This window comes from Jaculus jaculus, chromosome X, assembly GCF_020740685.1.
Source record: "Jaculus jaculus isolate mJacJac1 chromosome X, mJacJac1.mat.Y.cur, whole genome shotgun sequence".
Classification (NCBI taxonomy): domain Eukaryota; kingdom Metazoa; phylum Chordata; class Mammalia; order Rodentia; family Dipodidae; genus Jaculus; species Jaculus jaculus.
In genome coordinates, this window is record NC_059125.1 from 87,899,241 (window position 1) to 87,971,329 (window position 72,089).

The 72,089-nt window shown below is 38.0% G+C and overlaps 2 pseudogenes; both read right to left on the bottom strand.

The window, feature by feature from the left end:
- Positions 1–32,369: 32,369 nt before the first annotated feature.
- On the bottom strand, positions 32,370–35,771 carry LOC101612501 (annotated as a pseudogene).
- A 19,363-nt stretch (positions 35,772–55,134) lies between these two features.
- Positions 55,135–57,934, bottom strand: LOC101612211 (annotated as a pseudogene).
- Positions 57,935–72,089: the final 14,155 nt, after the last annotated feature.

Here is a 72,089-nt window from a genome sequence, read left to right on the forward strand (position 1 = left end):
TATGACTACTCTGTGGTTCATGCAATTTTTCTTTATGCAAATGACCTCTTATCTCTTGAAATCAGCTATCTTCTTTATGACAGTTATTTCTACATTTCAACTGTCAAAAGGTCAGAAGTTCAAAATATTTCACTAAAGCAATGAACTGTGTTTAAAACAAATAATATGCAACCACTCATATGCATTTAAAATCAGTTCTGTGTTCATGAATTCTGTTGCATATTTATTTTGGCTTAAGATTTTCAAACTGTTGAGTCCTTTGTCTCATGATCACGAAAATTTACACACATGGGTGAGGAGGAGTAAAGCAAAGGTGATGTTGATACAAAGCACTTGCCTGTGAAGCCTAAAGACCCTGGTTGGAGGCTTGATTCCCCAAGACCCACGTTAGCCAGATGCACAAGGGGGCACAGGCATCTGGAATTCGTTTGCAGTGGCTGGAGGCCTAGAGAGCCCATTCTCTCTCTCTCCCTATCTGCCACTTTCTCTCTGTCTGTCGCTCTCAAATAACTAAATTAAATAATTTTTTTAAAAAAGATACAGCTTTCACCTCAAAGGAGATAAGAGAGAGTTTATTCTGAAGCCAAATATGAGTGACCATGGCCCTTGTATCCATACCATATGAGGCTCAGCCCTCTGTTCCAAATAAGCCAATTAGAAGAACCAAATAGTGAAAAGCAGAACAAAATGATGGATCCTATGTAGCCATATTAGGAATAGGGACACAAAGATCTAGTAACCTCCCACCAAGTCCATTTTGAAGGGATCCTAACATGTGGCTTAGGTTTAACTAGAAGGCCAGAAGTATGCATAACTAAGCAATCCTGTTCCAGGTGTAGTACAACTCATCATTGTTTGGACTCCAGTCTCTCCTGTTAGGTGGTCTGACAAGTAGCCAGCACTATATAATATCCCTTTCTTCGGAGGCATATTTCCTCTTTGCTCAGAATTAGCTTTCAGTCTTTTTTTTTTTTACAGTGTCAGATTCCTAGGAAAATTTGAATTTCTGAAGATTTGTTGATTCAATAGTCTGATAGCCAGAGGAAGTGTCACTTTAGAATATATATCTTCATAAAAAAGAATATCCATCTTCCTGCCAGGCTGGTTCTTCTATATGCCCGACACTGATCCTTGGACTGAGAAGTCCAAATTTTAACATACATATGAATGAGCTGCTCAATGATCACACTGATTCAGAGGAACTGAAGGAGGGTCCAAGATTTTATATAGCTAACAATCTTCCTGGTGAAGTTGATTATATTGTAAGCATCAAATGTCTAATCCACAGTCATAATCTAAGTTCTGACATGGGAGACTGAGGTCACAAAAGGATTTTGGAGTTTCAAAACTACAACAAAATATATGGAACCTAACAAGACTCAGTATACAGAAATAAATTATCAGAATTCAACCAAGAGTGCCAAAGTCGGAAAGAAAAATATGATACCAGCAATATTCTGTTTTGTAAGGATGAACAGCTTCTTGCTATGTGAGATAATTTATTGCTGTAGTAAGGAGTTTCAGAAGCTTAGGAGGTAAGGAAGGTGCTTGACTGATCTTACAGGCAATCAATAAATACTTGTTGAGTAGACATAGATCTCATGACATTATATGTGAAAGCTAAATCTCTCTAGTCATTTTCAGTAACCACTGAGCTGTATTTACATGCAGATTGGAAAAAAAAATATATCTGCCATACAACCAACTAAGAAAATTTCTCTAAGTCAATAGAAAGTACAAGTCTAGACAAGCAAAGCAGTCTTCTTATAGCTTATTTAGAAAAATGGGATCACTACTTCCCATTCATTTTTCCCAAAGCAGTCACTGTGGATTTCTCAGGGTGTTCTAAAATGAATTAGATATACAAAGAGGGATTTGGTTTAAGAAAAGAAAAATTCGCACATACATACATGTGCACATACATGTTCATTTTCTGGGGGTTTATACTTAGTTTTATTCAAATTGTTGAGAGATTTGGGGTCGAAGGAGGAATTAAATTCAATAAAAATTCAGATCCCAGGCCCATGAACCCTTCTTCCTGGGTCCTTGAGAAATTAGCAAAGAATTGAAAATGTGAACTCCGAGTAGGTTAAATTATGAATATTAGAAGTTTTACTTTAGGGAGAGTTAGGTATACAGAGGAAAGAATCTTCTGGAGAATGGGCTTACACACATGAAAAGCAAAGCAAGGGTGCCCCAGCCACATGATCTCCATCACACAGCAGGTCAAAGAAAGCTAAGAGAGAATAAGGGGATCAAAATTTATAGAGGGATCACCCATATATCAAATGAGAAAAGCACACCAAAACAAGACAGTAAAACCCTCAGACAAAAAGAAATTCCCCCTTCCCAGAAGGGTGAGAGGAGGTTGAGAGAACCTGCCTTCCCCAGTGAAAATCATCCAAGAGCTTACTGAAAGGGCTAGGAGAGGCAGGGGCCAAGAGAGTGAGAAAGAGGGCTGGATACACATGGTTTATGAGATTCATATGGGTCAAATATGCAATTAGGATGAGCATCATCATCAGACTCAGGAGGTAACTGAAGAGCCTGACTCAGGAAGGATCAGTCCACAGGTGTGCTAAGCCCAGGAAAACATGAAGCAGCAGCAATAAGTTGTCACTGTAGTTGATGCTTGCTGCCATAAATCAGACATGGGTTCTAGTCCTGTTAGGGCTTGCAAAGTGACATCCATGGTCTCCTTGGGACTCTGTCCTGACTGACTATTTATAAAAGGAAAAGCTGCCTTGCAACTATTCTATATCAAAATGTATACCTAATTGAATATTCACTTGAATCATTTTATTATAAATACCATTTAAGGAACTGATGTTAACTTTCTAATTATGCTCTTGGATTAGTTTGTTCCTATCTAAATGACCAGGCTTTCAATCCGTAATCACAGCAGTAAAAACCACGGTGCAAATTATCTCTTATACAATGAAAAAAGTCAACATGTCTCCTCCATTAGTCCAGAGAAGTACTTCTTCCAGGCTAATTGCAGACTCATTACTTGGTTCCTTTTCCAAGCTTCTGTTCAGACCATGAGTCTAGCATTTAACTTGCATCTCTATTTTCATTTCTGAATATTATAGGGCACATGGCATTTGTCTTTGGAAAAATCAGAAGCATCTATATGAAGCCAAGAATTTTAGTATCATCATTTACTATAATATATGCAGCTAAACTGAAATAGGTCTGCTGTATTTCCTGATTGCCTCAATTTAAGGTAATTTGTGTTGAACTGTGATTCACGAGTTGTTGAAAACTAATCAATATACTGCTTAGTTTCAAAAAATTGAAACAAAACCATTTATGATAAATAACTGAAATGAAAAGACTAAGATTTCCACTGCATCATATTACTTTAATTTGAATGATCTTTTGTGATTGATTTGCAGGTGGTAATAACTTGTGAATTAAGTTGCTAGAAACTGTTGTTATGACCTGGTGACCAATGTTTCATAGAGCTACAATGAACACTATGCAGTTTGAAGCCTCAGACTTTATTGCCTATGTTCATAGTGTGAATGCTATTTTTTAACAGCCTGTCTAAAGAACAGTGGTAATGAATACTGTCAGTCTTCCACTTCGTAGCTAAAAGAACAAGAGGTTAACTTCTCTGCCTCAACACTAATTGACTGGTTTAAGTGTTTGACCATGCAATGATTTCTTTGCCTTTGCAGAATTTCCACAGTAAAACAAATTTATTCCAACTCCACAGAACACCACTGCAATTCACAGATAGAATGTAGCCCAGTCGAAAATATTAATTTACATCAAAATGGTGCACTTTGGGGCTTGTGGGTCAATGAATTGTCTTCCAACTTCACACAAAGGGTCATTCAGTCAAACATGTGTAAGATGATGCAAATAAGTCAAAATGTCTCCAAAGTAATAAGAGAAAAGACAATCCACTCTAGAAAAATGAGCCATGTAATCACTCTGAAGCTGCTGGAAGTTTTTATACCAGGTCCCATATTCCCTTTTAAAATATCTTCTACGTAAGCATTGCTACGACTTTCCCTGACAGACTTTTTCTAATTGCATAGGTTACTCAAGAACAAACTCATTATCAATTTCATCTGGGAGGACTAAGCAACCATTATTCTTGCACCTAAATATAAATGCTCACATATTGATACTGATTAGGAGCAAGATAGTTTTTTGTTGTTGTTGTGTTTTTTTTTTGTTTGTTTGTTTTTTCTGGTAATTAGCTAGGAACCACAAAAACATGGATGTGTTCTATGGAAAGATTAGTGCCTGTGTATGATTCAGTCTCATCCAAGATATTTGCAACAACTTTATGCTTCTTACCCATTTTTCCAGGGCTTAACACCCATGGGAAGGCCTTTCTTCGAATCAGCCTCTTAAACCCACCAGTCAATCACGTCTCTTCCCTAAACGTTTTGGGTCTTGTGATAAAGCTTGTTCTAATTGGAAATTTGATTCATATAAATGGTCCTGAGCCACGTTTATCAGCCTCTTTTGGCCCCTCTTGGCTCCTCTGTTATTTATTGGCTCTCTGAGCCCTCTTATACTGCTCCCTTAGCTCATATGTGAGGGGATCTACTAGGCCTCTCCTACCCCTCCCAACGTGGCTAGAGAATTTATTTTGGCTTGGGCTTTCCTGCTTTGCTTTTTTTTTTTTTTCTTTTAACTCTCCCTAAAATAAATGTCATAATTCATTATTTACCTGTCTGTGAGTCCATGTATTCCATTCTTTAACAACTTAGACAAGAACCTGAAGTTGGGGTTCATGGGCCTGGTTGGCCCTACATGTTTATGGAGACCTAGTCCCTCCCAGGACTCCCAACTCACATCAGTATGAAAGTAATCATGAGGACACTGGAAGATCAGGTAAGTCATTGCTGAGTACAGTTTTACCTACTTTATTTATTTAGGGTGCTTGTTCTATAGTCACATGTTTGCTATTTGCATGGCTGTTTTAACAAATCAGCCATAGTCTATCTTCCTGCTTTTCAGATTGTTTTTAATTTGTCTGTATGTACATGTTTCCCACACACTATATTTGTATTCTGCAAAAGACAAGGCTATATCTATATTTTGTATGCTAGTGAGTATAATGCAATATGCAACATACAGAGGTTATTAGTAAATATTCGTTGATGGCCAAAATGTTCAGAGCTTATGATATTTTAAGTACTCTTCTTTGATCTTGGTCTTCTGTCTTTGACCAATAACAATCTGCCCGCTTTCTGACATTGTCAGTTTCTATACTCTGTAGGTACCTATTGCTTCTTGTGTTGCATACAGTTTGTTTTACATTTCCTATCTACTCTTTGTTATAGCAAACACCATCTGAAACCACATATGCCTTACACAAAATCACAATATCTCATATGTGTGTTTCTTGAATACCTTCTCTTTCCTGAGTATTTCATTAGGTTCTAAGAAGGGGATGGATATAACCAGAAAACATTATATGCAAGTATTAAAATGTCACAATAAAGCCTGTTAATTTTCATAGTTAATATAGATTTATATAAATGAATGAGACAAGGAAGAAATGAAAGAAAAATGAAAAAATTTGATTTGCAAATTGTTCTTCCTCTGAAGAGGATTACCATCTGGTCACAATCATTTAGTTATAAAAGAGTGTGATAAATACTATGATTTGATGTATAAACAAAGTGTGATGATACAAACAAAGATGAGTGCATCTGTTTTTACAAAATGAATGATGTTTAAATAAAGCTTATATATAACACCACAGTAGATATCACAACTTAAACATCATCCCATGACTTAAACATCATCCCATGTCAATGAGCTGTTAAAATAGTTTTAAAAGAAATAGCATTTTATAATGTCATAGACCTCTCTTTTCCCCAGCAATAAAGTTGCCCTAGTGATTTCCCACAACTATTAATCAAAACTCTAGGGGATATAACATGTGGAAACTGATAAGTGTGCAGCATTAAGTTCAGATGTTATTCCTAAACCTAACTGTGCTTGACCTTGAAAAATTAACTGAAACTCTCTTAGTGGTGGTGCTCTAATCAGTGTGAAATGAAGATAATAGCAGCAATCCACTAAGTTATGAGTGTGTGTATGTGTGTACCCTTATGCTTAGTGCTTTATAGGTACTCAGTCAACAGATAATATTTTTTTTAAAATATTTTTAAAATCAGGGTATATTATCAAGATAGTAACATATATTTAATAATGACAACAGCTTTTCCAAGTATTTATTCATTGCCAGTTTTCACCTATATTAAAGATGCTAGTGCTTCTTTTATATATGAGATATATAGACCAAGAAATATCCTTTGTGTTCTAATGGACCATTGTATATGCTTATTATTTCAATCAGTATGCAAATTATTTTATTACACATTTACGCACCAGCCAATAATATCTACATAATGAAATGGTAAATGCTTTGGATGATACACAGAGGCAAATACCAGTGCCTCTATTTATAATTAAGGTACAAAAATAAGACATGGCAAACCAGCAACTAATTATAATTCAAGAAAGTCTATAAGTGCTCTATGACAAGGTCAATGTGAGGTATAATAGTTCCAAAGGGGGGGGGGGAATACTGCAAATCACTAGTTGAAATAATCTGAGGATTTACAGTTAATTTGGATCATAAAATATGGGGAAGTTTGAATAAATGGGGTAAGTAGGATTGATTTTCAATCTTCCATGTAGAATGAATGATTAAAATGAGCTGTATACTAGTTTGAATAAGAGCAGAATCATGGTGGTCCAATGGAACTGGTTATTGGTTTGAATCCTGGCTCTACCACCTTGGTTGTGTGGTGTGGTGTTAAACAAGATTTTAACAACTATGAACATCAATACTCACATATATTAAATTGAGAGGTTAAGGGAACCTCTTTCATAGAGCTGTAGGATTCTTTGTGCTAATACATAAGAACACTTCACATAAGCTTGGTGTATGCTTCAAAAATGGTAGCTATTATTATTATTATTACTAAATATTCACATTGAAAAATTTTAAAGGCATTCTTGGAGTTCAGAAAGTGAAGAAATTATATAAATTTGAATATTTAAATAGAAGTATGTCGAGATGAAAAATCTGGAAAGGTTTATAAAGCTAGAGTGTGTCTTGAATGGTCAAACTAAGGGATATAGATTCTATAGAAAATTTACTTCAATATCCATCTCCAGTGAAAATCTATGATTTTTTCCTTAATCTTTTGTAATAAAAGGCATATAATTTGAGGGTGGAGAAGGCAACCGACATAAAATATAAAATAATATTACAGGATTCTTAATAGGCTTCCGGTCAAGATGGCGACCGCCTAGCTGCACTACAAACAACGAGGGAAAAAAAGGCAAGTATTCAAGGGAAATTAGGAACTTTCTAAAGAGGGAGGGCACAGATTGGGATAAAAGAAGGAAGCACACACCCTCGCGACCCACGCCCCGCCACCCCGCCGCCCGCCGCGAATAACTGCATCGGGCGCGGCCCCACGCCCAGCGGCCCGGCGCCCCATGCACACCAAGCCCCACGCGCCCCGGCGGCCCAGCGCACCCCACAACCCCCGTGCCCCACACCCGCCGCACCCCCCGCACCCCCCCAGCACGCCCCTCCACCCTGGTGCACCCCATGCTCCCTATCCACACACGGCAGACGCGGCCCAAGCGAACCAAGGCTTCCCGCGCCCCGGGCACCCAGGCCTGCCCCGCGCCCACACGCGCCCAAGACCCCTGCGCCCCACCCCCGCGTGCCTCGAGACCACCCCACGCCCGCCCCACCCTCCCGCGCGCCCCACCCCCCGCGTGTTCTGTGCTCTCTATCCACACACAGCAGGCACGCCCCAAGCGCCACGCGCCCCGGGCGCCCAGGCGTGCCCCGCAACCCCGCGCCCCCCACGACGCCCACGCCCCACCCCCACGCGCCTCGAGCCCCCCCCGCGCGCCCCACCCCCGCCTCCCCCCGCAGCGCGCCCAACGCTCCCTACCCACACGCAGCGTCCAGCGCCCGGGCGCCCAGGTGTGCCCCGATCCCCAGGCGTGCCCCGAGACTCCCCGCGCCCCACCCCCGCACTCCTCGAGCCCCCCCCGTGCACCCCACCCCCGCCGCGCGTACAGACTGCCCCGCAGCGTCCCACAGCATCCAGCACTCCATCTTACCTCAGCATGATCCACGCCCCCTGCGCTACCCGCGACCCCCTGGACCCCCTCAGCCCCCTCCCCCGTGCGATCCGCCCCCTCCCCCCCTGCGAGTCCAGAGCACCCCACGGTATCCCACAGCGCCCCACGCTCCTAACTGCCCCCCCTCCCCTCACGCCCTGCTGTTCTCACATCACTTGCCGCCAGTCAGTTTCTGCTGTGTCCTGATTCCGTACCCACATCATCTGCCTCTGCACTACAATTGCACGTGCAGTGGGCCCAGTCCCACAGCAAGAGCCACATAAGTCCACACTGAGTCACTAGCGCCAGCGCAGGTGCCATCCCCTACCTGTACATCGCCACCCATCCCCCACTCCCCTGAGGCGGAAGAGCACAGACTGTTTAAAGACCCCAGTGTACCCAGCCAGAATCTAGGTACCTTCAAGGCTTGCTACCTCAGTACCTTTTCAAGCTCAAAGGCAGGCAGCTTAGGTGCATTACTGGGTGAGAATTCAGGCAACTTTGGTGCCCCTGTCAGGCTATAGGTAGGCAGCTTTGGCAAGAGTGAGCAAAAACCCAGGCTGCTTACAACTGCCCCAGGCTGCCTTGGATTTGCATTAAGCTAGATCCCAGGCTGCTCCACCCACCTAACTGCCCATACACTGACATGGGTAGACCACAGCGCAAAAGAAATAACACAAAAAATAAAATGGAAGAAAATCCAGACAGATCACCCAGTCCAACAAGGATCACAACAAACCAAAACATAGAAGAGTGTTTAGGATCAGAACATCAAGTGGAAGCAATGAACAATGCAACCCTGACCAAACTACTGCTAGATCTGACAGGAAAGCTACAAAGGATAGATAATTGTATGGATGCAACCATCACTAAGTTAGAGCAATATGATAAGACACTGGAAGGAATTCAAAGAGAGCTAAGAGAGTTGAGGGAGAATGAAAAAAAAGAGGACCTTAAAAATCAGCTGGCCACACTAAATGAAAACATAAAGAAATGCAAGGATGATTTCCAAGAATCAGCAAGAAAATCAGAAAATGAGACAGAAAGGGAGCTGGACAAAGCGATGCAAGTGATACATAGGAAAGTAGTAGAAAATGCAAACTTAATTGAACAAGTCCAAAACTCACTAGAGGCTCTCAAGAATAGAGTCAGCGAAGTGGAAGATAGAAATTCTGATCTGGAAGACAGGATGGAAGAAACAGTTCGAGAGTCCAAAAATTTCAGTAAGTTCAAAAGTTCCTGTGAACAGAACATGAGAGAATTGTGGGATACACTTAAACGTCCTAATATCAGAATCATTGGAATACCAATGAATTTCAGACCAAAGGCATGGAGAACTTATTTAACCCAATAATTGAAGAAAACTTCCCCCGTCTCTTAAAAGAAAGGCCCATCAAGATTCAAGAAGCAAACAGAACTCCTAACTGACTAGACCAAAGGAGAAACTCCCCAAGGAATATTATCATTAAGACTCTAAACATTGACACCAAGGAAAAAATCCTAAAAGCAGCTAGGGAAAAACAGCACACCACTTTCAAAGGAAACCCCATCAGAATTACTTCAGACTTCTCAATGGAAACCCTGAAAGCTAGAAGGGCCTGGAATGATACTCTCCGAAATCTAAGAAACTATGGCTTTCAACCTAAACTACTCTACCCAGCATGGTGAAAGGAAAACTTTCCATGATAAAACTCAGCTTTACAATTATATGAACACAAAACCAAACCTACAGAAAATACTCCAGGAAATTCTCCACAGAGAGGAAACAAATAACCAAACACAAATGCCTACAAGAAGAAGATCACAGCAATCAAACCCAGAGTAGATACAAAAAAAAAAAAAAAATTCCATGGAAATGCCAACACACGTCTACCACCACAAAATGACAGGGATCAAATCAAATCTCACAGTCATCACCCTAAACATTAATGGCCTTAATTCACCCATCAAGAGACACAGGCTAACAGGGTGGATCAAAAAATTAGACCCCTCAATCTGATGCCTTCAAGAAACCCACCTTACCACTAAAGACAGAAACCTCCTCAGGGTGAAAGGGTGGAAAACAATATTCCAAGCACATGGGAATAAGAAACAAGCAGGTGTAGCTATATTAATATCAGATAAAGTTGACTTCAAACCAAAAACAATCAAAGAAGACAAAGAAGGCTACTTCCTACTTGTAAAGGGAATAATCCATCAAGAGGATATTACAATCATAAATCTGTATGCACCAAACACAGGGGCACCGCAGTTCATAAAACAAAACCTACTTGACAATAAAACAGAAATAATATCAATTTTTTGCTTGCTTTTTTATTTCCCTCTGCTTCTGGGTTCTCATTTAAAACACCCGTGTTCATTCTAATGTGCATATCAATGCAATGTATTTTATTCTACTAGTTTTAAAATTTGGGGTCTTGAGTATAACTCTTTCAAATATTTTGTGTTGATTTTGTGACTAGTGAAAGATATAAACATTTAGTTTCATTCTTCTTCACTATTTATGGAAAAGACTATCTTTTCTTCACAGTGTGACATTAGCCACAGAAATGAGTTGATTATAAATTTATGGATTTACTCTGAGATTCTTTTCTGTTGATCTATGTTTGTGTTATGCTCTTTGTTTTGACCACTGTATCTCTGTATTATATTTTGGAAGTCAGGTTGTGCAAATGCCTCTTGACTTCTCCTTTCTGATGGGTTTTCTTACTTAGGATATTTTATGGTTTAGCATAACTTTTATTAATGCTTTTTCAATTTCTTTGAAGAATGTTCCTATTATTTTGTTGAATGTTTGGGTTTATTTGGGCAGTGTGGACATTTTAACAATACTGTTTCCTCCAGTCCATGAATACAGGATACTTACCCCTTTTTTGTGAGTGAATTTACCAATTTGTTAACCAGTGTTTCATAACTATAATTACAGAAATCATTCATATTGATTTAATCTATTTTATGGCATAGTTATTCTAAATGAGATTACTTTTTTGATTTTGATTTGAGATAATTTATTATTTCATGAAGCATGATCTTAAATTTTATATGTTAATTTTCTATCCTGTAGCCTTGTTGAATTCCTTCATTATATTTAATAGCATTTTGGTTGTCTGAGATTTTATTTTAAATATGAGTTCATATTCTCTGTAAACATTGATAATTGGGCTACTTTGCTAACTTGGACATTCTTTCCTTCTTTCTTTCTTTCTTTGGTTCTTCCATTTTTCTTTTTCTTTTTATTAATTAATTTACAAGAGAGAAAGGGGGGGGGAGAGAGAGAGAGAGAGAGCATGCCAGATCCTCCATCCACTGCAAACAAATTCCAGATGTATACACCACCATGTGCATCTGGCCCACATGGGTTCTGGGGAATCAAGCCTCGCTCCTTAACCTTCACAGGAAAGCACCTTAACCACTAAGCAATCGCTCCAGCCCCTTTCTTTCTTCCTTGCAGAAAGAATTTTTTCAAGGGCTTCAGAGATGACTTAGCAGTTAAGGCACTTGCTTGCAAAGCCAAAAGACCTAGGTTTGATTCCCCAGGACCCACATAAACCAGATGTATAAGGTGACACATGCATCTGGAGTTCATTTTCAGTAGCAAGAAGCCCTGGTGCACCTGTTCCCTCTCTCTCTTTCCCTCTTCCTCTCTCTCTCTCAAATAAATAAATAAAATATTTTGAAAAGAGTTTGTTCAAGTACAGCAAAAAAAAAAAAAAAAAAAAAAAAAAACAGAAATAACCACCAACACCATCATAGCTGGGGACTTTAACACACCATTATCAGTAATAGACAGATCATCCAAACAGAAGCTCAACAGGGAAGTAAGAGAGCTCAACAAAACCATAGAGCACTTAGACCTAACAGACATCTACAGAACTTTCCACCCCAAATCCACAGACTACACATTCTTCTCAGCAGCCCATGGAACATTCTCTAAAATAGACCATATACTGGGTCACAAAGATAGCCTCCACATATTTAGGAAAATCGACATAATTCCCTGCATGATATCAGATCATAATGCTATATTCCTAGAAATCAACAACAAAAAAACCAACAAGAGCCCCAACGGCAACTGGAAACTGAATAGCACACTCTTAAACAATAAATGGATAGTGGATGAAATAAAAAATGAAATTGCAAAATTCCTGGAATTGAATGACAATGAGAACACATCATACCAAAACTTGTGGGACACAATGAAGGCAGTCCTCAGGGGAAAATTCATAGCACTCAATGCCTTCATAAAAAAGACAGAAAAATCCCAAATCAATAGCTTAACCATCCACCTAAAGGCATTGGAAAAACAAGAAAAATCCAACCCAAAGAGCTCCAGAAGGAAGGAAATAATTAAAATCAGAGCAGAAATTAATGAATTGGAAACCAAGGAAACAATTAAGGCAATTGACAAAACAAAGAGCTGGTTCTTTGAAAAAATAAAGAAGATTGACAAACCTCTGGCCAATTTGATCAAGCAAAAAAAGCAGAGACTCCTAATTAAAAAAATTCAAAATGAAAAAGGAGAGATTACAACAGACATCAGTGAAATCAGCAGAATCATCAGGACTTATTTCAAAAACCTCTACTCCACAAAACTGGAAAATGTGGAGGAGATGGATAAATTCCTGGATGCATATCATCTACCAAAGCTAAACTCAGAGCAGATCAACCACCTCAATGAACCCATCACGCTCATGGAGATTGAAAAAGTAATAAAAAACCTCCCAAAAAGGAAGAGTCCAGGACCAGATGGATTCCCAGCCGAATTTTATCAAACCTTCATGGAAGAACTCAAACCAATCTTCCTAAAACTGTGCCACACAATTGAAGAACAGGGAAAACTACCCAACTCCTTCTATGAAGCTAGTATCACCCTAATCCCAAAACCAGGCAGAGACGCCACAAGAAAAGACAACTATCGGCCTATTTCCCTAATGAACATAGACGCAAAGATCCTCAACAAAATTCTCGCAAACCGAATCCAACAACACATCAAAAGCATTATCCACCTTGACCAAGTGGGATTTATCCCAGGAACACAAGGGTGGTTCAACATACGAAAATCTGTCAATGTAATACACCACATAAACAAGCTTAAACATAAAAATCACATGATCATTTCGATAGATGCAGAGAAGGCCTTTGACAAGACACAACATCACTTCATGATCAAAACATTGGAGAGAATCGGCATGGCCGGTTCACATCTTAATATAATAAAGGCAATATACAAAGCTCCAAAGGCCCAAATAATTCTTAATGGAGAGAGACTGGAGGAATTCCCATTGAGATCAGGAACAAGACAGGGATGTCCTCTCTCACCTCTGCTTTTCAATATAGTTCTGGAAGTCCTAGCCCAAGCAATAAGGCAGGAGAAGGAAATAAAAGGGATACAATTTGGAAAGGAAGAAGTTAAGTTAGCTCTATTCGCTGATGACATGATTGTATATGTAAGAGACCCGAGAGACTCCATCCCAAAACTCCCGAAGGTGATTAACTCCTGGAGCAAAGTAGCAGGATACAAAATCAACGCACAAAAATAGGAAGCATTTCTGTATGCAAATGACAAAGACACAGAAAAAGAAATAAAGGACATAGTCCCATTTTCAATAGCAAAAAATAAAATAAAATACCTTGGAATAACGTTAACCAAGGAAGTAAAAGATCTATACAACGAAAATATAAAAACTCTCAAAAAAGAAATTGAGGAGGACTTGAAACGATGGAAAGACCTCCCATGCTCCTGGATAGGCACAATTAACATTGTGAAGATGACAATCCTACCAAAGGCAATATATAGATTTAACGCAATTCCAATTAAAATCCCTACAATGTTCTTCACAGACATGGAAAAAATGATCTCAAATTTCATATGGAAAGGCAGAAGGCCTCGCATATCCAAACATATCCTCAGCAAAAGAAATACCTCTGGTGGCATCACCATACCCGATATAAAGGTATACTACAAAGCCATAGTAATAAAAACAGCATGGTACTGGCATAAAAACAGGAGTATAGACCAATGGAATAGACTTGAGGACCCGGATTTTGGGCCAAGCAACTATAGCTACTTGATATTCGACAAAGGCCCAAACAATATAGACTGGAAAAAAGATAGCATCTTCAACAAATGGTGCTGGACAAACTGGATAACCACATGCAGGAAACTAAAACTTGATCCACACATTTCACCATGCACAACACTCAAATCCAAATGGATCAAAGACCTCAACATAAGACCAGAAACTCGAAAACTACTGGAAGAAAATTTAGGAAGTACTTTCCATGATATAGGAATGGAAAAAGACTTCCTGAATAAAACCCCAGTGGCTCAAGTTCTTAAACAGTCACTCAACCATTGGGATCATATGAAGCTGAAGAGTTTCTTTACAGATAAGCATATAATAAACAAAGCCAATAGAATACCCACAGAGTGGGAGAAAATATTTGCAGGTTATCCAACTGATAGAGGCCTTATCTCTAGAATTTACAAAGAACTCAAAAGTCTAAACAATAAGAAGACAAATACCCCACTCACAAAATGGGGCACAGAGTTAAACAGGCAATTCACAGAGGAAGAGATACAAATGGCAAACACACACCTAAGAAAATGTTCATCATCCCTAATCATCAGAGAAATGCAAATTAAAACAACTATGAGATTCCACCTTACCCCAATAAGGATAGCCAACATCAAAAGGTCAAATGAAAATAAATGTTGGCGAGGATGTGGAGAATCAGGGACACTCATTCACTGTTGGTGGGAATGCAGGATGGTACAACCACTTTGGAAAGCAATATGGAGACTCCTGAAAAAGCTGACTATAGAAATACCAACAGACCCAGTTATGCCATTACTGGGCATGTACCCTAAAACCTTCAAACCAAAAGCCAGAGAGATTTGCTCAACCATGTTTGTAGCAGCTCAATTCGTAATAGTTAAAAGCTGGAATCAACCCAGATGTCCATCATTAGAAGAATGGATAACAAAGATGTGGTATATCTAGACAATGGAATTCTATACAGCAGTAAGAAAAAACGACATAAAGAAATTTGAGGAAAAATGGTTGAACCTGGAACAGATCATTCTCAGCGAACTTACCCAATCACAGAAAAAAAATCGACACATAGTCTCACTCATCTGCAACACCTAACCTGAATTTGCCCAAGATGCCTTACATACCCAGCAAGTACCTCATGGTCTAGACAATAAGATGGATGGGAGGGCGGGGAGGGAATCAAAGGGTGGAAAACAGTAATCCGGACCCAAACGGCAATGGTACCATAAAATTCTACTTCCTAAAAGACAGACCAAATGACTGAACCTTCACTAGTCCCTTACAGGAAACACCTGAACCACAAGACACTGGAGAGGGTAGGATCAAGACTGACCTAAATCTCCTACATCTTCCCTCCCTCCCTCTCCCCCTCTCCCCTCTATCTCTCTCCTCTCTAACTCTTGTATATTAGTTATCTTTTTCCTCAATTTCTTAGTGGACACTGACCTGTAACCCCCACTTCCAGCTTGGGCCTACAATCCAGAATGAGCTTTTGATCAGAGAAACCTACAAGGTTTCCCAAAACAATGACAGACTTCTGTCATTGTAATTGATGACCCACCAAAGGCCAGTGGTAAGACCCTATTGCTGAATACTCCATACGCAGCTGACACGTAAAATGGAATGACATGGCTGGAAGCCAGGAGAGAGTCAGTCCCCAGACAGTCAGCGTGTCTAGTGCCAGAAGGCGCTACATAGGCGACTTGGGGAAGTGACCAAGATCTGTCCAAGCAACACATTGTTTAACCTAAGTAGCAACAATTAACCGGATGTGATACCCACACAAGTGCAATAGTGGTACACAGCCATGGTGAGGAATCAATTGCTCTTGATTTGGCTAACTGATCCACTCAGTGGTACTAGACACTTAGCTGGAGCTGGGAAAGAAGTCAGAACCATACCCAAACACAAGCCCACTCTACAATATCAAGCTACCATCAATCACGGGGTATAAGAGGGCCTACACCTATCAAACTGTCTATCAAAAAAGTAAGTGTTATCTCAATTTTCCGGGTGCTAACTTACTCTCCGTTGGAGAATCTGCTTCTCTTTTCCAGATAGATGCAGATCCTCAGAAGAGAGCTGCCCCAACATACCTCAGAAGGGGCCCAACTGAAACTAAGGACAACTGGCGAAATAAGCAAGGGTGTTGTTTTCCTGTGAACTGGATACCAGCACAAAGGGGAAGGAGATCAATGCAGAGAAAAATCAACTCCTACCAAATCAGAGAGCCAAAGCCTCAGAGGCCCCCAACACCTCAGCACTGAAGCAGACCAAAAATGAACCCAACATGGCTCAGGGAAATCTTGCGGAAGAGGGGGCGGAAAGAATGTCAGAGTTACATGTTGGGTCATGATTTTCAGAGACATTTATCATACTAATAACTGGGGGCTAACTCCACAATGCACGACCCATTTTCAATAATAAGGAGGGTCTAATGGGAGGGGGTAGATCACAGATGAGCCTAAATAATGGTACCAAACTGCCTGTATTTACTGAAAAGAAAACTAATAAATTAAATTTTAAAAAAAATAATAATATTAAAGTACAGTATTACAGATTATTCTGATATCCTTCCAAACTTTATAAAAGTAAGGAATAAACACATTTTCAACATTTGCTCTTTGTCCTACTCTCCAAAACTTTTGTAAACTCTGTTTTTTTGTTTGCTTTATTCTTGACTAAGGGATTTCTTGATCTGTTTAATATGGTACTGTAAACTGGTGATAATTCCTTTCCAATCTCTTAAAGCATCAACACAACACTCATTTGATTCTTCAAGCCCCATTAAATTAAGCCTCTAACAGCACTATAAAGTGTTAGTAGCACATGTAATTATAAGTCTTTGGTGTTTATCAGTAGTGTACTCTTAAATTTGCCAGCTATCAGGTGATAGCTCTACTATCCCATATAATTAAGACAGGGAATTTCTAATGTGATGTACAGCTAAGTATGTCACCATCTACACTGCAGACACAGTGATCCTTACAAGCATTTATTGTTCTTTATACCAGTTATACATGTGGCAGTATGGAATTGAAGAACACAAGGCATATATTTTTAGATCTGTGCTGTCACTTTCTGATCAATAAAATATGAAGCTTATATTTTTAATAAGTGTTAATATTTTGTGATAAAAATTAACAAGGTGAAGATTTTAAGTTTCTTTGCTGAATGATTATTTAAAGCCTAGCTTATATCTACTGGTATAAGATTAGCATGTGTTACTTATAATAAAATCACAAATAGCCCTAAAGTAATAGCATAATACAGTAATATATTAGGTTTGATGACTAATGTATTTTATTTGCCAGCACTACTGACATTCAGCATTCAATTTAACACCAGAGCCTTCAGCCACTGCAAATGAACTCCAGATGCATGTACCACCTTATGAAGCTAGCTTACATGGGTCCTTGGGAATATAACCTGGGCCCTTTAACCTTGAATCTAGTTCCTTAAACACTAAGCCATCCCTCCAGCCCTACCTGAACTTTTTGTAATGCAGATGTGGTTATGAGTATAAAACAAGCTTTATATAAAGGGTTACTTAAGAACACCTTAATATGAGGTATAAGAAAATAGTACATATTTTATATGTGATCAGTAAAAAACAAAAAATGTAAATGTGAGACTCATCCTTACAAAGTAACTTATAGATGAAATGAAAAGTTAAAATTAAAAATATTGAAAAACAAATATAAAACAGAATGTTTATGACCTCAGTGAAGAAGTAGTTTATGTATTTAAAACAATACAACCTAAGTAAAAGTAAAATAAAAATACATAGTTTAAAACAAAATGTCTATTTCAATAGAATTCAGATCTAAAATCAAATGGGCAATTGAGTATAGAAATATTTACATCAAATGTAATACAGGTTTCATACAACATTGAATGCAGTAAATCAAAACTTCAAAATAAACTTCCAATTCTTAAGAGTTAAAAGGTGATCAATGTATTTGGTTAATTATTATGAAGCGGAGGCAGAGAATAACCAACAAATTAAAAATATTAAGTGCTTCCAATAATAATAATGACCAAATCTTTTTGATTTTTTTTTATTTTTGTACTCAGTGAATATAGTCAAGTTGGTGCATTGTTAGCCTCCTCCCTGTCCTCCCCCCTCCACAGGGACCCTCCTTTTGGGGGTATATGGGTGGTGCATTATGGGGTTAGCCTTCAGTTTTGGGTAGGAAAAAAATGTCTCTGCATATCATGACCCAACATGTGGATCTGACATTCTTTCTACTCCTTTTTCTACAAATTTCCCTGAGCCATGTTGGGTTCATTTTAGGTCTGCTTCAGGGTTGAGAAGCCTCTGTGTCTCTGGATATCTGGTTTGGTAGGGGATGATTGTTCTCTGTGTCTATCTCCTTCACCATTGTGCTGGTTCCTGATTTGCCAATAAAACATCATTCTTGCATGTTTCCCCAATTATTCTTAGTTTCAGCTGGGGCCCTTTTGAGGTATGATGGGGTGGTTCAATCCTTGGGATCTGTGTTTATCTGAAAAAGAGAAACAGATTCTCCAATGGAGAGTAAATATAGCACCCAAAAATGTGATGACCATTAGTTTTTAGAGAGAGTTTAATAGATGTAGGCCCACTTTGTAGCCCACAACTTGTGGTCGATTGATAATGGAGAGCGGGCTCATTTTTGGATATGGTTCTTCCTTGTTTTCCAGCTCCAGCTATGATTTCTGTTCCACTGAGATCAGTTAGCCAAATCGAGAGCAGCTGGTTTTCCACCATGGCTGTGTACCACTATTGCACTTGTGTGAGCATTCCATCAGGTTGTTTGCTGCTAAGTAGGTTAGACTATGTGTTGATCGGACAGATATTCTGGCACTAGACACGCTAACTGTCGGGTCTGACTCTCTTCCAGCCTCCAGCCATGTCACTCCATGTTACATGTCAACAGTATATGATGTCTTCAGCAGTAGGGTATTACCAGTTACCTATGGGGGGTGATTTCAATTAAACATTTTACTTTCCTTATATTTTACCCTCTACCTTGGCTCTTTCCCAGTCAACTAGAAATCTTGGTCAGGCCTTTGAATGTCTCCCTCTGCTTTTCAGTAGCTCCCTACTTAAGTTTCCTTAGTTTACCTTTAACCCATGAGTTTCTACAAGTCTGACACTCACCAAAGTAATCTTTCTGAGATATAAATCTGATCACATTATGATCCTGCCCTTATCCTAAGCCTCAGCCTAAAAGCTGTAATTTATTCCATTAGAGTTTCAGAATCAATTCCCACTCAATATTTTATGCAATATGCTCTATGATCTAAGACTTGATTGTGTCTCTAAACTGGTATCTAATGGTTGATACATTTTATTTCTTTTAGAAGGAAATCATGTATTATGTTAATCAAGATATAGCCACTCATACTTCTAAAGTCAAATAGTCAGCCCTCCCCTTTACAAATCTTATAATTTCTCTCCTATTTCCATTCCACATGAACTAACTGGCCCTCAAGATAGTATAACATAGGGGAAAAAGCATAATCTGGAGTAGAGGAAGAAGGGGGAAGGGTATTAACATTTTTCTATAACTTCTGTTTTTCAAAGATGCAGAATCAGGTTTGGGGGGGTTAAAAAGTGGGTAGTGAAGATATGGCACATTTATACAATGGCGTTCTACTCAGCAGTAAAGAAAAATGAAGTTATGAAATTTGCAGAAAAATGGATGGATCTGGAAAGGATTATACTAAGTGAGGTAACCCAGGCCCAGAAAGCCAAGAGCCACATGTTCTCCCTCATATGTGGATCCTAGCTGCAGATGATTGGGCTTCTGCGTGAGAAGGAAAAAACTCAGTAGCAGAGGCCAGTAAGTTAAAAAGGAGATATAAAGGGAAGAGAAAGGAAGGGAGGAGGGTACTTAATAGGTTGGTATTGTATATATGTAAGTACAATGATTGAGATGGGGCGGTAATATGATGGAGAATGGAATTTCAAAGGGGAAAGTGAGGGGAGGGAGGGAGGTTATTACCATGGGATATTTTTCATTATCATGGAAAGCTTTAATAAAAATTTGAGAAAAAAATGGAAAAAGAAAAAAATAGTAGACAAAAAATTAAATAAAAAAATTTGAAAAGTTAAAAAAAAATGGTCCTTGATTTGAACTCTGAGTTCAAATTGACTGTGAGACTTCCAAGTGAAGACATGAGTGTATCTCTCTTAAGAAAGGTTTTGGCTACAGATATATAGTAATTATCATAACTGAAGATAGAGAGTGAGTCAAGTGACCTCATGAGGGGAATAGATTGAAAGAATTAAGGATTAAAATCCTTATTTTATTTATTCACAATTTTATACATGTATATCATGTATTAAAATATATTTTGATAATAATCATCTCCTATTATGTTTTCTTGTTCCTTTTTCCCCTTCCTACCACCAGCTCTTTCTTTCTAACTAGTCTCTCTTCTACTTTTGTGTGTGTGTGTGTGTGTGTGTGTTGTCACTGAATTTTATTCAAGGAGAGAATCTTGAGGAAACACACTAGGTACATAGTTTCTTAGAGAAAGTACAGAATTGAAACTGAGGGAATAGCACCTAATAATATTAGGTATATTCTGCACTTCTTACCCAGAATTGGAATTCTGTGTATATGCAATTCTATTTGTACTGTATGTATGTTCAAAAATCTTGTTAATATTTCACTTTTTATTTAAGTAAAATCTGGAGGCTGGAGAGGTGGCTTTGCAGTTAAGGTGTTTGCCTGCAAAGCCTGTTGACCCAGGTTTGATTCCCCAGTACCCACATAAGCCCAATGCACAAGGTGACACATGCATCCAGAGTTTGTTTGCAATGGCTAGAGGCCCTGGTACATCCATTTTTTTCTATCTTCCTCTTTCTTTCTTTCTGTCTGTCACTGTCTCAAATGAAAAAATAAAATATTTAAGTTTTTATTTTAAAATTCATCTGCTTGGGCTGAAGAGATGGCTTAGCTGTTAAGGCATTTGACTGCAAAGCCAAAGGACCCAGGTTTGATTCTCCAGAGACCCACATTAGCCAGATGCACAGGGGCACACACATCTAGAGTTCGTTTACAGTGGCTGGAGGCCCTGGCGTGCCGTCTCTCTCTCTCCCCCTCTTTCTCTGACAAATAAATAAATAAACAAAAATAAAATATTTTTAAATCATCTTTTTTACATAGTCAAATGGTCCTAGAAAGCCCTAGAGCAAAAATAATCAATGTCTTGCTTTACCTCTATCCATCCCATTTTCTGCCTTTTGAAGATAAACAATAAAACCTTGTGAGTATGCCTTACAACATTTATTCATATTTCTAAATAATATGCCAATATTGGAACTCCTTGATTTATCATTTTTATGTCTGGTGGTTTTCTGCAATGGATAATAAAAATTTAGCCATAATACACATATTTTCACAGGCACTCCCTCACATGCATTCAAACTCCATTTACGTTTCTCCAAATGTAAATATATCACAATTATTGGTTAAACAATACCCACTGTTTATTGTGTTACAAGTATGTAATTTTTTTGCAGCTCAGTCATGTACTATGCTACAATTGGATTGCTTTCATTTAAGGCATTTTATTTCTCTTATATAATAGTGGCCTCAGTTATTAATTTGTGTCATGCACCCTAAGTTGATGCAAATGTAAATACTATCTCAATCCATGAAGCACATAAAGATATTGTTCAATATTTTGCTCCTTTTGTAGTCAAGATTTCTGAGACCTTCTGTCTTGATTTTACCTGGAGGAGCTGCCTCTGTCTACCTATTGGGCCCTAAAAGACCCAGGTGTGAGGCCTAGTGGAACTTCCTGAGTCTAGCTAAAGTTTGGTGACCTGTCTCTGGCCAGCTATGACTCAGCAGGATGCCTAATGGCTTCTGGCCTGCCACTTCCGTGTGTTAATTGTAATTACCATTTCAATAGTTAAAGTTTACTATTGGCCCTTACCTCTTCCCCCACCCTAAAATCCCCTCCTTCGTCCCAACATGATATAGGCAACTGCTCAGAGTAATAAAGCGAGTTGTTCCTGCATGGAAAAGACTCCCAACTCAGTGTGGTTTTTCTCCAGTGGCCAGGAGAGGTTTCTGAGTCGTCCGACCCTCATCATACTCCTCAACCCCTAGGAAGGAACCAGCAGGCCTGGTCCTTCCCTCCGCACTACCTGAGCAGGAAGGAGCCCCGCATCTACCAACATTACAAATGCCCTTTAGAGTTTGCCTTCATTACCACACCAGACACTGCTCTGGACTCTGCTGTGCTCAGCCTCCTATCCTGTGCCTACTTGGGTGCTTTGGAGACTATAGTTTTTCCTTTCATGGTTTAACTTCACATTTAAGTGGAGTACATTTCCAAATAGCTGCCTGAGAAAAGGAAGGTGCAAGATGCTATGGCAACATTTTTCTTTTCAAAATGTACCTGTTCCTGTTTTAGATTTGACTGGAAATCTTTTACTATATGAATTTAAAGCCATTAATTATTTCACTTCTATTGAGGTTGCAGAGTTGGTTTTGAGAAATCTAATGTCATCCTGAATCCTGGGCATCTCCTCTCTCTTCCCCTCCACTCTCCTTTCTGTACTCTGTTCCTCTCTCACACCTAAAATTCCTATCCATTATGTGAAATTTTCTCATATTTTTAAAAAGAAATTTCTTTATTACATTTTCAACTTCTCTTGACTCAGAGATACACTGTCTATCTTGATATCATGTTTACTTATCCTCTGATTTTCTTTGCCATTTCAAATTTCTTTTTTTAAATATATTTTCCCATTCTGGGAGACATATTGAAATTTATCTTCTGGCACTTCCATTAATTAGCTTTTAAATAAAAGCTGCATGTTTATTTCTATGAACTATTTTATCATTTGAATCTTTTAGTTTACTGTTTTTAATTCATGAGTATATCATATTTTATCTATTTTTCATTTTTGGAATACAAAAATACAAAATAATTTATATTTTTATCCAGATTCCTGCACGGATATTTTTCCTTTTCCTTTTCCTATGTGTATTTGTTAAGCATTTCCTTCAAATGTTGGGCAGTATTTGATTGTCTACTCATATTACACAGAGGAATTAAATTAAATGTGGTTTGGAAGCTCTCTGTGTGTGGACAGGACTTTTTCAATAGTATTCTTTTCTCTTGTGATGGATGCTTATTTTCACTGATACCTAAAATATTTTCTAGAACCATACTTCTTTACTTGTAGATCATCTGTGGTAATATTTGAAATAAAAAGGTCACTACCTTTCTCATTTTCTCAATAATATTAAGACATTCTGTGCCCTTTGAAATCCTTTATGCACTTTAGAATTAATTTGTCAATGTATATAAAGAAGTTAGCTAGGATTCTGAGGGAGTTTGCATTAAGTCTCTAGATTAACTTGGTTAACATTATCATTTACAAATATTAAGTCTTCATATCCATGAATATGGAAATTTTCCTAATTTTTTCATTCATTAATTTATGTTAAATCTTTCTTATAAGTTTGGAGGTTTAAAATTTTTATTTGGCTTGTTAAATTTCTTAAGCCTTTTAATCCTTTTAATGTAAGTGTATTTGATTCACTTTTAAATTGTTCATCAAAAGTATGTAAAATAAAATTAATTTTTTATATTAATATTGTACTCAAAATTTGTCTAAACTTACTAGTTCTATGAATATGTTAGTGCATTTCTTAGGACTTCTATATATAAGTTCATGATATCTATGAATGGAGTTACTTTATTTCTTTTCTATCAGTTGAATACATGTTTCTGTTTTGTTTTTTTTTCTTGTACTTTCACCTAATTGTCCTGAATAGATAGATACTCCAGTACAATGTTGAATAGACTTGGCAATACTGGGTAACCTCTACTTTTTCCATACATTGGAACAAAGCATCCACTTTTGTGTCACAAATTCATTTGGCATAAATGGCTTTACATGCTAACCCAGATAAATTTGGGATACAGTAATGACTATTTGTGTCAGAAGTGCTTCTTTCCATTTCCTATTTCTGTGGTTCTCTCTTGTAAAGTAAACCACCTATGACTTAGCTTAGAATTTCCTGATTCTATGAGTCTTCTCCAAATCATATTTTACCACATCGTCCTCTTTTTTGTTGGAGCATCCTCTAACCACATGTCACATACTCCATTTCAGATGATCAGCTTTTTGGGGTTAGTGGTTAGGAATAACGTTTCTGAGCCAGGGTTGTGAAGCTTGCTTTGAAGGCATCACTATGTTTTTGTCTGAGTGACTCTCCTGGTATAAGAGATACATTCTGGGCACAGTAGGGGTAGTTAGATAATAGCTTGAAATCTTCTTAGCCTGCCTATCACTGGCTTTTGAGCCAGATTGGAATGATCAGGGACTCAGTATTCTCAGTGCTATAAGGCCAGGTAGAACTTCTGACAAGTAGGGATGAGTGGAAGTAAGGAGCCTCTGCCTTTCCACTATACTCATCTGGAAACTAGTGTCAGCTGTAAGTAAATGGAAGCAGGAGGAGAATCTTACTTGTCCTGGAAATAAAGCCTTCCAAGTAGAAATTGGACACAGGGGGATGTTATGATCTTGGCTACGTCAGTCTGATTGGAATCTGTACAGTTTCTGTCATTTAGATCAGGAGAGTTAACTATGTTGGAAAGTGAATTTTAAGGCCTAAAATTACAGTCAAATTTGATTTCTTGCCATGACATCTGGGAGATGCTAGGATTTCCTCAAGTGGCCTAAACCACAAGTTCCATCTTCCTCCAAGCACTGACATAGGAGGGCCACTAACCAAATCATGCTCCTTATAAACTGAATCAGATACAGTTTTTGTTTATCCCTGAGTAGCACATTCTTCCAGGCCATAGAATTATTCAAATAGACCAGTCATATCTTCCCATGTGAGCAATAGATCATCTTATCCTCTGGTTATTAAAAAGCCTGCTTCCCACAATCCCTAGTTATTCAATTTGTTCCCAATTACAACTCTCATGTAACCTTGCATGGTGTTCACTGTCTTCCTTACCCAAGCTATAAATAACCAACCACTATTAATCAATCACTATTAAGCTTATCTTCCTAGCATTTATATGTATCAGGCATCCTCACAACTATATGCTGTGAATATGTCATGAATATGATTGCCCAGTTATAACTGAAGATATCTGACTAGATTAAACTAAGTTCTCCTGTCTAAGACACTACTTCCATGATATAGTGAAGGTTGCTTGGGATATAACCATAGATTGCTGGTGGACATGCATGACATTGTATTGTCCTTGTCAGAAAGCACCATCTCCTTATCCTAAAATACTTTTGATTCCCATTAAGAGCTGTTGTGAGTTTGTCACAACCCAGTATCCTAAGATATTGTGCTTTGCCTATTTAGTATATTGCTCTTAAGTCTTATACCTGCAAAGAAAATGTTAATACATACTACTAATGGGAAAGGATATGAATCCTGCTTGCCATAGTTAGAGCTAAAACTTTCTACTCACTGTGCCTAGCCAAGTGACAGTCGCTTGCTTCTTAGCAGAATGATATAAAACATTATTTGTGGGCTGAGGAGAAGGCTCAGCAGTTAAAGTGACTTGCTTGCAAAGCCAGTTTACCTGGCTTAAATTCCCCAAGTACCTACATAAAAGCAGATACACAAAATGTGACATGTATCTGGAATTTATTTGCAGCAGCAAGATGCCCTTGTTGTAGTCAGCTCCACATTGCTGGAATGAACATCCAACCAAACAAGGTTAGTAAGAATGGATTTATTTTAGGCTTAGAGTCCAGGGGAAAACCATCAATGGCAGGAGAAACTGGCTCCATTTTATGGATACAAGCAGATACATCAACAAACAGCCAGAACCACAAAACACAACAGCCAGAGCTCAAATTGCTCTCTCTACACCTTTGGGCTAGAATCAAGTTGTAGCCCCAAACAGACCTTAGTACTAGACCTCAAAATCTACATGCAGTGACACCTCCTTCAGATAGATGGCTGGAGACACAAGTTACAAGCTTAATTTTAATAAAACACTGCCACATTCAAACTACCACAGCCCTGAAATGCCCATTTTCTCCCCACTTTCTTCTCCCAAATAATAAATAAAAAATATTTTAAGACATTATTTTTGATTGTATACCTTGTAGACGGGGCTAGAAAATGCTTTTAGAAAGAAAATAGACTACCATACCAGGAAGAATATAACATGGCACCCTTGTTGCCTAACAGTCTTATTGCCTATATGGCATTGTGGAACTTCTTGCTAGTGTCACATACACAATCCTGATCCTGATCTCTAATCTCCAAATATAATGATATATATGTTCCTAGTGGCCCATGCCCAAGGCCTGGTGATAAAAACAAGAGCAAGAATCATATGATATTGAACTTCTTTCCCAATACAAAATCTATAAACATCACAATTATTGTTTTCTTAACACTGTTTCTTGCAAGATGATCAAAGGCTAATCTTGTAATCATGGGGGTTCAGTGTACTATCTAGGCAATATATAAAACTGGATTTCTGAGTGTGAGTCTAGAAGATCAAGCAACTGAGTTTCCATATTTTTTCCACACAATCCTACAGAATATCTATAATTAGGGTAATAAGGTAGAGGCAGAAACTGAAAGCCACAACGTTGTGCATACAGCAATCCAACATATTATGAGAGAATTATACAAAAAAAGAAAGGTGACTGGGAAGGATAAGTATACTTTTTAGCAGAGGATATCTTCAGTCTGAAGATCTCTGAATTGTGGGCTTAGTATCTTCCACTGCGTTTCTTTGCTCCCTAGTTATCTATTGATACAAAAATTCTGATCCTCAGAGTTATAGGGGGTAAAAAATCTCCACAACACTTGTTGTAGTCAGCTCCAAACTACTGGGATGAACCTCCAAACTAGACAGTTTGTGGTATTTATTTCAGGCTTACATATCCAGGGGAAGTTCCCTTGATGGCAGAAGAAGCTGGTTGCCTTTCACAGATCCAAACAGGGAGAAAAAGCCACTGCCAGCCAGCCAGCCCCACAAGCAAGAGTCAGCCAAATAGCAAGAAATGTAGCAGAAGAAACTCTGCATATCTTTAGGTGGGAAACATATCTGTCCCCAGTAATACCTTTGGGCCGGACCTCACGATCACCTCTTCCAGCCAGGTGGCTGGAAATCCAAGTTTTAACAGAAACACCTGAGTCTATTAGGGGACATAACATTCAAACTACCACAACACCTCTGTGGCACAAGAGAAAATTCAAACTGTATTTAAGCCCAGTCCTTCATCCCTTCAATACAACTGTGTCTTTAGATTGAAATTCTTCTTTTATACCCAGAATTTTTAGATTTTGACATCTCCATGTCTTGAAAGTCTCACTTATACCTTCTGTTTAATTTACCATTCTCCAACTTGTCTTACTGCATTGAGATTTCCTATCTTGGAATATTTCACTGCTTATTGTTTTTGTTTGTTTTATTAGCTGTATTCTTAAGTGATTTACTTCAGTGCAGTTGGCATGAAACAAAAAAAAAATAAGATTACATTGAAATATTCCTTAGAGAACCAAGAAACCTAAAGAGGCTACAGCCTTTGAGGGGATGTTTATTAGGAGTAGAGAAATAATAGATATAAGGAGAATAAGGAATGTGAGATAACTCAAAGGAAAGGAGGGTTTAAATTAGTGCAGATCATTAAGGCAGGATAGGATGTGTTTGATCAGGATTCTGCTGATAGAACATGATCTATATTTCCATACAAAGCTCTATCATTCATCCAGATGACAGCAGATTGCCAAGTGTTTTTTTTTGTTTTGTTTTTTTTTTTGTTTTTTTTTTTCCAATGTTGGCATTCTGCCTTACAGACTTTTCCCATATAGGTGGTGTGCATGAATTTCCAGGAGTCTCCTGTACTTGGCATGTGTTTCAAAAGTTTTATCCTCAGTTTAGGAGCTCACAGTTACTGGTATGGCCTCTATATTCCTCCCTGAGTAGAATACAAGCAACATGAGTGGTCCAATCTTGTAGGTATTTCTTTTATGAGTATCATAGTAACAAATTAACAGAAATCATCCCTTTTATTTGGTGTATACATAAGCAATCATGGACTATGCTATGATATTTGTTACTTAGAAGTAAGAGGGACATAGGCTAGGTCAGTAAGGACACTAGTTAAAACTGTGAAAATAATGGAAGTGGCAAAAGTAGCTGGGATAAGTTAGTTTCTATAGATTTTAGAAGGTGTTGATGTTGTGGAAGATTATAATTATAGAGAATAAAAAGTAAAGGACAAAGAGGAGAGAATTTGAAAAGAATAGAAAAGAGATCACAATAGTAGACTGGATACCAAAAAATAAAAAAAAAAACAATCAGAAAATCCAACTGAGCAATAAACACAAACTGTAACATCATGGCAATGCAGGACTTTGGGGTTCATGAGGGGTCATCCAGAATTTATGAACCCCAAGTTTTGGGTTCTGCCCTACCTTTAATAAAGAATTAATAGATAAGGGCTCAAGAAGGATAAATTATGATTAAGTTCACTTAGGAATATGTCACAAATTGTAGAGTGTATTTAATGGATGTCATACGTTGTGGGGTTTATTTAAGGAATAATGGGATCTAGAAAGGAAATCTAGAGCAGTCATAAACATGCAGGAAGTAGGAAACATGATCTCATGTGGAAACACTGCATAGTTTATAAGGTTCATTTAAGAGAAATTAAGGTTTCTGGAGGAAAAAAAATACAGCTGCAAACACATGTAGGGGACTTTAACTGAGGCTTTCAAGAAAAGACTGAAGTAGAGCCATAAGCATGTGGAAGATAGAACTTAGGGGCATATATATGGAGAATTAGAAACACTCTGGAGGCAGAGGAAGGAGGATCACTGTGAAATCGAGACCACCCTGAGACTACATAGTGAATTCCAGGTGAGCCTGGGATAGAGTGAAACCCTATCTCTAAAAAATAAATAAATACAAATAAAAAGAAAGAACACATACAGCATCTGACATGTGCTTTCTTATGGAGGGAAGTTAAGAGGGCAAATGGTTAGATTCAGGAGAAAATAAGAGGAAAAATATCAAAGCAGAGACACAGAAATCCAGAAGAGAAATGAGGAATGAAAAATTTACACTCATGGCTACCCTGAGTTTAAAGAAATTACACAGGGAGCAGACCTAGAGTTAGTGAAAGCACTAGTGGTGAGTCAGTGAAAGCACCCATGTGGTAGATCTGGGGTATAAGGGAAATAGCATGTGGTAGATTAGGAGACCTGAGTAAAGTCATAAATGTAACTAAAGTGAAACCCCAAACTATGAAACAGAGACAAGCGGAACAATTTCCCAGACAAAGAAGTAGTTGAAGACTATCCCCACTACCCAGCCAGGCTGGATGACAGGGACTCCAGACCCTTGTGTGTCCCTGTGACCCAAGCAAAGAGAAGGCAGGCAGAGTCAGAAAAGCAGTGTGGGGCTAGGCTTACCTAGCACAGAAAGAAGACCACGATCAAGCAAACATCAAACTTCTGCAGTTGAGGTCCAATATAACCAGAGACTGACAGTCTCCAGTTTATCTGATTCTGCGCCTCCAACTGGGCAGGGCAGCTAGGGAATACTTCCTTCCCAGACCAACAGCCTCTGTGGTAATGCTTGCAAAATCCTGTTTTATTCAAAACATCTTTGGGTTTTTGTGAAAACCACAGTCTGTCTTCAAATGGCTTTCAGCATGTCAGGGCCATCACTCCCTGCCTCATGCCACATCTCTGCAGCAGTTCCTGGAACTGTGTGCATTTTCCTTGCTTCTGAAACCAATACCAGATGTGTAGGACACAGCCACATTCTTAGTCCACGGAAAAAAATATATCATGACCTTGAAAAGTAGGTTCCTTCTCCAGTCAACTCTTTCCAAAAGAATTTGCATTTTCTATCAGTGTTTTCTCAGGCATTCACTCCATTGTTTTAATGGGCCATCTTCCTTAATATTGTTAATATGTTTGTTAACATTGACTTCAGCAACCTAAAACCAGTCTCAGTGCCTGTAATTTTAACTTGCTTGAGGTTCTCCTGCTTAAAATCTTAAATCTCTCAGTCCAATATCTTCAGCCAAGCACATCAGTCCATTACAAATTTAACCTTGATCAAACTCTCTGGGCCTGGGTAGCAGGACACAGCCAGCCCTTATGCCAGTAGCCCAGTTGCAACAAGTCCTCTGCAGTCTTTCCTTCCCCTTAGAAAGTTCATAAGCAAAGCCTCTAAGTTCATAAACTGAGCCTGCAAATACAATTCTTGCTGCATTTTCAAACTCATCAGAATAGTCCTTAATACCTTGCTTACAAGAAGGCAATTCCAGTTGTAACTACCAAGTCCATGCCCATTCCCCCAAAACAAAAGTTCCAAAAGACCACATGGACAGATTCATCTCACCCCATTTACCATAGCAATTTTTATAGCAAACAACCTCAGGTTTGCTAAGATGAACTTCCAGACCAGGCACAGTTATGGAGGAAGGCATATTTATTGAAGCTTACATATCCAGGGCAAGCTCCATAATGGCTGAACAAGTCAGCTCCCTCTTAAAGGACCAAGCAGAGAGAGAAAAAACCAAAAGCCACAAAAACACAGCACACTTAAGGAATTCCAGGTGGAAGTAGGCACTTTGCATATCTTTAGATTGGGATTTCAAACCCACCACCACACCTTAAGCTCTGCTCAGTGACATCTCCTCCAATGAGGTGGCTACAGAATCCAAACTACAAACTAACAAAACACTGAATATATTGGGGGGCCATGTATTCAAACCACCACATTCATTATTACTGCAATTAGTTAAGATAAAGCCATACTGGAAAAGGGTTGCTTCTTGATCCAATATGAATGCTTCTTTGATAAGAAGAGGGAATCAAAGTGACACAAATCCTATTACCTAGAATACCGTAGCTTAAAGAGACAAGGAAGTATCATACCCTGAAATCTTCAGAGAGAATGAAACTCAGTCCACACCTTGAATTTCATTTCCAACTTGTAGCCTCTAGAACAGTGAAGGAATATATTTCTGTTTTTCTAAGCCACCTACTTTGTAGTACTTTTTTACAACAGCCCTAGAAAATAACTATATACTCTTGATTAGCGTACTTTGGAATTTTTTGCCTTACAGATTTCCAAAAATATAAATCAAGTTAACAGATGCCTTACAAATACAAGAGCCATAATATGGGAGCTCAACAGGTTACCATTATTCCTGTCTGAGCTCAAGGCATTTACTGACAGTGATTGAGGCACAGCATTTCTTGGAGCACAAAATGCTGCATTCTTGAAGAAAGAGTCAGTGGAACTTCAAACTCCCATAGAGGCCATAGTATTGCCAATTTAATTGACAGACATAGTGTACTCCAAATCATCCTACTTAAGTTAATCGGTAATTGGACTGCTAGCTTGGTCTCAGTTTTGCTAGGGACATTTATTAATATAAATTTATAGCCTTGGAAGTCATATACTTTATTTTTTTAACCTATTTGTTAATGTAATAATTTCCCTGGCTCATCCAACATGCAATGCACATGACTCCAAAGACTACAATTCGGTACAAATTTACACAAACTGAAAAACCACAATTCCAAGTTTCAAAACTTGCTCTTAAGATTATAGGACACTCAGATCGTTTTTTTCTTAGGAAGATGTCGCACTGACACTGATCATTAGTCTACCTCAGTACGACAAAAGAATTGCCATTAACCAATTTCAAGGGACTAAAGATAAACTTTGAAAGTACTATTAATTTCTTAGTGGCTAAAAAGGTCATTATAATTAAGTTTGTGTCTACATTTTGCTGAAGACCTCTGTATAGCCTCAGCACTAACAAAAAAATCTAACAGGCTCCAATCCCAGGACCTTACCAGGTTAGATGATACATCTGTTAAAGGAGCAACTTACTTTAGGGTAAGGCATTCAGAGCCCAAAATCAAATCTTTATTTTTAGAATTGTATAAATATGATCCAAATGTGTCCATCACTAGTTTTTCCAAAAGAAACATGCTAGAAATAAGCAAACTACATCTGTTCACTGATACATGGATGGACTCCCTAGATGTCTCACTGGGCTTAATTACAGACCACTCATAGTAATAGCTTTTTAGTAACAAGTGTAGCATGATGTTAAGCTATTTTAGCTTTTGCACATACATGTTGCATTTCTGATTGAAAATGGAGAAAAATTTGCAGCTTTACACGGTTAAGCTAGGTTGCATCCATCCTTTTAAATGGCATCAATATCAATGTCATCATCCTTGTTAGACGTCACAGTTTCAACCTTTGGTACACTGGCAGTCTTTGAATACACCACCTCAATATTGTCATCTTCATCTTCTTCCTCACCACCAGAAGATTCTTCCTCTGCTTCCTTCAGCCATTTTATAAATGGCTCTGCTTTGACATGAATCTCTTTGTCGAGTTCTTTTAAGACATATTTTTTAGAGGCCTTTTTCTGACCAGCTGATGATGTCCTCTTCCTCTAAAAGGTCCACTTCATAGATCTCCTTCAAGATGTGTGGAATCTTGGAGATGAGCTGAGCTTGATGCATTGCTACCACACACTCCAAATCATGAAGAAGGTACCGCTGAGCCTTTTTGTTGTTGTGACAAAATCTTAAGAAATGGTGCTTGTATTTCTTAATTTGCTCTCTAATCTTCTCATTAAAGAGAACTTCCGTCAGCACAAGAGGGCCCATGGCTTTTACATCTAGTCTTTCTGCTTCAGCAACAATTTCTTTGTCATATGAGTCAATGATGCCCTCTTCTTTCTTCTTCTTAACAAAATCAAACAGGATATTGACACGCACTTCCACAGTTCTTTCCAAATCATCACTGAGGGTCAGAACTTTTGCATGGTCACTAATCTCATCCAGTTTGTGTCTCTGGGCTTCCTCAGTTGTATCTTCTCCCCAATCATCATCTTCCTCTTCTTCCACAGCATGTGGAAGAGGACTGATTTCATTTGGTTGTGGTGGTGGTGGTGGTGTCTCACTGCTGGATACAGAGCCATTTTCCTTGTCTTTACCCTTTCTATTTTTCTTTTCTTTCTCTTTCTTTCCTATAGTGGAGGGGCAGGAGTGCTGGGCATTGGCACAGGCCGTCAGGCCTCCGCAGACTACTCCTCATATATTTTCTTATTCCAATTCCACTCTTGTCCTTCTATTTACTTTACTGACCATAACATTCATTAAAAAATAAATAAATAAACTCCTTGTTCTTCTGGTCAGATTCTTATTTTCCTTCCTAGGGAAGCACTCTTCCAACTCCCTCAAAGTCACAGTCATCACCAAAACTTAAATTGGTATGATGTTTACCAAGAATTTATGGTAGCATAAGGCCTAAATCTAAGGGAAGGTTATTTGTGCTGCATTGACATTGGAAAAATTGGGGGGAGGGTGGTGCATTGCAATGGTCTAATTGCAAGTTACTCTCCTTACTAGCTTCCAGACAACTCAAACTACAACCTCCATCAGATATGACAGGAACAGTGCTTATTTTTCCTTTAGTAGTACATTTCAGTTCCATGACAGATTGTAAAGTTACTTTTTTCAAATATATTGTCATCAATGTTCTGTATAATAAGTATTTATTTATATTCACATACCTTCTAAACATTTTTGCTTTTTTAACTATTTGAAAATATGGAGTAAAATAAGGTAGTGTGTGTGTGTGTGCATGCGTGCATGTGTGTGTGTGTGTGTGTGTGTGTGTGTGTGTGTGTGTGCTGTTGTTGTTGTTGGTGGTGGTGGTGGTAGTGCTAGAAACGGAACCCAGAGCCATACTCTTCTAATAACAAACATATACATTATGCCCAACTGCTAAAATCAAAATAAAACAAAACAAATCCATATCTTTACCTGTTTATTTTATTAAAACATTCTATACTTACAGACAATAAACCATGACATTTTACTCCCCCTCCCCATTTTCCGCTTCACAACTCCACTCTCCATCTTATCCCCTTCCTCTCTCCAATTGTCTCTCTTTTATTTTGATGTCATTTTCTCCTTTATGAGGGTGTTGTGAAGATATTGCTAGGCACTGCAAAGTCATGGATATTGAAGCCAATTTCTGTCTGTGCAGTTGTATTATAAGTAGTGGTACCCTTCCTTTGGCTCTTACATTCTTTCCACTACCTCTTGCACTATGGATACTGAGCCTTGGAGGGTGTGATAAAAATGTTTCAGTGTTGAGCACTCTTCTATCACTTCTTCTCAGCAATATGTTGCATTTTGGGTCATCCCAGTGGTTACTGCCATCTGAAAAGAGAAGCTCCTCTAACCAAAGGTGAGAGTAGCATTAATACATGAATATGCAAATTAACTGTAGTGTTTACAAGGCATTTTGGTGAGAATAACACATGCATTTAGCCAGACACGAACAGACTTTCTACCCCTAAGGCACATGACCATCTCAGCCATAGGCTTTTGATTAGGTTTTCAGTACCAGGCATGAGTTCCCTCCTACAGAGCAGGCCTCCAGGCCAATTAGAGAGCAGTTGGCTTCCCCCAGAGCAGACATGCCACTATTGTACCTATTTGGTCATTTGGCCTGTCTGACCCAACATGAGGCTTCCAGTGTCCACTGTTTTACCACCGATGACTTCTGTCTCCCATAGGGCTGCATGTTTTCAGATTACAGTTGGCTGGCCTACAGGGAGAAGGTTTTCAGCTCAGAACCACCTTGATTTTTCAGTGATCTTGCTTCCCATACACGTGAAGTCTTCTGCAATAGGGTCTTAACATCTGTTACTCCTGGGAAACCAAGGGCCTTGGTAAAAGCCTGTACTGTTTTGGAGGTGGCAGGGGGCTCCCTGGTTAACTTATCACTACCTTAGAGATACTTGCACAACCATGTTTATTGCTACTGTATTCACAATAGCTAGTAAATGGAACCAGCCTAGATGTCCCTCAACAGGTGAATGGATAATAAAGATGTGGTACATCTACAAAATGGAGTTCTATTCAGCAGTAAAGAAAAATTAAATTATGAAATTTGCTTGGAAATGGTTGGATCTGGAAAAGATTTCACCAAGTGAGGTAACTCAGTCCCAGAAAGCCAGACATCACATGTTTTCTCTCATATGCGGATCCTAGCTACAAATGTTTAGACTTTTGTGTGAGCTGGAACCAAAAAAATTCAGTAGGAGAGGCCAGTAAGCTGGGTAAAGGCTATAAGGGAGGGAGGAGAAGAAAGGACTTTAGGGGATAGTATTATATATGTGGAAGTAGAAGAAAAGATTACAGGGAGTGGAATGGCCTAATTGAGGCCAGGGGAAGAGATTGAGTAAGAGAAGGGTAGGGGGAGAGTCATTCAAAATTCAAGAGATTCTGAATAAGACACATGAAAGCCTACTTCTTTTGATAGCAGCATATCCAGAAGCCGTAGATTTCTACTAGAAAATTTTCAGTGGTAGGGATGTGATACCTACCAGTGGTATATATATATTTTTTCTTAAATCGTGTGTGTGTATGCGTGTGTAATGTGTGTGTGAGTGAGTGCACATGTAATGTGCCCTTATGGCACCCCATGTATTCCCTCATTGTGTCCCATGTACTTGCCTGAAGTGATGGTAGTGGATTGGAGGATGTGCTGCTCACCTGCCATGGGCAGTGGTGCCTAGAGCAGATTGTATCCAGCTCCATTGTTCTTCAGTTGTTCTTCAGACCATTCTTATTGGAGCTTGAGTCTCTTATTGATACCAGACCTTGCTATTTTTCACAAATCTGGCTGATTTCCCTCTTCTTTGATCCCCTCATAGGAATGGGGATACAGGCATACGTGGTGATACCCAGATATTTACATGGGATCTGAATATTCAAATCTGGTGACCCTCAATCCCTCATGCTTGCATATGAAGTATACTTAACTACTCAGCCATCTCTCTGGCCCTTACCTTGTACAATTTTAAGTTACCTGAGGAACTTTCTTTGCTGTGTGTTCTTCTTAGAGTCACTTGATAATGATTTGATACTTGACTCTATATTTAACTCTTAAATTATGTCATTTTAACATAATCTTGCCCCTATTATTCAAATCACTTGTTAGTGTTGTGGTTTTTCATGTGGAAGTTTTTCTTTTCTAGATGTTTTCCTTTACTTTTATTTTCAGCATCTGAACTGCTAATAGAAATGTTAAATTTTGGTTTTCTTCCTAATACATTAGTCTGATTTCTACACAATTTAAGTTTGTTTTTCCTATAGCAGTGAAGGTTGAACCTTGAGGATGCCAGACAAATATTCTACTATTGAGCTTTATACCTAGCCCTCTTTTCTTCTTTTACTTTGAGACATTAAATTGCAAAGGCAGGTCTTGAATTTATAATCCACATTCCTCTGCCTCCCAAGTAGCTGGAATTTCAGGCCCATGCCATCAGTGTCTTCTTTTAAAAACTTTTATTTGCATGTGTGTATGTACATGCATGCACATGCATTCATGCCAAGGTCTCTTGACATTACAAATGAATTCCTGTGAGTGGCTAGGGTGTTGAATCCCAGATCTGCAAGCTTGGCCAACAAGTTCCTTTAATCAGTGAGCCAAATATCCAGTCCTATATACCTTCTTCAGTGTTTTGGTCCAAAATTCTCTACCATAATTTATTTTTTTTATGATTTCTTCACATGTCACTACAGATCTACTGTATCATTTGTATCCAGGAATTCATTTGCAATTATATTATACATTTACCTTTCTCCCTCTCCTTTCTTCCCTTCATCTCACTATGTAGCTCTGGCTGATTTTACATTAATGCCCTTTCTGCCTCTCCCTCCTGAATATTTATGCAGCTCTTATGTTCATTTTACTCTTTCATCCTTTATCCTCTCTATATTTGTGTTTATATATTTTGCATGATTCTGTTACAATAACAGTACCTTTTGAGAGTACAGTATGCTATTAAACCTTGTTAGTTATTTTTTTTAATTGTTGCATTTTCAGGTTTATAATAACTTAAATCTTTTCATGAGTTCTTCCTTTCTGATGAAAAATCTCCATGTTGACATCTATATTCTTAAATATATTAAGCAAAATAATTTTCATGTTCAATTCTGATAGCTCCAACAACAGTGACAATCATGAATGTGTTTCTACTGCCTTCAGGCTATTTCTTGGTATATGTAGTAATTTTGTGTTGAAGGCAAGTACTGTGAAATAAAAATTAGAAAAGCTCTGTATCATGTTTTTTTTCCACAGAAAAGTTGCATTCTTTCTTCATAGGGAGATAACGTGGAGGCAGAACAACTTAATCAAATTAGGAAATGAACAGAGTTGAAATGCGACTGCTGTTTTTGTAAGGCTCAGGCTAATGCTATTTCATGTCTACTTCTGGAGAAGCAGCCTATAGGAGTTGCTAGTGAATCTGGAAGTGTTGACTATGGTCTTTTGCCATTGACAAATCTGGAACTATAATTCTACTCACTTCCATTCTCTAGAAATGCTGAAAACTCCATTCTGCCTTTAAGAGGTCTGCAGTTGTATACCTTAGCCTCTGATCTTGCATAGCTTAAGGATTCAAGCAATATAGAAAGTGAAAATTCTGGAGTGTCCAACTCACATTTCTATTCTGATACTTTTCTCTGGATTCTGAACCACTGATGTTCTTACTTACTTGCCATGTATTATTTTTCTCTCTTTGGCCTTGTGAATGTGTTGAAAATCTGTCTAGCTTCGTTGTACCTTAGCTATAGTCTTCTGTCCAAATTTTAGCTTCTTTGCTCATAACAAGATTTGAAAATTTACCTGAGGAAAAAGTGTCTCATAGAATGTATGAGGGCCCTTCTAATGTTTCTTTCTCTTCCCCAATCACCTTGGTAGCTTTGATACTTATTAAATAGATTACTTTGTATTGTGTACTGTTTTATAATTTTCCATAGCAAGAATATCAGTCTCTAATAACTACCCATTAAACTTGGAATAAATTCTCCACCTACTCTATTACTGATTGCAATTAATTGCACTCCTACTCACCCAGCTTTCCAAGTTGGAAACTGGAGTAATAACTCTGTCTGCTCTTGAATCCAATTAATTATAAAATATTTTTATATATTTTAAGACTATTGTAATGGGTGAGAGAAAGGGAAAAGGATAGATGAAGAAGAGATAGAGAGGGAAAAAGAAGAGAAAGAGAGAGAAGGGCGATTCTCACACCAGTGAGAGAGCAAGAGAAATCAAGACAGTGAGAGGGAGAAAGAGAGGAAAGAAAGAGAGAGAGAGGAAGAGAAGGAGGTAAGTATATACACCATAGAGCATAAAAGCCAAAAAGACAAAACTTTATGATCTTTGATTTTCTATATGCAATCTCTCCTAAGTATTTTATCTCAATTCCCCCTATTGCCTTATATTTGAGGATACTCATCAAGTTCACCACCTTCCTCAAACCAGTTAGCTCTACCTTCATACTGAGGAATTTGATTTTGCTCATAATAATGTGGTAATTCATACTCCCACGAAATGTTTGTGGTTCCTCCATTTCCTACAGAATTAGCTAAATCTCTGTACTATTTCATAGACTTTCACAATCTTCAAACAACCTACAGTTTCAGTAACCTGCTCCACCTATCTGTTATGCTAGAATCTGGGAAATTTATTTACTTTAAGTGCATGCCTTTGATGGGGAATACACCTGAGGATGACATGTTTCGTAGTGCACATCCTTCTACTAAAGATGCAAAACAGTGGTATTCTTTGGTATGAAATATTTGCTATATCCATCACATACGAAGTTAATATTGCATGTAAGGGTCACATGGGATTTTATATTCCCATATCATTGTTTATAAATCTATTTTATAACTATATTTTGCCATCATAATTTATTCCAGGACAGGCAGACATATTTTCTTGTCCATCCTCCCAAAAAGTAGCTTTGTACCTGATGCATAAAAGGAGCTCAATAGAATTATATTGAGTGAATTATACAAAAAATCAGCAAAATCTTTAAAAGTAGCAAAACTAAACATTATTAAGAATAAAATGAAACTGATATAAAAATTTTACTTTTGAATTTAATTTATAAAGCCTTTGTAGGAAATGCCATAATTTTGTTAAAACTGACTTAGATCATGTTCATATGTGTGAGGGTCAACATCTGTGGCAGGTAGTTGTTTGTTCACATCTCTGCATGTGTGGAGGCCAAAGGATAGCAAACAGTGTTTTCCTCAGTCACTCTTTACCTTACTTATTGAGATAAGTTCTTATTCACTGATCCCAGAACTCACCAGTTCAGTTAGTCTAGGTAGCCAGCTTGCTTTGGGGATCTACCTGTCATAGCATCCTGACCACTGTGGTTATAGACATTCACTGCCATGCTCAGCACTTATGAGGATATAAACTCAGGTTCTCATGTGGGTATAGCAAGTGCTTTATCTATGAAGCCATATCCCCAAACCTCTAGTTATTTCTCTTTTTGAAATAATTTTCCCACCTAATAATCACCCTCCTCAGGCCATAGGTACATCTTTACTCACTGCCTGTAATTCCATGGATGTTCCTTGCATCCATTCACTAGCTCAAGTGATATGTGATAGCAAGAAGATTTCATGATAGATAGCTGTGTGAATTCTCCTCACAGGTTGTTCCACATAAGCAGGGAGGCTGGAAGGCTAGGCATAGCCTCTTTCTGAGTCATGTGAGAATCTCCAACAGCTGTTCTGTAGCCTATAGCAGCAAGGAAGTATTCAAGAGTTTTTCTTCAGGAAACAATAATATGGTACAAAGATTCTTCCTTGGTATTTCACACTACTTATAAACCATCCTAATCCCCAATGAGAAAGGTTGCGTAAAAGATGGAGGAAGGATACCACATGTCTTCTTCATAAATCATTGAAATTTTTTTCTATGTACCTCTGAGGTGGGCCAGGAGGTATACGACCTGAACATGAAACTTCTCAAAACTTCTCAGCACTCGGTGTATATGGAAGACATAAACAGAAGGAGTACACAAGCTAGGTGTGGTGGCACATACTTTTAATCCCAGCATTCCTGAGGCAGAGGTAGAAGAGTTGCCATGAGTTTGAGGCCACCCAAGACTACATAGTGAATTACAGGTCAGCCTGGACTAGAACAAAATCCTACCTCAGTAAAACAAAAAGAAAAAAAAAGGAGTACACAAAAGTCATACTACACAAATGAGTTCAATGTATGAAGGGACTTTTGAAATCTCAGCAGAGTTTAAGGAACAGATGATAAAATAATCATTGTTCAAGGAAAGGGGAAAATTTAGGCCCAGCAGTGATCAATTTTTGATTGCTGATTTAGGAATCCCCAGTTAACAAACCTACACAAAATGAGTTCAGGGTGCTTACAGGAATGATCAGGGACTTTAAAAAAGTCTTCTGTGGTCGAATACCATGATATCTGCCTTGCTTTCAAGTCTGTATATAATCAGTCAGGAGGCCCTCTGCAAGCATAGAGAAGAATACAAATAGGCAGAACATTTGAGCCCAGTATCATCTAAACAGGATTCACAAATGTTGGATGAGTTAGCAAAGCAAATGTAAATTGTTGGGAGCTATGAACCAAACCTCGGCCATGTTATCAGAAACCGCCATATAGCAAGTTAAGTTTCTACTTCCTCCCTAATATTCAACTACCAAAAACAATGGGATTGTACACCTGGCTAAACACCCCCTCAGCCTTCCGGTAGCTGATGAAGAAACAAAGGCGTTGTGGTTTAACCAACAACTTTGTGATCTTTGCCCTAACCACGTCCCCTCCCCCTACAACTCCTTGCACTGACCACATCCCCTTCCCTCTACAACCCTATATAAACTTACGTGGAAAAAATAAAATCTCAAGGCCTTGACAAACACCTAGCATGGTCTACTTCTTGTGTCTGTTTGCCTTTTCCCATTCAGGTTAGCTTCTCCTTGAGTCCTTGTTCAACTCCCTGCTGGCCAGGGCAGTCAATAAGAATGAAGAAAGCAAATTACCTTGTGAATAATGTTCCTACAATAGTTACCTGTTGGACAGAATGAGTGATGATGATGTAGATGATGGGAACACATTTTTGAGATTCCATATTTGAATATAAATATGAACTACATGAAGCTAGTCTTGAAGGTAAACACCAGAGACAGCCTGAAAATATCAAGTCCACTTGTTACAGAACACAAAGGAAATATATTTATGAGGCATTTTCTCTGTTGTTAATGTTTTCAAGAAAAGTTGTCCTGAGACAAACCAATAGCATTATCAATGATATAACCACAGAAATCAATATCTTATACAATGTTTACTAACAACATAAACTGTACTTTGAAAAGAAGAGGTTTTAGTGTTTTAAATATAAATCATTTGTAAAAAAAAAAAAAAAAGGACTTCCGGAAAGATGGCGACTGCCTAGCTGTGCTGCAGATACTGGGGAAAGAAAGGCAAGAAATTAAGGGTTATCAGGGTCTTCTTGCCAGTGGGAGGGCACAGAGTGGGGAAAAACAGGGAAGCACGGATGCCCTCTCAGGTGGGTAGTCTACCCCCCCATACAGACACTGCACCCCGCACCCCATGACCCGCGCCCTACACCCTGTGCCCCATGCCCCATGCCATGTGGCTGTGCTCCGATCGCACGCCTGACAGACCATCGTGCGCCCACCAGCCCAATGTGCTGACAGGGGGACCTCTGCCTTTGTGCAATGATCCTGGGCATTGGCCAAACACACTGTGCTCGGTTCGCACACCTGTGGGGGCCACCTCTGCTGTGATTAGGTGGCTACCAGACCCCCTGCTGCTGTGCTCCGATCACTTGCCTGCTGGCCAGCCTCTGCTGTGTCCCGATCCTGTGCCCACATCAGCTGCCTCTGCACTACAATTGCACGTGCAGCAGGCCCAGTCCCACAGCAAGGGCCACACAAGACAACACTGAGTCACTAGCGACAGCTCAGGTGCAATCCCCTACCTGTCCATTGCCACCCATACCCCACTCCCCTGAGGCAGGAGAGTGCAGACTGTTTGCAGGTCCCAGTGCTAACAGCCAGAGTTTGGGCAGCTTCAGGGTTTGCTACCTCAGTCCCCTTTCAAACTCAAAGGCAGGCAGCTTTGGTGCATTACTGGGTGAGAATTCAGGCAAATTTGGTGCCCCTGCCAGGCAATAGATAGGCGGCTTTGGCAAGAGAGAGCAAAAACCCAGGATGTTTGCAACTGCCCCAGGCTGCCTTGAATTCTCATTGAGCTAGATCCCAGGCTGCTACAACCACCTACTTGCTCATACACTGACATGGGTAGACCACAGCGCAAAAGAACTAACATGAAAAATAAAATGCAAGATAATCCAGACAGATCACCCAGTCCAACAAGGATTACATCTAACCAAAACATAGAAGAGTGTTTAGGATCAGAACATCAAGTGGAAGCTATGAGAAATGCAACCCTGACCAACCTACTGCTAGAACTTGCAAGAAATCTACAAAGGACAGATAATCATCTAAGCTAGAGCAATAGGATAAGACACTGGAAGGAATTCAAAGAGAGCTAAGAAAGTTGGGGGAGAGTGAAAAAAAAAAGAGGACCTTAAAAATCAGCTGGCCACACTAAATGAAAACATAAGGAAATGCAAGGATGATTTCCAAGAATCATCAAGAAAATCAGAAAATGAGACAAAAAGGGAGCTGGACAAAGCGATGGAAGTGATACATAGGAAAGCAGTAGAAAATGAAAACTTAATTGAAGAAGTCCAAAACTCGCTAGAGGCTCTCAAGAATAGAGTCAGCGAAGTGGAAGATAGAAATTCTGATCTGGAAGACAGGATGGAATAAACAGTTAGAGAGTCCAAAAATTTCAGTAAGTTCAAAAGTTCCTGTGACCAGAACATGAGGGAATTGTGGGATACACTTAAACGTCCTAATATCAGAATCATTGGAATAAAAGAAGGAGACGAATTTCAGACCAAAGGCATGGAGAACTTATTTAACAAAATAATTGAAGAAAACTTCCCCCATCTCTTAAAAGAAAGGCCCATCAAGATTCAAGAAGCAAACAGAACTCCTAACTGACTAGACCAAAGGAGAAACTCCCCAAGACATATTATCATTAAGACTCTAAACATTGACACCAAAGAGAAAATCCTAAAAGCAGCTAGGGAAAAACAGCACATCACTTTCAATGGAAACCCCATCAGAATTACTTCAGACTTCTCAATGGAAATCCTGAAAGCTAGAAGGGCCTGGAATGAAACTCTTCAAACTCTAATAAACTATGGCTTTCAACCCAAACTACTCTACCCGGCAATAGTCTCCCTTATAATAGATGGTGAAAGGAAAACTTTCCATGACAAAACTCAGCTTTACAATTATATGAACACAAAACCAAACCTACAGAAAGTATTCCAGGAAATTCTCCACAGAAAAGAAACAAATAACCAAACAAAAATGCCTACAAGAAGCAGATCACAGCAACCAAACCCAGAGTAGACAGAAAAAATTTCAAATTCCATTGAAATGTCAACACATCTCTACCACCACAACATGGCAGGGATCAAATCAAATCTCACAGTCATCACCCTAAATATTAATGGCCTTAATTCATCCATCAAGAGACACAAGATAACAGGGTGGATCAAAAAATTAGACCCCTCAATCTGGTGCCTTCAAGAAACCCACCTTACCACTAAAGACAGAAACCTCCTCAGGGTGAAAGGGTAGAAAACAATATTCCAAGCAAATGGGAATAAGAAACAAGCAGGTGTAGCTATATTAATATCAGATAAAATTGACTTCAGACCAAAAACAATCAAAAAAGGCAAAGAAGGCTACTTCCTACTTATAAAGAGAACAATCCATCAAGAGGATATTACAATCAAAAAAGGCAAAGAAGGCTACTTCCTACTTATAAAGAGAACAATCCATCAAGAGGATATTAAAATCATAAATCTGTATGCACCAAACACAGGGGCACCACAGGTCATAAAACAAAACCTACTTGAGAATAAAACAGAAATAACCACCAACACCATCATAGCTGGGGACTAACACACCATTATCAGTAATAGACAGATCATCCAAACAGAAGCTCAACAGGGAAGTAAGAGAGCACAACAAAACCATAGAGCACTTAGAACTAACAGACATCTACAGAACTTTCCATACCAATTCCACAGACTACACATTCTTCTCAGCAGACCATGGAAAATTCTCTGAAATAGACCATATACTGGGTCACAAAGACTGCCTCCACATATTTAGGAAAATCGACATAATTCCCTACATCATATCAGATCATAATGCTATATTCCTAGAAATCAACAACAAGAAACCCAATGGCAACTGGAAACTGAATAGCACACTCTTAAACAATAAATAGATAGTGGATGAAATAAAAAATGAAATTGCAAAATTCCTGGAATTGAATGACAATGAGAACACATCATACAAAAACTTATGGGACACAATGAAGGCAATCCTCAGGGGAAAATTCATAGTACTCAATGCCTTCATCAAAAAGACAGAAAGAGGGCTGGAGAGATGGCTTAGTGGTCAAGTGCTTGCCTGTGAAGCCTAAGGACCCCGGTACGAGGCTCGGTTCCCCAGGTCACACGTTAGCCAGATGCACAAGGGGGCGCACGTGTCTGGAGTTCGTTTGCAGTGGGTGGAAGCCCTGGTGCGCCCATTCTCTCTCTCTCCCTCTATCTGTCTTTCTCTCTATGTCTGTCGCTCTCAAATAAATAAATTTAAAAAAAAAATGAAAAAAAAAAGATAGAAAATCCCAAATCAATAGCCTAACCATCCACCTAAAGGCATTGGAAAAACAAGAAAAATCCAACCCAAAGAGCCCCAGAAGGAAGGAAATAATTAAAATCAGAGCAGAAATTAATGAATTGGAAACCAAGGAAAAAATTAACACAATTGACAAAAGAAAGAGCTGTTTCTTTGAAAAAATAAACAAGATTAACAAATCCCTGGCCAATTTGATCAAGCAAATACAGGAGAGGCTTCAAATTAACAAGATTCAAAATGAAAAAGGAGAGATCACAACAGACATATGTGAAATTGGGAGAATCATCAGGACTTATTTCAAAAACCTCTACTCCACAAAACTGGAAAATGTGGAGGAGAAGGATAAATTCCGGGATGCAAAGCATCTATCAAAGCTAAACTCAGAGCAGATTATTCACCTCAATGAACCCATCACACTCATGGAGATTGAAAAAGTAATAAAAAACCTCCCCCAAAAGAAGACTGCAGTACAAGATGGCTTCTCAGCTGAATTCTATCAAACCCTCATGGAAGAAATCAAACCAATCTTACATTAACTTTGCCACACAATAGAAGAACAGGGAATGCTACCCAACTCCTTTTATGAAGCTAGTATCATCCTAATTCCAAAACCAGACAGAGATACCACAAGAATAGTAAACTACTGGCCTATTTCCCTAATGATCCTAGATGCAAAGATCCTGAACAAAATCCTCCAAACTGAATTCAACAACACATCAAAAGCATCATCCACCTTGACCAAGTGGGATTCTTCCCAGGACAACAAGGGTGGTTCAACATATGGAAATCTGTCAATGTAATACACCAAATAAAGTAGGTTAAACATAAAAGGCACATGATCATTTCAACAGATGCAGAAAAGGCCTTTGACAAGATACAATATCACTTCATGATGAAAACATTGGAGAGAGTTGGCATAGTTGGTACATATTTTAACATAATAAAGGCAATATACAAAGCTCCAAAGGCGCAAATAATACTTAATGGAGAGAGACTGGAGGAATTCTGATTAAGATCAGAAACAAGACAGGGTTGTCCTCTCTCCCCTCAGCTTTTCCTACGGGGCAAACCGAGCTGCTGCTGCTGCCTCTGCTGCTACCGTAGCTGCCACCACCGGAGCCACCACCGCTGCTGAAGCTGCCGCTGCCGTGTCCACCACCGCTGCTCCCCCCGAAGCCGCTGCTGCGGGATCTGCCGCTGCTGCCGCTCCTGGGTCCGCTGCTGCTGGGGCCGCTGGTACCGGTGCTGGAGCCGAAGAAGTTGCTGCCGAACTCTGCTCCTGCTTGGGTCCTGCTGTCAGCCCAAGTTGGCGTGGCCGGGTCCCGGGCTGCTGCTGTGTTTGCTGGAGCTGGGTTCAGGCGGTGGGGGAGGGGAGGGAGCCGCGGCTGCTCTGGTTGTCTCGCTGCTCCACGTGTTCTTCTATTTCGCGGTCTTCTCCTCCGCTGCTCGCTGCCACTCTCCCCTCACGTTTCCCGAGTTGCGGAGAGCGCCGTGTGAGGGGAAAATCCCGCACCTGGCTTTTCCTGCGGCTTGAGCCGAGAGTCTGGCGGCTTTTTGCTGCGCCGCGGCTGCGGGGGTTCTCCCCTCAGCTTTTCAATATAGCACTGGAAGTCCTAGCTCAAACAATAAGACAGGACAAGGAAATAAAAGTGTGCAATTTGGAAAGGAAGAAGTTAAGTTAGCTCTATTCACTGATGACATGATTGTATATGTGAGAGACCCGAGAGACTCCATCCCAAAACTCATGAAGGTGATTAACTCCTATAGCAAAGTAGCAGGATACAAAATCAATGCACAAAAATCAGTAACATTTCTATATGCAAATGACAAAGATAGAGAGAAAGAAATAAGAGACATAGTCCCAGTTTAAATAGCAGCAGCAACAACAAAAAATACCTTGGAATAATGTTAACCAAGGAAGTGAAAGATCTATACAACAAAACATAAAAACACTCAAAAAGAAATTGAAGAGGACTTGAGAAAATAGAATAACCTCTCATGCTCCTGGATAGGCAGAATTAACATTGTGAAGATGACAATCCTACCAAGGGCAATATATAGATTCAATGCAATTCCAATTAAAATCCCTACAGTGTTCTTCACAGAGATAGAAAAATGATCTCAAATTTCATATGGAAAGGCAGAAAGCCTCGCATATCCAAACATATCCTCAGCAAAAGAAATACCTCTGGTGGCATCACCATACCTGATCTAAAGCTATAATACAAAGCCATAGTAATAAAAACAGCATTGTACTGGAATAAAAACAGCGGTATAGACCAATGGAATAGACTTGAGTACCCAGACTTTGGGTCAAGGAACTATAGTTACTTGATATTCAACAGAGGCCTGAAAAATATAGGCTGGAAAAAAGACAGCATCTTCAATAAATGGTGCTGAAACAACTGGATAACCACATGCAGGAAACTGAAACTTGATCCACACATTTCACCATGCACTACACTCAAATCCAAATGGATCAAAGGCCTCAATATAAGACCAGAAATTCAAATACTACTGGAAGAAAATTAAGGAAGTACTTTCCATGATATAGGAATGGAAAAAGACTTCCTGAACATAACCCCAGTAGCTCCCGATCTTAAACAGTCACTCAACCAATAGGATCACATGAAACTGAAGAGTTTCTTAAAAGACAAGCATACAATAAGCAAAGACACTAGATTACCCACAGAATGGGAGAAAATATTTGCGGGTTATCCAACTGATAGAAGCCTAATCTCTAGAATATACAAAGAACTCAAAAATCTAAACAGTAAGAAGTCAAACACCCCATTCACAAAATGGGGCAAAGAGATGAACAGGAAGTTCACAGAGGAAGAAATACAAATGGCAAACACCCACTTAAGAAAATGTTCATCATCCCTAATCATCAGAGAAATGCAAATTAAAACAACTATGAAATGCCACTTTACCCCAATAAGGATAGTAAACATCAAAAAATCAAATGAAAATAAATGCTGGCGAGCATGTGGAGAAGTAGGAACACTCATCCTCTGTTGGTGGGAATGTAGGATGGTACAACCACTTTGGAAAGCAATATGGAGACTCCTGAAAAAGCTGACTATAGAGATACCAACAGACCCAGTTATTCCTTTACTGGGCATCTACCCTAAAACCTTCAAACCACAGGCCAGAGAGATTTGCTCAACCATGTTTGTAGTGGCTCAATTCATAATAGCTAAGAACTGGAATCAACCCAGATGTCCATCACTAGAAGAATGGATAACTAAGATGTGGTATATCTACACAATGGAATTCTCACTCATCTACAGGATCTAACCTTAATGTACCCAAGATACCTTACATACCCAGCAAGCATCTCATGGACTAGACACTAGGAGGGATGGGGAGTGAGGGGAGGGCATCGAAGTGGTGGGAAACATTAAGCTATGCCCAAACGGCAATGGTACCATAAAATTCTACTTCCTAAAAGGCAGACCAAATGGCTGAACCTTCACCAGGTCCTTACAGGCCTGAACCACAAGACACTGGAGAGGATAGAATCAAGTCTAACCTAAATCCTCTACATCTTCCCTCCCCTCCTCTCCCTCTCCCTCTCCCTCTCTATCTCTCTTGCCTCTCTAACTCCTATATATTAGTTACCTTTTTTCCTCATTTTCTTAGTGGGCCCTGACCTGTAACTCCCAGTACCAGCATGGGGCTATCACCCACAATGAGCTTTTGATCAGAGAAACCTAAAAGGTTTTGTAAAAGAATGACAGATTTCTGTCAGAGTACTTCATGACCCACCAAAGGTTAGTGGTAAGACCCTATTGCTGAAGACACCATATGCAGCTGACAGAAAGAATAGAACTGTATGGCTAGAAGCTAGGAGAGAGTCAGTCCCCAGACAGTCAGCATTTCTAGTGCCAAAAGGTACTACATGGGCAACTGGGGGAAATCACCATTATCTGTCCAAGCAACTTAGCAGCAAATAACCTGTTGTGATGCCCACACAAGTGCAATAGTGGAACACAGCCATGGTGGGGAACCAACTTGCTCTTGATTCGGCTAACTGATCCCCTCAGCGGTACAAGACCCATAGCTGGAGCTGGGAAACAAGTCAGAACCATATCCAAACATAAGCCCACTCTCCAATATCAAGCTATCATCAATCATGGGCTACAAGAAGGCCTACACCTATTAAACCCTCTATAAAAAAAAGTAAGGGCTATCTCATTTGTCCTGGTGCTATCTTACTCTCCTTTGGAGAATCTGCTTCTTTTTTTCAGATAGATGCAGATCCTAAGGAGAGAGCCACCCCATCATACCTTAAAAGGGCCCTGGCTGAAACTAAGAAAAATTGGCGAAACAAGCAAGGGTGCTGTTTTCCTGATGAACCAAATACCAGCACAAGGGGGAAGGAGACCAACACAGAGAAAAATCAATGCCTACCAAATCAGAGAGCCAGAGCCTCAGAGGCCCCCAACACCTCATCACTGAAGCATACCAAAAATTAACCCAACATTGCTCAGGGAAATTTTGTGGAATAGAGGGCAGAAAGAATGTCAGAGCCACATGTTGGGTCATAATATGCAGAGACATTTATAGTACCAATAACTGTGGGCCAACTCCACAATGCACAACCCATATACCTCAACAAGGAGTGGCCAATGGGGAGGGGGTAGGTCACGGATGAGCCTAATTATGGTACCAAACTCCCTGTACTTGCAGAAAAAAAAAAACAACAAAAACAAATAAATAAATAAAATAAAATATGATAACTGAGAGAATGTGGTATTTGGCCAAGTAAACTGTCACATAGTTATTTATGAGACAGGTTAGTGGTACAAATTAATCTTATATCACATCTCTCTATAAGGTTTTCATATGAATGAGGCCCCTCCACTTAGTTCTTTTATTATTTACTTATTTATTTTGAATATTATCTTGTTGTCCATATCCTCTTAATATAAGCTGAAAAATTAAAAAAAAAATAAATTATAAGTAACTATGCTTGCTAATACCAAAAATATATTTTACAATATTATTTGTCACACACTGGAATCTCTATTTTTAACTCTCCTGTAAGTATAGTAGATTATATTAAAGCAAATAAATAGGCAATATTATTAAGCAACTTAGTTATTTGACACATAAAGCTTTTGTAAATTACATGGATGACAATTACAGACAAAATAAAATTATGCCTGTATTATGGCATGTGTTATAAGTTAAGGTAACAAACTGATCTTTTAACCTAACTTCTGTTACTTTGTTTTACCCTTTCAAATGAATTTATGTGACTGAAAGATGGAACTTCTAAAATGATGATAAAAACAATATTATATTGGATATGAAATAAGGAAAGTGTAATATGTGAGGGGAGGAAGGGGCCTAAATGAATGAAGGATGAAGGTACAAATGAGTAATGAGAGCATAAGAAAGGCATTTTATCTTCCATATGTGGGTCTAGATTTACAACTATATAAATTCAAATGCACACACACCATATATATATATGCATATATGCATATATATACACATATGCATGATATATATATATATATATATATATATAATGAAAACATAATATAAGGAAGACTATATGAGGAGAAAAATGGGGAACAGCAGGAGGGAGGAAGAGGATGAGGGAAGGTAGTTAAGGGATAAATATGACTAAAGTATAATGATATATATGTATGAAAATGTCATAATGAAGCACATTATTTTGTATGCAGACTAAACTCTCTACTTTTATTTACAAACTGAAAAAAAGAATTCATAAATGAATTTTTTTTTAAATACTGAGAGTTTCCTGAAAACATTATGCATCAGGCACTGTGCAAAGTGTTTTACATACATTTACTCATTGAATTACCTAATATAACTCCTGTGAAGCATGGACTGCTATTATCTTTAATTCAACAATGGAGGCATATGAAGCAAATGCTACATATGGAAATGAAGCAACTCACACAGGGTCAGCTTTAGCAAAGCAAAGAAGTAAATTTAATTATCAAACAGTATTTCTCCTGGGACAGTACAATATGGTACAAATTTCCCAGTAGGCACGAAAGAATTATCCATACTAGAGATTCTAGTTAGAAAAGGGTGCAGATAACCTGTTTTACCCTGTTGTACTACAGTGGGCTTTTTTTTTTTTTTTGACTAATAATCTCAGTTACTTGAGACCAAAATATCCTTAAAGAATACCTTTTATTTGTCTTTGAACCCACGGGTCTAAGAATACACTTAACAGTTTCTGATTTAATCCCACTGAGGAAACCAATAACTAAATGTAATGCTCATAGGAAAATCATTCCCAAGGCCACCTGAATTGTAACTATTTTTATGAGGACAACTCAATTCTAGGGCAATAAACAGTGTTTTGAAAAGTATGTTGCACAATATAATTCTGGTATTATAATAATAGCTTTCAGACCTATGGACTCTCTGTAGCTGATTTCTCATGGCAGGTTTCTATGAAATTGAAAGCAAAAAGAAAAGCAACTGTGAAAGCTTTTCATATTTGGGACTAAGATAGATGAAATGTAAAAGTGTAGTAGTAACACACCAAACCAAAGCAACAAGCAGACATGTTCACCCATTCAATTATGCAAGAAACATTTGCTGATGGCCATTGTGTGTCTGAGTCGATTCTAGGTACTAAGAACACAATGTGACTTAAAAGGGTAAGGATCCTATCACAGTACTTATATGTAGGTGAAGGCAAACAATGTGCAAACATATCTAAATTGCTCTTATAATGCCATACATGTGCTACAAGGAACTTGAAATTTACTAATATGATAGAGGTTAACAACAAGTACACAAAATTTCAGAGGAATGATACATGACATTTGCATTGAGGATTGAATGTACCCTGCAGACATTCTGAAATAGGAAAGAGTTTATGTTGTTCAAATAGCTGAAAGGCCAGGGAGGTTCTAAGCCAATGAATGAGTGTGAAAGATGCAATCTAAGGCCAGAAAGAAGGGCAGGTACCATGACTTATAAAATAAGTACTGAATATTGGATTTGAATGGCAGCAAATATCTGCTGGTGTATGTTTTTATGTGCGTGGTATGTGTACAAGTTTATATGTGTGTAGTTATACATGTATATGCCAGTGCCTACACGTGTGTTCATGTACATGCAGAGGCCAGGGGTAGATAATAAGTGCCCACCTCAATCATTCACCAGCTTTCCACCTTAGATATGTTTTTTCATTCATGTTCTTTCACTAAAACTGAACCTCATGGATTCACATAGAGTAGCTAGCCAGTAAGCCCAAGGGATGCCTTGTGCCTGCCTCACTAGTGCTGAGGTTACATGCACATGCCATTATGGCAGGCATTTGTGTGGAAACTGTGGTTCTGAGCTCAGTTCCTCATGCTTGCATGACACGCACTTTATCCACTGAGCTATGTTTCAAGCCCTCCATCAGTGCATGTTAATGAGCAAAAATTTCAAGTTTATTGTGAGACAGAAGTTAAATTTTAATACCTCCTTAAAACAAATCCAATCTTATTACATATTTTAAGTAAAAACATATATTCTTCAGAAAGAGATATACATACTTTAATTCTATGGAATCTCCAGAAAAAGCATTAAATATATTTTACTGGTATGCACCAAGTATCATAGGAATATTTGCAGCAAACTTATTCAAATAAAATAAGATCTTCCATAAACCTTCACCTAAGCCTTTAACAAAGCACTCTAAAAATCTGATTGATACTAATTTGCCTACCTTAATGACATTAGCATTTTTCTTTTTGAATTATTACTATTTTCCTAAGTCACCAGAAACATTTGATTGCTTTATTTCCTATTCTACTTAAAAGAAAAGGTATGGACCACACTGAATGTGCAATTGAAGGAAAAAAAAGAGAAACAAATGATTTTCAACTTAAAAGTCTAAATGTAAGCACAGGATAAAATTATAGAAAAATGTGGTCTTACTTCCAACCCTATCTATTTAAAGATTGATTTTTCCAAGACTACTCCCCACATCTTGGCATAGGCAGTTTTCATTACATTTACTCTACTCTCCACTTTGCTATCTTCATTTCACTTATCATCCACTTTTACTAGCTTATTATCAGCCCTGCCTTGATCCTGTAATATAAATTGCATTAAAGTTATGGACATTATGAACTGCTCTTAGTTTGTAGTATAATACCTGGCTGTATGTGGTAACGTATTAAATAGTTAATACACAATTATATTGGCAAATATTTATTAATCATCCAATTATATCATGGATAAAGTTAAAATAATACACAAAGGAGTAAAACACACTCTCCATACCCCTACTAATAATATCTAAATCGAAATATATATTGAGCAGTGGATATAAAATACTTGAGAACATTTTCAGCACCTAAACAAGGAAATTATCATCTTACAACTAGGAAAAAGGGAAGTGAAGGAATAGTTATAGCTCTGAACCCAAGAGGCCCTCATCTTACTACATGATGCATTTTTTTTTGTTTTTTTGTATTCCAATTTTATTGATTATAAAACCATCTATTCAATACATTACATACTGTAATTTTAAAGTACATTTTCATTTAGTCACTTAAAAAAGTAACCCAGTATTAAAAGAAATAAACCAATGTTCTAATTACTAACATTTGATAGAGCTAGGTACATGACTATCAACATTACCCCAAAGGTCTTAGCACATTAACCACTTAACTCCTGAAAATGCTTAATTTTATGATGAAAGACCCAAATTTTTTTTTAATACTCCTGTCAGATTGGCCACCATCATGAAAACAAATGATCATAAATGTTGGCGGGGATGTGGAAAAAAAGGAACCCTTCTGCACTGCTGGTGGGAATGCAATCTGGTCCAGCCATTGTGGAAAACAGTGTGGAAGTTCCTAAAACAGCTAGAGATTGATCTACCATATGACCCAGCTATAGCACTCCTAGGCATATATCCAAAGGACTCATCTCATTTCCTTAGAAGTACATGCTCAACCATGTTTATTGCTGCTCAATTTATAATAGCTGGGAAATGGAACCAGCCTAGATGTCCCTCAACTGATGAGTGGATAATGAAAATGTGGCACATTTATACAATGGAGTTCTACTCAGCGGTAAAGAAAAATGAAGTTATGAAATTTGCAGAAAAATGGATGGACCTGGAAAGGATTATACTAAGTCAGGTAACCCAGGCCCAGAAAGCCAAGCGCCACATGTTCTCTCTCATATGTGGATCCTAGCTACAGATGACTGGGCTTCTGTGTGAGAATGAAAATACTTAGTAGCAGAGGCCAGTAAGTTGAAAAGGAGACATAAAGGGTGGAGAAAGGAAGGGAGGAGGATACTTAATAGGTTGATACTGTATATATGTAATTACAATGATTGTAATGGGGAGGTAATATGATGGAGAATGGAATTTCAAATGGGAAAGTGTGGGGGTGGGGAGGGAGGGAATTACCATGGGATATATTTTATAATCATGGAAAATGTTAATAAAAATTAAAAAAAATGAAAAAAAAAGAAATAAAACATTTTTAAAAAGGAAAAAATATTATTTATTTATTTGAGAGCGACAGACACAGAGAGAAAGACAGATAGAGGGAGAGAGAGAGAATGGGCGCACCAGGGCTTCCAGCCTCTGCAAACGAACTCCAGACGCGTGCGCCCCCTTGTGCATCTGGCTAACGTGGGACCTGGGGAACCGAGCCTCGAACCGGGGTCCTTAGGCTTCAGAGGCAAGCGCTCAACCGCTAAGCCATCTCTCCAGCCCGAAAGGCCCAAATTTAAATGTGCAATTAGAATATAATTAGCACAACCATACAATTATTTGAAATTCTTATATATGTGCTCTGGTCATTGGACCAATACTGCACTAACACTTAACAAAAATAAAGTAACTCTTTGCTAAATATGACAGGGCCAAGATTTGGGGATTCTAACTAGTTCAGCCCAACAGAAAACTTATGCTCCAGCCTTTTCGGTCACACATCTCCCCCCACACCACCGCAAAAGCAAAACAAGAGTTGACAAGCTAGCTAATAATCATATCAAAGACAAACATTGTGTTAAAAGTGTCATAGCCCCATTCATGTCCTTAGAAATGAAACTGATTTTAAAACATTAAACTGGCAATACAAATAATATACATAATTTTATTTCAATTAAAAAAATTTCAACATCCTAAAATCCTGAAACTTACTACTCATATGAATTCCTATCAACTTTTCTATTCTATAATACACAAGAAATTAAAGAAACCATTAAATATTTAGGAACATTCAACATCAAAAGCTTAAAAAAATCTAACTGTAAGTAGCTTGTCAAAAAGCTACAACTTGCATTCTTACAAAAAGTATTTTCTCTACAAAGAATCTCATCAGCTATACAAAACTCTGCAGTTTTTATACTGAAGCTAACATTGACCTGCCTTGAATTTCACATTCTTAGCAAAACAGTTGCCTGAGCACACACACACTCCACACACATTATAGGACAGCCATTTATTCTTCATCTTCATCCTCTTCCTCCTCCTCCTCTTCCTCATCTTCCGGTTCATTCTTCTTCTTCGAGCCAGTTGGCTGACCAGGGCCCTTCTTTCCTGCCTCACTCTTGCCCTTGGCACGGTATGCCACAATATCCTTTTCATACTTCTCCTTTAGCTTAGCTGCTTTCTGCTCATAGGGTTGCTTATCTTTGGCTGACTGTTCAGACCACATCTCACCCAACTTTTTTACAGTATCCCCAATGGACAGGCCTGGATGTTCACTTTTGATCTTTGGGCGATGTTCAGAGCAAAACAGGAAGAAAGCAGATGGTGGTCTTTTGGGAGCATTGGGATCCTTTTTCTCTCCTTTCTTATCCCCTTTGGGAGAAACGTAGTTTTTCATCTCCCTGTCATAGCGAGTTTATTGCTTTTGGCCATATCCTCAAACTTAGACTTCTCCTTCGCTGACATGGTCTTCCATCTCTCGGAGCACTTCTTGGAGAACTCAGCGAAGTTGACCTAGGAGTCGGGGTGCTTCTTCTTGTGCTGCACCTGGCAGGTCTGCATGAAGAAGGCATATGAGGACATCTTGCCCCGTGGCTTGTTGGGGTCTCTTTTGCCCACGGCAGCACAAAGGCATATACCAGGCGTGAGCTTCGTTCCCTCAGAGCCCAAATCGAGCAACTTCCTCCTTCAAGCTCCAGCGTGAACTCCAGGATGCATAATTTTTGTTTGAAATAGGGTCTATCTCAAAGTGGAAAGGTCTCTGTGCATTCTATGCACCAGTGCCAAGTGTTGGTTTATAAAGGGAGACAGGTGCTAAATAGGTATGTAGTAGGTGCATCTATAGATACATACCTGTACAAATATTTTATCATTATCTTGGTTACTGTTTCTCAGGGTCAAGCTCTTCATCCCTGTATCACAATTAATGTGGTGTGAGGACAGATGAAGGACAAGCAAGCAAATATTTACTGAAAGTAAAAAGGAAAGCTCTCTGTAACAGAGAGGGGTTCTGGAAAAAAAAAAAAAAACTGAGTGATAAGTGTAGCACTCAAGACCAGGTCTTTTATGCACTAAAGGTGCTTCTGTCCTTGGCTCATATGGAAGTTAGGCATTAAGTTGTGATTAACTATATTGGTTATTTAAAAATGTATACAGAGGGGCTGGAGAGATGGCTTAGCGGTTAAGCGCTTGCCTGTGAAGCCTAAGGACCCTGGTTCGAGGCTCAGTTCCCCAGGTCCCACGTTAGCCAGATGCACAAGGGGGCGCACGCATCTGCAGTTCGTTTGCAGAGGCTGGAAGCCCTGGCGCGCCCATTCTCTCTCTCCCTCTGTCTTTCTCTCTGTGTCTGTCGCTCTCAAATAAATAAATAAATAAAAAATTTAAAAAAATGTATACAGAGGACTTTCATAAGTTAGTGGGTCAAATGAAAAGAGTGTGTACCCATAAAGAGCATCTGCTAATAGGTAAAAGGACATTTTATTCAGGAAGTAAAGAGAATAGAAGGTTTTCTCTGATTCCCATCTTGATGTGTCAGATTTAGGTTAAGATTTTCATTGCCTTCTAATATCATCAGGGCAAGTGGACATTCTTTGGTCTTGTATCCCTAAGTAGCTACCTACAAATGATGGCTGTCTTGCTCCTAACTTCTATCAGTACATTATTAAAATATTTTTATTAATTATCTTGTACATTTTTTTCTGCCAAGGGTTTGGATAAAGAGGATATATATATATATATATATATATATATATATATATATATATATTTAGGTATTAGATTCCTTTATTTCATCCTTAAAAAATTATTTATTTATGGGGGCATGCCAGGTCCTCTTGCTGCTGCACATGGACACCAGGTGCTATGTCACTGTTTGTACTTGGCTTCCATGAGTGCCTTAGGAATTGAACTACGGCCATCAGGCTTTTCAAGCAAGTGCCTTTAACCAGTGAACAACCTTCCCAGCCCTTTTTGTCTTTTCTTTATCTCTTTTTCTTCCTTTCCTCCCTTCTTTCATTCCCTTCTCCTTTCTTTCTTTTTTATTAAAATTTATTTAACTAAATAAGTAATATAAGAGAGAAAGAAATAAAAAAAATAATAAGAAAGAGGCAGACATAGAGCATAGGTGCACCAGGGCTTCCTGTCCCTGCATATGAACTACAGATGCATGTGCCACATAGTTTATCTGGCTTTACGTGGGTACTGGGAATCAAACTTGGGTCCTTAGGCTTTGCAGGCAAGCAAGCACCTTAACTGCTGAACCATCTTTCCATTCTTTTTGTAGGATTTGGAATTGAACCTAGGGAAGCCCACACTCAGTAGGCAAATGCTCTACCATTGAGCTATGTTCTCCAGATCCCTTTTTACTTTCTTTAATTTTGAGATAGGGTCTTGCTAAGTTGCCCAGATTGACCTTGAACTCATTCTGTAGTCCAGGCGGACTTTGAATTTATCAGCCTTCCAAGTAGTTGGGATTACAGGCCTGTGCTGTTGTGCCTGGTTAGAATTCTTTCTTAAACAAACTAGCTATGTCATTGTGTAAAAATCTCTGGTGTTCAGTGTCTGAGGTCTTACAGTATGTCTCCATATGTATCCTCATCATTGGCAGTTTTACGAGACATCCGGAGACAGCACTTCCTGTGACACTTTCCACTTCCACTTTTGGTTTTCTATGGGAGTCGCCGCAAGGGATCCCTCACTTGTGAGCAGCTCTCCCATGAGTTCTCCACTCTTTTCTGAAACCCAATTGTGCCCAGGAGGTGGAATGGGCCACCATAAGAGTATACTTTGCAAGTGACAGAAGCAAAGATGGACAGTGAGTGTGATGATGGGGCATCCATCAGGAAGTGGACCATTACATACATAACGACGAGGATTCTTACTGGAAGCTCTGCTGAGGTGGCCTTCTTGTCTTAGAAGTTGAGCTGAGCTGAGCTGAGCTAAGCTGTGGGAGGCCTGTGTTCCATCAGCCAGATGCTCCCTGCCTCTTCACGAACTCCTGTGTCCACCGTCTTCCAAATAGCATTCACTTGATGGCTGCCGTGGACAGACAAGAACGCGTTTTCAACTTTGGAATGAGAATCACAGCAAAGGCATTCAGTATCTAATTACACTGTTGTACGGAACTGAAGAGTGTCTTCTTTTCACCCTAAAAAAATAGTTACAAAATTTAAAGGAATGAAATAGACTTTTGCATTTAGTTCATTTCCTTCCATTTGTGTTCCATAGCTGTGGGTTTGCTCACTAAAGCTGTCACTATTAAGAACTTTTCTCTTTTACTGATTTTTTTTTAAATTTAATTTATTAGTTTTCTTTTCAGTAAATACAGGCGGTTTGGTACCATTGTTTAGGCTTATCTGTGATCTACCCCCTCCCATTGGACCCTCCTTGTTGATGTAAATGGGTCGTGCATTGTGGAGTTAGCCCCCAGTTATTGGTATGATAAATGTCTCTGCAAATCATGACCCAACATGTGACTCTGACATTCTTTCCGCCCCCTCTTCCGCAAAATTTCCCTGAGCCATGTTGGGTTCATTTTTGGTCTGCTTCAGTGCTGAGGTGTTGGGGGCCTAAAGAGGATATTTTTAATGATGTAAATTAAATTGGATTAAGTATCTTTTTTTTTTTTTTGCAATAACTAGTGCCTTAGGGGCTTAACAACATTAATCTAGTACATATACATTTTATTATTTGACTAAACATAGAAATACTCAAATTATCATTGAATTGTGCACATTTTTGTCCATTTTTTGGGTATTGTGAATAAAACAACCTCTAGTGCTAAATATTTCTGGCACCATTACCTGCTATAGGAAAGTACCTTCAGTATTAAGGGAGTTGATGTTATAATGGAAGCTATGCACTTTTTATTTCAAATGCAGGTTTTAGTTTCAGTGTGTAGATTCAGAGTATTTAGCTTCTTTCTACCACATCCTATGTGCTATACCTTGTTCACCTTGTCTGACAGACAATCAATTAAAGTGGTTTACCAGTATTTCAGGCAATATCCTCTATCTTAGCAAAGATTGACCATTATCATTACAAAATACACATCTGTGTCAAACCATGAAGAATTATGCCTCAGTGCACTTACAGTCATAAAGAGAAAAGCACCAAATCCTTTAATATTCTGCCTCCTCACAAGAATGCTAAAGTATTCTCAGCTTCAAAGGGAGTCATGTGATAAATTCTCAAATTAGTCAAAACCAGAACTGGTTTAAAACACTCCTTTTTAAATAAGGCACATCTCCCCTGCAATTTTTTGATCCCATTTCTCTCAGCCCAGAAAGCTCCAGCTCTGTCTGGTGCTTCTATAGCCAGCCTGAATGGGCATTGCTGAAGCTTTGTGCCAAAGCGTGCGAGAGCTCTGCAGCACAGGGAGCTGACAGACCATTAGGCAGATTGGGACTCTGTGCAGCTGTCCTATGCTGGCAGAATTGCTGCACTCTTTGTCACAGGATTATGCTGCCAAAGGGACTGCAGACTTGCTGCTTTAAACACCTTTATTTCCTTTGATGTGAATTTGATATGTGGGAATTCAAATGAGAATAGTCTTATCTAGAAGGGAAAAGAAAGAGAGAAAGAGAGAGAGAGAGAGAAAGAAAGATTTCAAATACATGTATTCTAATATCTGTAGGGTGATATGAGCAAATCAAGTTTTCTTCATAGTCAGGTATGATTGTGTGCTAGGCTAGTTTTTAAAGGTTCATTTGAATCCTTATGTTGAAGTCCTCTGCACACTCAATTTCCTTTATTAGCCAAGTGTTGTGCATGGGTAATATACATTTTGTCCTAATGAATTCTGTTTGTGGCTGCTTTTAGTTGAGCAGGTTCCTATATAGAGTAACTGGAAAACTGTTCAAAAATCAATCTGCAGAACCAATTTTTAAGGTAAAATTGTTAACTTCCTACTTTGTTTGATTACAGTTAGTGGTCACTAATTGACTATTTTTCAAGTTTTAATTATACACTCTATATATGTGTAATACTTGTATTTTAAATCGACAAATCAATAGTTGCTGATATCTGCTTCATCTTTATAATTAACCTGTCAAACATATAACAAATATCTTACATCATCTCTGTGAGAGTTTTACTCACTGGGATGATAATTTTCATTGCATATGAACATCACTAGTGGGATTCAAGAAGTGTCTGTACCTCATTGTTCCCAATAAAAATAGAACTTTCAGTTTCTGTGTATGAGTGAAATTACATGATACATCCATATGCATGTACATAGCCTACATTGCATGGGTCATAACAAAAGTTAAAAGACAATACATTTTTAAGTAATCAGAGGTGTCATAAATATTCCCTGTGCAGGATTTTCTCAATTGGCTGTCAGCTTGCTGCAGATTTTTCTACAGACACAGTGAGGTCTTACTTAAAAATGAGTCTCTGGAGAGCAATAGAGACATATTGGAAAGTAGAAGGAGATAAGATTAATACAAAACACAAAAACATTTCTGCATTTTCATCAGTGAATTTTTTGATAATCTTTTTTTCATCATGTAAATATTTTGGATGTGCCATTTCCCCCATCTTTTCCTTACTAACACTTACCTAGATTTGAGAGGTCAATATGAAAAATATTAAAATTCTAATGCCTACTTTTAATAAAATCCCATTCCAATAAAATATAGACTAGTTTTATTATATTTCAAATTCAAGTTACTAGTATGTATGGTGGGTTTAAAACTGTAAAAATAAATGCAAATGAAAAGAGAGACCATAAAGGATTCAACTAAGTTCCTAATGGGCTCTGTTTTTGTACCTTATAAATGGCCAACCCTATGGCTATAAAGACACATTCAGCCCTATTACTTCACAGGACAGTGAAAGACCACATTTCTTCAATCTATATATTTTTGTCCCTGTGTTTAAAATTTAACTCAAATATTTGATTTTTTTTTTCATTTGCCTTTAGGGTTTTTCCACGATAAAGAGTTCCTTTTCCTCTTTCTGACTCTAGATTAGATTAACTCTAAACAATAAATAGCAGTCTCCATGCAATCTCGTTTATTCCAATTTCAATGCTGTTTTTATATGTCCTTTATCACAGCCTGAAAGCACAGCCAGATGACACAGTCATTTCAAGAACCAGGATGGTAACATTACATGAACATGCCTTTCTTTGGATTCGCTAATGTTGTGCACCAGAAGAGGCTTTGTTTCCTAGGGCATTTTTGTTAAAAGCAGTCTGGAGAATCAAACTTCTCATGTATGAATCCCTGGTGGATTTCAAATACCTATTATAAGAATATGTTGCCATCAACACCACTCCAACATCTTTTTTTTTAATATTCCCTTATTTTAAAAAATAGAGTGAAACCACCACCCCACATCTATTTTATCCTCAGAAAATACAGGGAAAATTTGCTGCACTGATATTTCTCACTTCATTCATTAAAAGTTCCTATATGAAGGGATTACAATTTAATCATCTTCTAATTCTGATGTATAAGTTGTAAAATGTATTTAAAAGTTAATATGGGGAGGGCTCTGGAGAAATAGTTCTGGGGTTAAAGGTGCTTCTCTGCAAAGTTGCCCTAGGTTCAATTACCCAGGACCCATGTGAAGCCAGATGAGCACTTGTTTGCAGTGGCAAAAGACCATGGTGTGTGTGTGTGTGTGTGTGTGTGTGTGTGTGTGTGTGTACGCAAGCATGTATGCATGTTTGTGTGCATTCCTCTGCACACAAACACATGTGAAAATAAATTAATAATAATTTAAAATAGCAATTTATATCTGGGTATATGTCATAAAATTATACATTAGGTAGAATATCTCTACCTATTTTTCCAAACAAGCCATTAAACAATAACCTTACAGTGATGAGTAAAGTTTTTGAAGGAGACAGGAAAGATGGTTTCTTCCCTTGTCAGTTCAAGGGAAGCTGGTGAATGAATCCATTCTCCCACTTAAAAGTTGGCAAATTAAAAATTTATAGTTAGAATAAGTGTTTATTATCCATTTTCAGACTAAAGTGTTCATATTTAAATGTAAAGAATGTTTTTGTCATCATGTATGGACTTAATACTGGATATAATGACCAATTACCTTTATGTTGTTCTTATTGGAAGTCTCCAAGGTAGTAGGGTCTACCAATTCAAATTAAGCTCACCATATGATGTAGATTGATTGGTTCTAAGAAATATTTAAAACCATTATAAATTAATTTTTCCACATGATTCATATAGCCACATTTTGATACTTACTAAAGCAGTGTAAAAACTACTCTCTTAGACACATGTATGTTTTCTCATCTGTGTTTCTCTCTTTTACTGCCTATTCATTATTTATATCAATTTAGAGTTTAAGTAACAGAATCTGGGAAAACCTGACAAGTTTGGGTGACCACATACTTTGAAGACTTGAGAGGAACAATACTGTAGGGATTATGTGATTTGTTCTGATCTAGTAAAATGGAGCAAATTGTGTTTTGAAAAGACCTTCACTTTCGCTGAACAATGAATTTTCTATTATAAAGGCAAGATTTTCAGCCTCTATTCCTTCAAAGATGGGAGAGAATTTGATATTTGCTTGAATCAGTTTTAACAAACAAATTTTTTCTCAGTTTTTTAGCACTTTCACTGAATAATAATGAGAACACCCTCACATAAGAATATTGTGCCCCTACCACAATATCTGTATAGAATATTCTGCCTTGATTTTCTTGTTTTGTGGGAGAAATATACACTGTGGTACAAAGTATATTGAAGAACACTTTGCCTTCAATAATTAGTCTTATTTCTGAGCCTCAGTTTAGGCTTCCATAATAATGGCCTATATCATTAGGGGTCATTTTGTGAAGTTTGGGTGAAATAGTATATGCCAAATATATTACAGCATATTGGATATACAGTGAGAACTTAATATAAGTGCCAAGTTTTTCTAACATCGCCTATCTATAATGCCACACCTTCCTCTAGTGGAAAGATGTACATGGAGTTACTTATACTTGACATCATTAGGCTACTTAGGAATTTACATAACACTTTTGTGGAAAGATAGGCAGCATTAAATAACCGAGGATTATATCTGAGAAGCAAGCCGTTAGACAAGGAATGTTCCTCCACTTTGGCACTTGATGTTTTAGGCTGCATAGCTCTTCTTTGGAGGGAGTATTCTGTTCATTTTGGGATGTCCAGAAGTAACACAGGCTTCCCAATTGATGTCAGTACAATTGCAATTCATTCCCAATTTGTAAAAACCAAAATCACTTCCAGACATTTGCAAATGCCTTTCAGAGGTAACCAATCTTGATTAAAACCCCCAACTCAAGCTAATTTAGATGCAGAGACTTAGTTAACAAACTGGACTTAAGGACCCTGACTCTGATCTCTTATATCAAACTAAACCATATGTATGCATGTAATTTAATGATTCTGAGATCCTTTTTTTTAAAAAATGTTTTATTTATTTATTTGAGAGCAGGAGAGAGATAGGGAGGGAAAGGAGCGAATGGGCATGCCAGGGCTTCCAGCCGCTGCAAACGAACTCCAGACATGTACTCCCCCTTGTGCATCTGGTTAACGTGGGTCCTGGGGAATCAAGCCTCAAACCTGGGTCCTTAGGCTTCATAGACAAGCGCTTAACCACTAAGCCAACTCTCCAGCCCCTGAGATCCTTTTGAAACAGTATAGGTAATGAAATAGATTATTAAGCAAAAAAATGATTCTATCAGCCTGATTCTGAAATACAGTGATAATTATAAGCAAAACAGCCTTATTCTAGTCTCTGTTGATAAACTATACTTTTATTCCAAATAAACATTTTATGAATGCATTGTGTACATGGTTTTGTATGAATTTATATTCATTATGAACATATGTATCTTATATTTGAAGAAAAGCTTCAAGGTGTATAACTTCTAGAAGTTACATTTTAATTCAGCCAGATGAGATAGTTAAGGGCATACTCAAGGAATGAGCTCATTATAGTGTAAAAAGAAGGTACTTTGTTTCCATTATAATAGCTATGCATATTTAATGTCAAGTTTCCATAAGGAGTATTTAAAATACAGCAAATGATGAAGGCAGGATGGAGAAAACTTAATGCCAACCAGATAAAGTGAAAGTTAATCAGTGAGCTTTGTCTTAATCATGATGTAGGTTACACTGCAAATATCAATATCACCTTCACCTGTTTATTTTAAGAACTAGAGAAAAAAATGAAATTTTAAAATGAAAAAAAAAGGTTATAATAGCAAAGGGGGCCTTTGAAGATTATAAATTCTATACCCTGACAATTCAAGCTATTCAGTGAAAAATAGGATAACTGTCAGAAAAAATCTAAATCCAGACAGTCAGAGTTTCTCCCAGCAGCATATCATTCAATTGCCCTCTACATAAGGACTGGCACAGTCAATGCAATAAAATGAAACATGCATTTTCCCTTGTGGAACATGCAGCAGCTGCTGCTGTGCTTCAGATATGACAGTTCCCTAAGCAGCCTTTGCTTATACTTAGGACCCCATGTTAACTGGCGGACCCTAATGACAGCGCAGAAATTCTCAGCTTAAACAAGATCAAGTCCCATTGAAACAGAACAGAGGAAAGGTTTTCTTCTTCTTGCTGGGTCAGGATACTACTGTGAATCCAGAAGCATTGTTAACAGTGTTTTGTGATGTCTCATCAATAGCATTTATTTAATGTACATTTTCCCCCTATAGTACACCATCTTACAATTTAATCGTTCTTAAAACTTGGTGTGATAAGTGATATACCTCCTCATTCCTCACTATTAACCACACTTTATATCCATCTTTTTTTTCTTATCACACAGAAATGTGAATATTCATTAAGGGTTTATCTCTTGCCTCCCATTCTTATTCTTCTTCTCTTTTGAAGGGGTATTTACTCTATGTCTTATACTTTCTATCACTTTAACTAGAATGGCTTGCAGATCACTTTCTCCAGATCTAAGAACTCTCCTTCACTCCTATGTTTCATGTTGCTTATTGTATAACTCTAAAACTATATATTATAAAAACCACATATTGATGACCACTTCCTTTCCAAATATGTTTCTCTTTGGTCCTAATTTCTATTTAATCATAAAAGAGTATCCAATATTGTTTAAAGTAACTTTAAAATTTATTTTCAAACAGAGAAGAAATAGAGAGAGTGGAGGAGAAGAAAATGGGTGCACCAAGACATATTATAACTGCAAATAAACAACAGATGCTTGCATCATATTTTGTATCTGGCTTTACATGCTGCAGTAGTTTGGTTCAGATGTGCCCCATAAAGTCATTGTTCTGAATGCTAGGTTCCCAGATGGTGGCAATTTTGGAAGTGGACCCTCCTGTAAATGGTGTATTTTTGGGGGCAGGTTTTTAGATGCTACAGCCAGCTTCTCCTTGCCAGTGTTTGGCACACTGTCCTGTTGCTGTTGTCCACCTAATGTTGTCCACAAGGGGATGTCCAGCCTCTGTTCATACCATTGTTTTCCCTTGCCATCATGGAGCTTCCCCTGAAGTATATAAGCCAAATGAACCACTTGGTCTGACAAGCTGCTTTTGGTTGTTTTTGTTGTTGTTATTTGTTTGTTTGTTTGTTTTTGTTTTATTTCCCTCAATATGAAGTTCACTACAACACATGGGTATTGGGGAATTGAACCTGGGTCTGCAAGCTTTGCAATCAAGTGCATTTAATGACTATGCCATCTCCACTGACCTAAAATGAGTATTTTAAAGCACAGTTCTTATCTTATTATTTACTTTTGGTTAAAAATATTTCCATTTTTACTCTTCTGTGCCTAATAATCAAAACAAAAAGGCAAAGGATATAGTCTGGCTCTCATATCTATTCCAAATACAGCAGTAGAGGTATTGTGGAGAAAGAATGTAGCAGAATAGAACAGTATTGGTTTAAGAATGAAATGAAGCTTTTTTCAAGATAGTAATATCAAGGCAGAGTTGACCAAATCAGTGAATATTTTAGGGCTTTAATGTGGTTATTTTTTTTTTTTTAATGAGTGGAATTTGACTACATGATTTCTAAGGACTCTTCCAAATAGTAAATCTGTATCCTTGTGGCTCTGTTGCCAAGCTTATCTCGCAGAAGTAGCATATTATACATGTTAGGCATCAGCCTTTCTAAAGTATTATTTTATTATGTGTATTTCTGGCAATGTACCTTGCTAACTTATTCATTATACCACAAATCACTTGTCCTTCCTCTCCTATCAAAACTTTATCCACTCTCAAGCTCTGGCTCAAATGCCACCTTATTTAACGAAAATGTTAATGTTTTCCACAATCATAATTGATCTTTGCTCTTACCAAGGCAATTGATATTTTATTTTTATTATCTTTAGGTCTTTCATTAGATGATTCTTTCAATTCTCACTTCCTTTAGTAGGTAATCAGTGCCTGTAGTATAAAACATTATGACTCAAAATCATAGAATTTTGGATATAGAAAGGGACTTGTTATATTTCTCATTAAAAATAAGAAGTAAATTTTTAATGTCTTTCAATGATGACAATCCTGACAATTGGTGTATCTGAGTTCTCTGCCATATGACATAGCATACCTAATGGATAAGCTTTACAGGTTGAGGGGTTCCCTAGATGGTGAGAAAAAAAAAAAAGAATAGTACTCTGATTTGTCCTTAGTCTTACTTTTATAGTTGGAGGTTTTTGCCCCCATTTTCATGTATTTTAGCTCTTGCTGATCTCCTGGAGACTGCTACTGCTTTACCACATGTAAGAATCACGAATATGTGGCATAGCTCCAGTGGTGCTAAAGTTCTGCTCCCTTTTCTGATTTGGGTAACATCAAACTCACAGTATTATAATACCAGCTTCAGTTCTCTATCTTCTGTGAAAAACCTTCATCATGTTTTTCTCTATGATTTTCACTTCATTTGATATAAAGCTTCTTTACCCTATGCAATACATCAAAGACTATTAACACGTTTCTCAAATTAATATCTTCATCTAGTCAATCAGCAAATATAGAATGTATTTCAAGTTATTTGGTAATATGTTTAACCCTCAGGACAAAATAATGAACAAAAATAAACGTGTTTTCTGTTTAGTTATCTGAGCAGACTTTGGCAAAAACAATATTTAAACAAATAACTGAAATATTGCCATGGCTAGGAGGAGAAAATATTTAAAAGCACTTACTAGGAGAGGTTGTAGACATGAAGGAGATAAGTGAAGGCCTCTCCCAATAAGTAATGATCGAAGATGTGAGGACAATTTGGCTGCAACATCTGTCAGCCTATTGATCACCAGGATCATTTAGCTGATCTGACTGGCTAGATGGGTGTCTACTTCCTCCCTCCCTGTTCCATCTGTGTCATTCCCAAAGCTGCACAGTCTGTCCAAGAGAACAACTTTCCCCAAATATAGGAGAACCATTCTTTGATCAAGGGTATAGGAGTAACTGTGCTGCACCACTAGATCCTCCAAGCAAGCTCTCAAAAAGTGACAGTTGAGCTGAAATGTGAACAATAATGATCAATTAAGTAGAGTCCAGGCAGAAATAAAAGTATACAGACAGATCTAGAGCTAGGAGGCACAGGAACATTTTGACAAACTGAACAAAAAAGTTTAGAATGATTGCAATACTTGAAGTATGATGGGTACTGAGGTGAAGAAGAAACCAAAAGAAAGAAGCTGTAAGCTATATTCAGAAGATTGGAGTTAGATATTAATAACAAGAGGAACTATTGAATTTTGGAGGGCAGGGTGGCCATTATTTTTATCTAGATATATATAATGAGATGCTCAAATTTTAAGGGTTCTACTGATGCAATTGTTTCACAGCACAGAACATTTTTGTCTTGATAGCAATATAATGACAAATAAACAGCTCAATATACACACATGGATCTAAGCGGAAGCTAAGCTTACTACCCTTCAGGAATCTTTACCTCTTTCTCTAGCAGGAAGACCAATTTTTCATTTATTCTATGTAGAACACATGGTTACCTCAGGTTACATATGTGTGTGTGTGTGTGTGTGTGTGTGTGTGTATTACATATATATGTATATATATATATGTGTGTATATATATATGTATATATATGTGTGTGTGTGTGTGTGTGTATATATATATATATATATATATATATATATATATATATATATATGTAATATATATATATATATATATATATGTATGTATGTATATATAGCAGAATCTTAAAGGTCACTTCAGTTTTACCACACTGTCTTTACAACTCACATGACTGAAGTTAAACCAATATATTTTGTCAACCTTCTACGAGTCCCTTACACAGAATATAGTCCCTAAGTTCCTGTTTGTTGTTTGTTTTTAATGGACTACTGTAAAAATAAATTTAAGGCAGATGAGTTGACCTCTCCTTCCTATGAGCTTTTCCCAAATTCTAGTTACTAATAATCTACAACTTTTTTTCACACCTAAAGAGGAAGACGACATCAAAGCCAACAGACAGAGAACAATGTAGAGCAAAATCTTTACATTTCCTGACTTTACTTCCTATGATTTTACAATTGTAAGTGTGACTTCTAAGTCGATAAGGAGGAATATGGATAAAATTATACGTTTTGCATGTGTGTGTTGTGTGTGTATGTGGGCACATGTGTGAGTATAGGTGCATATGCACATGTGTGCCTATGAAGGTTAAATGTTGACATTGAGTGGATTCCACAATTGATCACCCCCTACATTATTTTAAATTTTATTTATTTATTTGCAAGCAGAGAGAAAAAGAAAAGAAGCAGACAGAGAGAGAATGGGCATGCCAGGGCCTCTAGCTACTGCAAGCAAACTCAAGATGCATGTACCCCTTGTGCATCTGGCTTATGTGTGTACTAGAGAATCCTACATGGGTCCTTTGGCTTTTCAGGCAAATACCTTAATCACTAAGCCATTTCTGCATCCCAACCCCCTTACTTTTGATAAAGAGACTCTTGCTGAATGAAGAGCTAGCCTAACACAGCTAGGCAAGTTAATCAGCAGGTCCTAAGGATCCTTCTGTCTCCACCTTCTCAACACTGGGATAACAAGTGCACATTCCCATACTAAGGTTCTGAGCTCATATATGTATTTTTCACAGGTATTTATCCTCTGGCCATCTCCCCAGCACAAGAAAATGATTGTAATGTGTAACTCTAATTTGTCTTATGAATAAAAATATTTTATATGAAATAGAAAGAGAAAGGCGAGGAGGATAGAAGAAATCATTGTAGAGATCAGCAACAGAATTTTTAATTTGTGATACAAAAATAACAAGGCATTACAGGGTTCTTGAAGCTAAAATGCCTGTGGAAAGAAGAAGAAAAGAGGCATTTCAATCAAAATAGCAAGATTTTCAATATTTAAATAGACTGTCTTCCAAAGCCTCTCTTACTCTAAAAACTCTCATTAAGATGAATTGGCTCATTTGTTTCAAGGGAAATTTAAAGTGAATCAAGTTTGAAAAGTGGACTGAAATGGAACTCACACTAATTCTAGAATGGAAGAACATAAATATAAATGTGAGTAGACTTCTTTGCACTTTATACTTCAGCCAATCACCCTGGTTCATCAGTTTCATCTAAAACCAATGACTCTGAAGCACCTAGTTCAATGTGGACTTCTCCAAGGAAGTTTCAAGGTTCACATACCATATCTAATCCTGTGAGGTATTTAATGACAGGAAAGTGCCATGGTTGTGTAATTTAAGGAAACTTTATATAATAGTCATTGCTTTACAGTGCAAAAATAGCATTCAAAAATGTTAGCTAGGCATGGTGGTGTACACCTTTAATCCCAGGCAGAGATAGGAGGATTGCCATGAGTTCAAGGTCACCCTGAGACTACACAGTGAATTCCAGGTTAGCCTGGGCTAGAGCAAGACACAACCTTGGAAAAAAAATGGTTAAGAACCTGCTAAGTCTCTTGGTAATGAAACCCATTGAACTGTATATGATCTGAGAGGCTTTACATAATCTAGGTCCCCACAACATTTTGTACCTCATTCCTCATCAGTATCCACATCATTATTGCATTCTGGCCTTAATATCTTTCATGCTACACCCCAAATACATTAATCTGACCCTCAATGCTAAAGTCTTTGAACTTACTACTCTCTATATTTTAAATCATGACACCATGCCATGGCATAATTGCCTTGTCCATTTTATTCAAGTCTCTGTTCAAATAATATTTTCTCTGAGAGGATTTATTTAACCTTCTATCAAAAAGGAACCTCAATTACCATCACTCCTCATCATCTACCCTCAGTTATCTCTATATGCTGTCAATGCTATATATATATTAGGCTGTTCACATGTGTTCTTTCCTCAGTTTCAAGTGATGCTGTGGCAAGGCTTTGTTCTGCCTTACTGAATGCACATTAACCAGTATCTAGAATGAAAATGTTCATTGAGTCACTGAATTAACAATGAATAAAACATTAAACAACTTGTTTATATTTGCTTGGTACTAAGTACTTTCCAAAATTATTTGTTCTTTATTTCCCGCTTTTTGTAACATACCTTAAGAAAGTAATATTGTACAGAAAACCCTCAGAAACTTCTGCATCTGGTTAATGTAACTTAACAATGATGGCATTACTAGAAGCATAAGAAGGCTGAAATAGACTCAGTGAAATATGCTAACCATTCAGTTGATAAGAGGAAAACAAACAATATTAAATGTCCTAATTAATCTGTGGTTTTTTTTTTTTCTGAACAAAATCATTTTAATCATTTTAAAAGATTCTTTGAACTTACTGGGCTGAACAAATTTAGTTAGATTTGAGTGTTCAAAATCCAAAACATTGCAGCCCAAGAGGAGATAAAGGCTATGGATAGCTAACATACTAATTATGTGAGTACAAGAAAAGATGTCATGATTTGGTTACCTTCTAAAAGAACTAAGCCAGTTGGCTTATAAGTAGTTAAGTGGGAAGTTCAAACACTACAACTTAGTTTTTGTAAACTTAAAGATCTCTATAATACATAAATATTTTCTCTTTATTTTCATGCCTATTGTTTTGACATGCATTTTAACTTTATACGTAGAAAAGTTTTAATAAATCCCAGACAGATTTGAATGATAAAAAGTCATTTCAAATAAGCCTTGAAGACCAGCTGGATTTGTCCTTGTTTCCATTTATTTCAGTATATATGAAGTAAACTTATATAATTAGAGTCAAGTTAATGAGGTCTTCACCCACTAGGAGGTAGAATAGTACTTTTTGTTATATTATAAGGGCAAAACTAATGTCAGCAAATGCTCCCACCAAAGAATAGGATGTAATAAATTTCTTTCCACAAACATGGGATAGAGTTGAGTGGGAGTAAATGATAGTAGAAATGGAGGACTCTGGATAGTAAAAAAAAGAAAAAACCCAGATCATTATTATATCACTTAATATACTTTTTATTAGGTTAATAGAAGATAAGAAACAAAAATATCTGCTTGATTTTCCACCACACAAAGGAAAAAGACAGTCATTTTTTGTTTGTTTGTTTGTTTTTGTTTTTATATTATTCTCATTCCCTAACTCTTTAAGATGAGTAAAAGTTTCTCAGTTATAGCAAAGCCAGAGAGAGAGAGAGAGAAAAAGAAGCACTAAGTTGATAAAGTAACAATATTCCCAGGGAATTCCCTGTATGCTTATGCCAAATCTCTAGGTAGAATGGACACATCGTTGTGACCCTTTCAAGTCCACTTAATCGGACTTAGGTGAGCAATGGGCAGGTCTCAGGCATCTCTAGACACCATAATCTTACAAGACTATGATCTTCAACTAAATGCCTGATTCACTCAAAAGCTAAGAC